Source organism: Hoplias malabaricus, chromosome 2 (assembly GCF_029633855.1).
Source record: "Hoplias malabaricus isolate fHopMal1 chromosome 2, fHopMal1.hap1, whole genome shotgun sequence".
Lineage (NCBI taxonomy): Eukaryota > Metazoa > Chordata > Actinopteri > Characiformes > Erythrinidae > Hoplias > Hoplias malabaricus.
This window is the reverse complement of record NC_089801.1, coordinates 61716576-61779439: the sequence shown is the minus strand read 5'-3', so window position 1 is coordinate 61779439 and position 62864 is coordinate 61716576. Positions and strand designations below refer to the sequence as shown.

The 62864-nt window shown below is 43.1% G+C and overlaps 2 protein-coding genes across 2 annotated transcripts in view; both read right to left on the bottom strand.

The window, feature by feature from the left end:
• Window positions 1-10358: 10358 nt before the first annotated feature.
• On the bottom strand, window positions 10359-44691 carry gcgrb (glucagon receptor b). The gene is made up of 14 exons (XM_066659631.1): window positions 44535-44691; window positions 22733-22870; window positions 22368-22458; window positions 22077-22184; window positions 21202-21296; window positions 20848-20954; window positions 20363-20516; window positions 19968-20127; window positions 19735-19795; window positions 18451-18520; window positions 17407-17495; window positions 16523-16667; window positions 15048-15089; window positions 10359-14056 (listed from the first exon to the last, which is right to left on the bottom strand). Exons 2-14 carry the CDS (start codon window positions 22781-22783, stop codon window positions 13670-13672), a joined length of 1560 nt encoding a protein of 519 aa, XP_066515728.1. The 5' UTR covers window positions 22784-22870; window positions 44535-44691; the 3' UTR covers window positions 10359-13669.
• A 9883-nt stretch (window positions 44692-54574) lies between these two features.
• The window catches only part of slc25a10b (solute carrier family 25 member 10b), an 11983-nt gene continuing 3693 nt past the window's right edge, over window positions 54575-62864 (bottom strand). The window contains exons 2-11 of the mRNA XM_066661351.1: window positions 60002-60121; window positions 59578-59686; window positions 59438-59486; window positions 59222-59263; window positions 58514-58557; window positions 58360-58430; window positions 58163-58255; window positions 57804-57881; window positions 57240-57296; window positions 54575-57137 (exon numbers count right to left, since the gene is read on the bottom strand). Of these exons, the coding sequence (XP_066517448.1) occupies window positions 57036-57137; window positions 57240-57296; window positions 57804-57881; window positions 58163-58255; window positions 58360-58430; window positions 58514-58557; window positions 59222-59263; window positions 59438-59486; window positions 59578-59686; window positions 60002-60121 (765 nt within the window). The 3' untranslated portion in view covers window positions 54575-57035. The remainder of the gene's footprint in view (window positions 57138-57239; window positions 57297-57803; window positions 57882-58162; window positions 58256-58359; window positions 58431-58513; window positions 58558-59221; window positions 59264-59437; window positions 59487-59577; window positions 59687-60001; window positions 60122-62864) is intronic.

The window sequence follows — 62864 nt, the reverse complement described above, 5'->3', positions numbered from 1 at the left end:
TTCATTGTTTTATTGGCTTACTGCTGAAACATTGAATTAGACCATGTTTCGAGGTAAATGATATGTAAATGAGGTCCTGGTAGGTGGGGGTTGATTTTAAACACTGAAGATGATTGGACGATTCATGAATAAAACTGGGAAGGGTTTGGACATTGTTCAGCGCAGTCAAGCCAGAGAGAAATATCGCTTTAAATACTACAGCAGACGTATGCGCATACCTACAACACAACTGTAAGTCTGCCAGAGCCTGCGGAAATATCTGGATGCAAAGGTTCCCCTGACAAGATTTTGAGGCTGCATCTGCTCCACGTTTCTTATCTCACATCTCCAAACCCTCTCTCTCTCTCTATTGTGAGCTCTAATTGCTCTCTGGGGGTTGTACATAATAAATTTCTGAAATCATGAGGCATCTTTCCCACTTTTCTGCATTTTTAATCCCCTGCCTCGCCCCTTTGTAGTTCAGTGTCGTCCTTATCATCTGTTTGCCTCTCGGTTTTATGTTCCACTCAAGCTTGGTCCCTGCGGTCCTCTGTGTGAAAAATAAAGAGTGGAAAATAAAGAATGAATGAATCATGTGGTTAAATTATCTTGACCACTGTGTTAGAGTAGAAGGCAGAGCTTTGTAATCAGAGTGGACGGAAGCAGGCAGGAGACTCGAGGCAGGGCAGAAAACACTACAGAAATGTTCAGTATTTGAGTATCATGGGTGAGAAATCTGAACTGTGATGATTCTGATTTACTGGGTGGAGACACTGTAGTGACCCTCGCTTAGTCGGTGTGGGTCTGAGGTTACGACTGTGTATCCTCAGTATGAATTAGATACTGAACTCTTGTTCTCGGTGGAGATGAATCAGACAATGAATTGTAAACCTATAACACTAACAGGACATCATACACACACACACACACACACGTGTTAAGGCATTTATTGAATGGTGTGTATTTTAATGAAGAAATCAATAACTCCGTCTGCTCAGGCAGTAAATAATGCAGCATGGCATTTCAGAGTCCTCTAAGAGGGAAATGGAGAAGGCAATGAATAAAGTGTATGTGCGTTTGTGTGTCTGTGTGTGTGTGTGTGTGTGTGTAAGAGAGAGAGAGAGAGAGAGAGAGAGAGAGAGAGAGAGAGAGAGAGAGAGAGAGAAGATCGTTTATCATATGATGTCAGTGTTGGTCCGAGTTTGATGTGATTGTGTCTAATGGGTCTGGAAGAAGAGAGCAATCAGATTATCTAAAGGTGCTTGTTCCGTGTTTAATAAAAACACAGGGAGAGAGAGAGAGAGAGAGAGAGAGAGAGAGAGAGAGAGAGAAATAAGTTAGCAGAAGAAGAAAAATCTAATGATTGCACATACCCATTGCACATTCCACTGCTGAAGAGGTGTGAAACGTGTTTGTGTGTGGATCTACAGAGACAAAGGCATTAAATAGTGCTCTCTATAAACACGAGCAAACAAAGTGTGCATAAATCAAGTCTAAAGACCGCTCAGGATCCACGCCCCAGACCCAAACCTAGGAGAATTCCTAATGGGAATTCTGCAAAAAAGCATTCAGTTCAGATCCCGAATATTCCCAGGGAATGCTGCGTATGAAACGGCAGTTTTTACAATATTATCAAATATTAAATCTATATTTTTACGATATTATAAAATATTCTTAAATATATCAATGTTCAGTTTATGTATTTTTATTTACAAAAACAATAAACTATTCTTCCAACACACAATGTAGTTCATTATCAGTGAGCGTGGTTGCTAGGCAACATGAGTGCCAATGGTTAACTATATAAATGTTAAATTTTACTGTAAATGGAAAGTTACAGTAAAAATGTAAAAAAAAAAAAAAATTTAAATGTGACATATAGCACTGAATTTCTGTCTCAGTATCACATGTTGTGCCTGGGTAAAGGGCCAAGACCCCAGCACTGTTTCTATAGCTCTTCTTTATGTATAGAGAATGTGTGTGGATTTAATGTAAACAGTGCCACCAGTGGACAGGAGCTCTCAATATTTCATTCATTCATTGTCAGTAACTGCTTATCCAGTTCAGTGTGGCGGTCAAGGCAGGAACACACCCTGGAGTTGGTAACTACATTCATAGTGTTGAATGTAGTGGAAGTGCACCCAGTGAAATGAGCGGTGTATCTATGATAACAGGGGTAACGTAACAATAACGGCTGTAGCCACAAACACGGACAAAGTACAACAGTACAAACAAGGGCAGGGTAACCATGGTAACTGACATAGCAGTGTGTAGAAAGGAGATAATGATTTACTGATGGATATTACTGTGGTAGTTTAACTACAGATGGGTTTATCAGAGAGTTTGGCCAGCGCTGGTCACAGTTTTCCTTTCACTCATCCAGCTCCCAGCCCCCCACCACACACACACACACGTGTTACTTTACCATGTGATGGATTAAATAACTGCTCAGATCTCAACATGTTCTCCAGCCAAAGAACATACTGCACACTTTTAGTCTCTCTCTCTCTCTCTCTCTCTCTCTCTCTCTCTATCTCTCTCTCTCTCTCTCTCTCTCTCTCTCTCTCTCTCGCCCATCTTTGGATATTTGAATAAAAGACAAAAATCTATGCAACAAGTAAAAACAAAACCCCACAGTCCATGCACTAGTGTTTATAATTAATATAATATAAATATTATGCATTAATGTATTAAAATATATAATGTGTTATAAGGTCTCCTCCGCTGTGAAGAGCTTGAGATATGAGTTGTACAGCTCTGCCCCTGAAGGGTCTTTAAAGAGCACATTCATTGACAGGAAACTCAAGAATGTTGATGGAATTGTGCCTGGAATATTCAGTGGAAAAAATCAGGTCCACACCATTTCACACCAAACATCAAGACTCTTCACTGACCACCAATGTTCTCTATCAGGACACCACCTTCTACCACCTTCTACCACCAGGATACCACCTTCTACCACCTTCTACCACCAGGAAACCAACTTCTTCCAACTTCTACAACCAGGACACCACCTTCTACCAACTTCTACCACCAGGACACCACCTTCTATGACCTTCTACCACCAGGATAACACCTTCTACCACCAAAACATCACATTCTTCCACCTTCTATGACCTTCTATCACCAGGTCACCACTAAACCAGTGAACCAGTGACTGCCTCTAAAGATCAGGAGGGGAATTACATCACTTTCTGACCAAGCTGGGGGAATGGTGCTTATTGGAGAGTGCCACATCTGGTGGAGAATATAATTTTCTCTATTGCCTATGTTAGATTCATTAAACTTGATGTAGTGGGGAGTATACATTTTTATAGTGGTAATAATTGACATTTTTTGGAAGTATTGCATAGTTGGTTACACATTCAAGAGACAGAAAAGGCAGAAAAGGTGTGTGCTATCGAATGCTGTGGGCCAGTTTGGTCTAAAATGTCAGGCCTGATTTGTCCCTGTCCACCTATGGTGGAGAGTGATGGTGTTTATTAGAGAATGAGGGTGTTTGGTGGAGACTGATGATGTTTGGTGGAGAATGATGATGCTTAGTGTAGAATGATGGTGTTTGTTGTAGAATGACAGCGTTTGGTGGAGAGTTATGGTGTTTACTGGAGAATGAGGGTGTTTGGTGGAGACTGATGATGTTTGGTGGAGAATGATGATGCTTAGTGTAGAATGATGGTGTTTGTTGTAGAATGACAGCGTTTGGTGGAGAGTTATGGTGTTTAATAGAGAATGATGGTGTTTATTGGAGAATGAGGGTGTCTGGTGGAGACTGATGGTGTTTGGTGGAGAATGATGATGCTTAGTGGAGAAAAATGGTGTTTGTTGGAGAATGATGATGCTTAGTGGAGAAGGATGGTGTTTGTTGGAGAATGATGGTGTTTAGTGGTGAGTGATGAAGTTTGATTAAGAGTGACAGTGTTTGTTAGATAATGATGGTGTTTGTTGTAGAATGATTGTTTTTGGTAGAGAAGGATGGTGTTTGGTGGAGAAGAATAGTGTTTGGTGAAGAATGATGGTGTTTAGTGGAGAATGAAGTTGTTTGGTGGAGAATGATTGTGTTTGGTAGAAAAGAATGGTGTTTGGTGGAGAATGATGGTGTTTAGTGAAGAGTGATGATGTTTAGTGGAAAATTGTTTGGTGGAGAATGATGGTGTTTGGTAGAGAAGGATGGTGTTTGGTGGAAAGTGATGGGGTTTGTTCGAGAATGGTAGTCTTTGCTGGAGGAGGATGGTGTTCGTTGAAGAAGGATGGTGTTCATTGGAGAAGGATGGTCTTTGTTGGAGAATGATGGTCTTTGTTGGATACTAATGGTGTTTGTTGGAGAATGATTGTGTTTTTTGGAAAAGGATGGTCTTTGTCAGAGAATTATGGGATTTGTTGGAGAATGATGGTCTTTGTTGGAGAAATATGGGCTTTGTTGGAGAATGATGGTCTTTGTTGGAGAATGATGATCATTGTTGGAGAATTATGGGCTTTGTTGGAGAATGGTGGTCTTTGTTATAGAGGGATTGTGTTTGTTGGAGAAAGATGGTGTTTGTTGGAGAAGGATGGTATTTTTTGGAGAAGGATGATCTTTGTTGAAAAATGATGGTGTTTGTTGGAGAATGATGGTGTTTGGGGGAAAATTATGGTGTTTTGGTGGAGATGTAGGTGGAGAAGGTGTTTGATGGACAGTTATAGTCCATGGAGAACATTGCTGAATTTTATAGAACTTGATCCACATCGCTCAAAAAACCCTTTGTGGCACATTTATTTTTTTCTCTTAAGAGTGTGGTCAGTGCTTCATTGTGTGGAATAATCAATGCTGTCCATTCCACAGGTGTCCACCAACCCATCAGAAGCACATAGATATTGATGCAAACGGGCGGATCATTCTCTCGCACCCTCCCCTTCTTTTAACTAAAGGCACTGAGTTAATTGGGTTGTAAGCCCCTCTTATTTCCCACTATGGGGCCTTTATTCTTTCTCTTTATTGATCCCTCTCTCCTCTGTTACCTTAATCTGCTGTTTATCGCTCCCTGACTCTGGTTCCTCAGACTCGATCAATAGCTTTTAAAACTGGGCTTAAGCCTGATTATGTAAGGCCATATATTCACTGTGTGTGTGTGTGTGTGTGTGTGTGTGTGTACGCGCGTGTGTGCGTGTGTGTGTGTGTGTGTGTGTGTGTGTTTAATATAACCCCATTAGTGAAATTATCCTCCACCACTACACACATTAATTGGTTCAACAACAAGTCAGAGGGGTGTCTGCTGTAACAAATGACCCCCACACCACACACACACACACACACACACACACACACACACACACACACACACACAGTCTGGTATCTGTGAACTGTGGGGATTTTACATAGACTTCCATTAATTTGGTGGTGATTTACCACAAATTCTTTAGAGCCTTGTGTCCAAAAAGAGGGTGTGGCCAGGTTAACAACACAGACATAAACAACATAAACAGGTAATGGATTGGCCATAACATTAAAACCAACTCTTTGTTTCTACACCTTTTATTTCGACACTTAAAGACTGTAGTTCAGTGTTGCTCCGCATACTTTTGGCTAGTGCTCAGGACCCCTGCAGGGCAGACGTGATTTGGTTGTGTGTCATTCTCAGTGGCAGTGAACAATGATGTCCCTCCAGGCTGGACACTCTCGCTGTTTCCTATTACTGCACTGATTTGTCCGGTCTGACTGGTTATTACTGTGCTGTAAACTCCTCTGACCACTCCACGGTGTAAATAATGACCACCGCTTTCATTAATTTCCACAGTGAACACCAGGGGAGTGGGACACTCTCAGCTCCAGCTCTGCACAGTCAGATTATAATCAGACCGAGCTAAACTGGGACTGACTGGAACGAACTGACCACTGTACAAGGGTCAGCAGTCAGAATGATGGAGGGATCCAGGTGGAAACTAAGACAGTGTTAGAGTCTCATTAAGGAAACTGAACGATGAAGGAAAAACATCTTCAAATAACCACTACACCCGAACCCCACCCCCACCCCCCATGCCTCCATTAACCCTTCAGGGTCTGGAATGGACACCGGCTCATCCAGCAGCTCTTCTGGAATGAAGGGTAGCTCGTGTCTTTGTGTGATTCTCACTTCAGTATTTTCTCAGTCTCTGTCTCAGTTATGTTTCATCGTGGACATTTTTTAACGAAGCACACTCTGTGAAAACGAGAGCTGCCATGGTGACTATGATTCAGCTCTGCAGAAACATGACACTGATATGTAATAAACCAGTCCTGATGTCTGACAATGACACCCTGTACGAAAGCAGTCTGTACGTTTATGCAGAGAGACATCCGTCCTCAGGAAGACTGCAGAGGGCGACAGCACTGAGCACTGAGTTCTACTGGAAAACAGCAGACAGGTGTAGTTTGCCTCAGTGTGTGTGTGTGTGTGTGAGGAAGGACAGGTTTAGGGGACGTGGACCCCGTTCTGACTGAGAGCTGGATATGAATCTGCTTTCCTAGCAGGCTCTGACTGTGATTATTAAAACCTATGGAGCCTTTCTCCTATGGGGCATGTAGAGCTCCACATCCTCAGCATTGCTCTGGTGGTCCGCAGAGGGCCGTGAGGGCGGGACGGAGGAAGGTAATTAAGATGATCTTAGGGAATTGCTACTGAAGCTGCCGGTGCATGGATTCAATTCAAATTCATGGAGCAGGACTACTTTACAATGGTGGTGGAGATGAACACTCCAGTGGTGTGGTCTCTGCTGAGTGTGTGTGTGTGTGTGTGTGTCCTGAATGATGTTTGTTTGTAATTTTACATCATAAAGTAACCTAAAGCTAACCCTAAAAACCTATTCCTAAACTTAACAATAAATAACACTTTAAAAACCTAAACCTGATCCTAAGCTTTGTAAACTTCAAAAGGTTAAAAAAAACACAGTAAAATGTCTGTTTGTGGAATGCTATCGCTAACAGATACCTGTTATGTTTCTGTAGCTCTTTTTCATGTCCATAACAGAGAGTTTGAGCAGATTTAGTGAAACAGTGCACAATTGTCCAGAAATGTTCCTGAGTTTACCCAGAGGAGCTGTACATGTGAACGCCCACCTGCAACATTCTCCCGGACATTACCCTGACTTTATCCTAGTAGTAACTCCGAGAGCACAGCTGACACAGACAACCTCATGTGAACAACTGATTCGGGACATCTCCAGCCCGATGCTCTGAAGTATCTCTAGTTCATGTGTAAAAAGAGGCATTACTGATCGTATTGTAACTAAAGATTTTCAAGTGGTAAATTACAAACAGTAGGAATATCTGGAGTGCTCTCTGAATGAAATAAGTACTCATGTTTCAGTCTTGTTCCCATGTCCTCCTTCACAGAGTCACCTTCACATCTGGTACTGTATGTGTAGATACTGTAGATTCCGTTTGGCTAGTGCCCTTTTGAGCATGGATTCCAGTGTTAGCAGAAGGATTGGCTTTGGTTGTAATATATGACTGACGTTCTTCCCATGAACGGCAGGGCATCTGCGTGAGCTGGTTATTAATCTGATTTGCTGGACTGTGATTATTAAACCCTCAAAGACTTTGTACCCCTCCACACCCCAGCTCCTTATCAGAATTCAGCATGAGGTCGATATATACATGATCTGACCTGAGCAAAGAAGTGCTGCTGTTCCTGTTGCAGTCCTGGCATTTACATTCTCGAATAGATCATTACACCTGGAGTGAGGGCTGTAAGCGTCTTGTCTCCAAGTATCGGGCAGTTATGAGATCACGCCTCGTGAATTCCAATAGCATCTGTGCGTCAGCTGCATGAGCCCACATGAGTAAAGTTCAGCGCTGTTAGCTTTATCACCGCTGCCCTGACAGGCACACGATGGGCCAACTCTCCCGACCACAGCAAGGTCCACTGTAGATATACATTAAAGCAGAAGGGAGATGGGGCTGATAATACATTCACCACATTAGCTAGAGCAAGTCATTAGGGCGCGTGCTTGTGAGAGGACATGACAGCACTGGGGTGTGGGACATGGGGGTAGAGAGAGGGTCTATCACTTCGTTTGCTCAGGAGCAGGAAAGCAGGAAGAGAAAGAAACACACAGTAACTTTAAAAATTAGCTAAACTGACACAGTACCTGGTCTTGGTTCTGATTGGCTGACCCGAATATCACACAAACACATGTGAAAATGAAGCAGTCCTAAAAGAGTTCTCAGTTTGGTTGAATAACCAAAGGAGAACCACTTTTGGTTCACTCTAGAACCTTTCCATAGAGAGTTATTTAGAGGTAAAAAACCATTCTTCATTATGTTCAGGTTCAAAGAGGAACACGTAAAGGACACTTAAACTGGTCAAGGATTTGCTGAGCTTTTAACCTGTTCTACTTCACATTTCTATACTTCTACTTCTATATTTCAGTCATTTACGAAGGTCCTTCAAGGGTTCTCTAGTAAAAGCAGTGGTACTATGGAGAACCATGAGTTCTATATGCTGAAATGCTTCTGTAGACTGATGGAAAATGGAATGTATAAGGTAACACTATTGATTTCAAAGGAAATAGTAGACTGTATAATCTATGAAATTCTGTATGATAATGTATGAAATTCAATGTTCTGTTGAAACAAGTGGGATATCATAAAAAAAGGAGAACACTTTTTGGTTGTTTATGCAACTGTTTTAAAATAGATGCTAATATCTAAAGTATACATTTCACCAAAAAAAAGGTTCTGTGTAAAATGCATTCACCAAAGAACCCTTGAAGAACCCTGTTTTAACACTGTAGGTGTTCCCCTGAAGAACCCTTAATGCTATTTTAAAGCAATAGCTATTACTAATGTATAATTATGTAGTTACACCATAATAACTGTTTATTACAGTTGTAATAGTGTCCATAACTCCTGCAATATATCACCATCATCATCTATTTTTCACGTTCTGCATCTTTCCTACTCTCTCCATTCAAGGACCCAGGCATCTCAGGGTCCCGCTTCCCATCACCTCATAAAGAGGTCCCCAAGATATTTTAACATCTTCCACATTTGAAATAACTTCAAGTAGTTTAGCCTTGGTGTAATCCATAACATTTGTGTAGATTATAAATGTTTAATATCTGTTCCATGTATATTTTTGTAGGCTCCTAATAAAAGCCATATCCAGGCATGTACCTGACTCATGCTGACCACCACGTAGCAACGGTCCGGTCGACTCTCTGGAATGTGTCTGGAATTTCATTCTCATTCATCTTCATTAACTCAGGGAAAACATCCTAGTGCCTTTAATTCACATCTTCACATAAACAGAGTCTAATTTGGGCTCTGCTTTGTGAGGTTGTCATCCTTTGGGGAATTAATGAGCCTGGACGGCCTAAGGTCGTGTGGAGGATGTGTGAGGAGTGGACGTTTACGGAGTCTACTGTACATGTCCTGCCCAACACTTAAAGAACAAAGGTTCCAAGCTGGAAAGACCACTGCTGGTCCAATGTGTAAGCTTCTAGTGGATGGTTATTTGGGTTTTTTGAGGAACTGTAGTTGTAAATTATATGTTTGAAGATAAAGGTTCTAGATATCACTCATGGTAACATTCTTCTTTCTTTTCTGGTATTGGCTCTGATACTGAATCAGTAAGTGTTGGCCCAAATCCACTAACCACTCATGTAAAGTATGCCATCGCTGTCGAAGCTTTGGTAATGCTTCAGGATACTGGGATGTTATAAAGTCTTTGTAATACCCTTACTAAGCCTTAAATGGCAGTCAAACAGTTTGTTACTGTTATACAATCACAGCTTAAGTCTTGTAGTTGACCAATGGTTAAGCTTATTAACCAGCTTATAAAGCAGCAATAGACAGATTTTTAATGTCCTATGATCAGCTTGTTACAGCTTAATAAGGTAGTAATAAATAGCTTGTTAATGACCAATGACCAGCCTTTTAAAACTTAATATAGCACTAATAAACAACTTCTTAATGAGCAATAACCAACTTACTAAGGCTTATTAATAATAAACAGCTTATTAATGTGTAATCCCCAGATGGCACACATTTTAATTGATAATATAGTATTATTTCCCCTTAGTAATAAAGAGGTAATAGATAGATTCTTAAGGCTTAATAACAATTAGAAAGGAACTTTCAGTGCTGGTTATGTTGGCTGGTAATATATATAGTCTTGGAGTCAGATCTCCAGCCAGGACTCGCTGAGGAACCTCCAGTCTTTATTTCCTGCATCACGCTCTGGGTCCTAAGAGCTGCTGGAGATCTGTGTGTGGGTGTGTAAGTGAAGAGCACTGTTTATGAAATCTTGGAGACTTGGCCCTGTGCCGAGCTTCTGTTTGTGTGTGTGTGTGTGTCTGTGTGTGTGTGTATTTTCTGACCATTGTAAGTACCCAGTGATTTATGCTGCAGAAGTCCACAGTGACCAGGTCCAGTTCCCAGACTTCCACATGTTTTAGCAATCAGGCAACGTCACACGTGTCCTTTGGCTCAGTCAGTCGTGTTTATCATTATTTCTTTTTGCTGATTCTTTGCTACAAAACAAAACACAGAACACATCTTTTCCGCCATCCTTCCATCAGACCCATATATACATAAGAATCTCCCAGAATCAACATGACATTTGTAGCTTAGAAGCCCCACCTGACTTCATCTGAAGAAGAAAAAACACACATTGTCCATTCAGGAAACAAAGCAGACGCAAAGTTGGCTCAATCACACACGACGGTAATAAATACATTTGGCAAATTTACACACAATGCGTCATACACAGGGTCACTAACATGAAAAAGTGCTGCGTTTTCAGTGAGGTTCAAAGCAATCAGCAAAAGATCAAACTCATGCAGTTCCAACTGTTCCCAAATATCAAGGTGAAGGCAAGCCTGGTGTCCAGTATATACCTTACTCAGGGATCTCCAACCAAAGCACTGACAGAAATCAAGTCCAGCAGGTGGACCTACTCATCTTCAGGTTATGAAACAGGCACGCCACTGACACCTAGTGGTCTGAAAGTAGCAACAATTTTGTGCAAATACATGTGGCCACTTGTGTGGGGGACCCACTCTATGGAGCATAAATTGTTCATTCAGGGACTATGATGTGTTGAGCTGCACTCCTGGTGCTCAAAACAATCGCCTGCTGCATTAGTTTCATAGCTGCAGTTGCAGAGTTGAGGCAGCCATCTTCAGACCCATGTTCTGGTGTTCTGCCCACTCTGGGGTCAATAGGGACAATGCGTAAATTTCGCTGAGCTATGGCATTTACACTCCACCCAATCGTCTCCAAAGTCAGGAATGGTGAAGCATGTGATTTTCCACATCCCGCGGTCCCTGCAGCGCTGAGGAATGCCGTTCCCACACAGCAGCCACTCTAATGTCGAGCCTTAATCTGCCCCAAAGGCTGCCTTTTGGTTTGGAAGAGGAACCCCAGCGGATGCCAACAATGTTTTACAACAGTGAGTGGAGTTCAGATTCTCCCAGGAACACATCTGCCTTCCAGAGGAGAGTCTGGATGGGAATGGCACACTGCAGAATAAAGACAAAAGAGTGCTTGTGTGTGTGTGAAGACGTGTGGAGATTCACAATGGTGCCTCAGACAGAGCAGGAGGATCAGGTCTTTCAGCTCCGCCGGGTACCTGCCTGGGGCAAAATCTCTCCGACAGGTTTGGAGCCTCATCCAATTCGTGCCATCATCAGGAGACCAGCTGCAGACCTTTACAGCTACTCAGGGGCATTTGGGAAATGGTTTCATCAACTACTGGATGAAGATGTTTTGTGTCTCAGAGCTGTAGGTAAAAGAGGCCGACTCCAGCCCTTGTCTCAGAAACACTTCAGAGACACTTCTATGGAGTATCTGTATGGGGTTCTCCTTCACATTTCAACACTGGTATTAACATGCCTGGATCCCTAGCACCATCCTAAGGTCTGTTCTGTCTCTGTGGAAGCTCATATGGAAGTGTATTAATCTATTCCTGGAAATAGAGAGGTATCACTAATAAAAGTGTTCATAACAGAGGCAGAACACTGCAATTCAATGATAAAAAAAAAAAAAAAACAGATTACACAAATTAAAATTAAACATCAGTGAGTAAAAGTGCAGATCAAGTTCCCGTCCATGTGTGGTGCTGTTTCACTAAATCCACACAAATTATTTTTGGGTTATTTACACCTAAAGATAAATCTCAGAAAAAGCACTAGTAATAGCTTAAGCTCCAGGGTTAGATTTTTGTTGAGAGTTTAAGGGTTTGGTTAGCTTTATGCTCAAATTCCTGCTTAGGTTTATGCAGATCAGAATTGGCAGAGCTTCACGGTTTGCTTTTATAAACGTATGTGATGTGAATGAATTTATTCTTAAAATGGCACATATGCACACACTGATATGTTTATGCTGGTCACCTCCACCACCAACAAAAAAAAAACAACTGTGAGACGAATTGTTGTAGTTAAACTGGAAAAACGGACGCATTAGTTGCTCATTTGTGCGCCACAATTTGCTCGGAAGGACATAAAAACTCCTGAGAGACTGATTGGATTCCAACGGTCTCCCTGCACCCTATGTAGTGTACAGTGCAGGTCATAAAATAATGGTTTCTGCACTCGCATTGTGTGTTGTATGCTGAATTAAAAAAACAACATAAATTTAAACCATTTACATTTACTTTTGAGTATAACCTTTGCACCTTTTTGTCAAACTAGTGCCCTGCCTGTATGTAGCAGGTTTAGTTTTATAATCTGTGAAGTGCACTCTGTAGGAGTGTGGCACTATTTGAGACGCAGATCGAGCTTCTCCTCTGTTGTGCTTTTTTCCACGCTGAGGACCACAGCACAAAGCACATGTGTCCAGGCAAAAAGACACATGGAATCTGACCATTTGCATTTGTGTCGCATGCCCGTGGATTGGATGTGAATTGGATCTAATTTCACATTCAAAAAATGAACCTTATCTGAAAAATCTGGATGTGGCATGTAAATCTGATCCGAGTCAGGTTAAGGCAAGAAAAATAAAATAAATAATTAGATTTGAATGGCTTTAGCCTGGTAATGTGAATGTTAGGGTTAGGGTTAGGGTTAAGGTTAGAATAAGGGCAAATCTAAACCCTAGCCCATAACAGTAAATTATTTTTAAAAATGTTAATATTTATAACTCTAACATTTTATCTGCTGTGTTCACACTGGACCTCAGCTGTGCAAATGACTCAGCACTTTATTTTACTCTGCTGTCATGCTAGTTAGCAAGCTAACATGGCTAAGCAAATAATTGGATACACAGCCCTCCGGCCCTGTTCCTCCTCCCCTGTCAAACTTCGTCTAACCTTGTCTAACCTTCAGTGGGGACCTAGGTAAGGACATGTTTACAGAAGTATTGAAACAGGACACATGTTGTTATGCTGCGTCCTCTATCACAGTAGTATGGTTGCCTATGAGGGACAAACCAAATAACCTAACAACACACAGGTGTAAACACAACAGACAGAAGACTTTGGTCCTCTCACGTTGAAATTGAACCACGTGATGTGGATTGGATGTGTTTCATGGAATATCTACTATTTGTGCCGTGCCAGAGATTTTGCCTAGACAAGACTTCGCCAGGGAGCATTCAAAAGAGTTGTTTCTTGCCATTCCTCCATTGCACAGTTTATCAGTCTCTGGAAAGTTCTTTTGGCTCCACAGTCTTAAAGTCCCTGCCCTTGTATCCATAAGGAATCATTCTCGCCAGTGGTTTGAGGCTCGGGGTCCCTCAGACGTTGCACTCCTCCACTCCGCTCGGAGAGTCGCTGCAGTGTAGACGCTCCTCCAAACAGATGTCCTCAGTCAGCGAGCTGCAGTTACTGGTGCCCTCGTGTCTCTCGGAGTGCAGCCCGAAGTGCAGCCCAGTCCTCCCTCTCCCTCTCCCTGCGTCCACTCCTGTCCCATTGCGATGGCAGCTGATCACCAGCCTCCTGCTCTCCTCAGAATGAGGAGCTGACTCCTGGAGCTCCGGGGTGTCGGAGCAGTCCGCAGGCAAAGGCATGGCCGTGCTGCTGGTTTTGGCGTGGGGGGTTTGGCTGTGAGTGTGTCGGTACTCCTCCTCAATATCCTTCCCCAGCTTCCATCTCCTCCACCGCTTCAGCATCTCATGTTGGACCTGGGGATAGAGAGACAGATGTGGGGGGAATTTCAGGGTGAAAAAGCAAGAGATGCTCAACTGTTTGAAGTCTGCTGAAGGGCATGGAAAAAGAAGGTCGGAAGAGGTACATTATTGGTCATTAAAAGTACATTACATTCTCTTGTCCAAGAAGAGTGGGATATAGTAATATTTCATTATACAACTGCCTATGAAATCAACAAAACTTTAAAATGTATAAATATAGTAGAATAAGGTACAGTTACGTTCCCTATGTTCCATTGATTACCAGTGACCATTATTCTGTATAGTGTACATCTGCAGTGGTAGGGCATAGTGTAGGTTTAGGTTGGAACAACAGCTAAGGTTAGAGCTACTTGGGTTTCCTGTCTGTATTTTAATGTATACATTAACCCTTTTAACCAAAAGAGCTCTTGGTTCATGAACTGGTTCTGTCCAGGGATTTTAGAACCATCGTTTTGTCCAGTGAACCACCCCCTGCATTTCCACCAATTTTGATGGGGACAATGGGTACTGCATGATACACATGTGGAAATATTGTAGAGTTTTGAGCCAACCTGCTGAACACAGCCTTGGAAAACACACTGATGGAGCACTTTCCTGTATTTATTTCTTTTTTTAAATTTGGAAGCGTGTTGAACAATATCAAATTAGGTTTGTGAATGGGAACCAAAGTGCTTCCACATTGGTGGGAAAGGGCTATCTGAGACCTCATGCATCTGTGAAACACAGAATATATGCGAGCATGTTAGTAAAACTCATTAGATCTTGAAAGCGTATTGTAGAGTAACCTCTCCCTTTCCTGCCACTGACATAGCCCCCAAAATTACACCAGCTTCCACTCAGGAAGAGATCATTCACTTCAGCTGAACACACTTCAAATCAGGAAGCACTGATTGATTGGAGTAAGACTGTTAGAACACAGTTTGGGCAAGGCCTTCCAGCACTGGAAGAACTTGGCAGTCTGAAGGTTTGATAAAAGGGCTCTTACCTCTTTGTTGACAAAGCAGTACAAAATGGCTACCAGCAGCCCCTGTGTTTGGAGAGAGATTGATGGAAGATTAGCCATAACCACTGCCACAAATCATCATCCAACACCATGTCCTAACTGAGGATGTGACAACAATCTCTATTCCTGCATTTCTAGGATAGTCCCACATTTTAGCTGAGGTCTCAAGCTGTTTTCTGATTGGTCAATATTTGATTTGTGTTCTGACCTGATTCACAGACTTGGTGTTGACAAAGGACAATGTAACACACCTATGTCCCTTGCAGTTAGCACATGATGTAAGAGTATGTTTGTACAAGTGCCACATTCACTACAACCCCTTCTTGCAGAAATAAATCTCAACACAACATGTTGCCTGCTGCCTGACACTCAGTAACAACAAAATGCCTGCTCTATCTGAAGATGACTAGATGCACTGGATCACTCTGGCACTAGGTCGACTAGGTCACTTCCTACCTACTGGCGAATATAGCTACACATCTCCTGCTCTTTCTGGAGTGGACTAGATGCCTGTTGCTCTGTAATTGGGTCACTTGCTTCCTGCTGGCAAATCATGGCTACAAATCTCCAGCTCTTACTGGAAACCACTGAATGCCTGTCACTGGGTCACTTGCTTCCTGCTTGCTGGCAAATCATGGCTATAAAACAGCAGCTATTTCTAGAAGTGACAGGTCGCCTGTCGCTCTGTTTCTGTGTTGCTTGCTGCCTGTCGCTGAATGGCCAGCTCTCATTGAAAATGGATGGCTGCCTGTTACTCTGTCACCAACTGCCTGTCATTGGACTGTGGCTACAACACAACAGCTGTCATTAGAAGTGTCACTGCCTCTATCGCCCCCATCATGTCCACAATTACTTAGTCCAACTGGAAATGACTGGTCACCTGTTTCCTGGTGCCTCTTGCCAAAATGTGACTCCCAATTACCTGCTCCCACTGGAAATGGCTGGTTGCCTGTCTCATGGGCAATTGCTGCCTTCCACCTACAATCTTAATAATAAAGGTGCTAAGTGCAAAAAATTCTTTGAGCGATGCTTTAGAAGAACCACTTTTGGATCTGTAAAGAACTATTTTTGCTGACACCTTTAATAGTGTAATGGACCTTTAAGGCATTGCTTAAAGAACCTTTTGTAGCACCGTTATTTATAAGAGTTTACTAATCAGGTGCTTCCACTGGTCACCTTCTGGTGTGAAAGTGGTGTAAGTGTCTCAAACAATGAACTAAATAAAGGAGCACCTCTTCATATCAAGGCAAACAGGGCTCTAAACACTCACTCCAGCAGCCTGCCCCACCTCTCAGATCTTACTGACCAAAGACCTGGTGAAGGTACATTTCTAATTTATTCCTGAATTGCCTTACAATGGGCTCCTACTCTGTGTGGACAGATCAGGGTCCTGAGTACTGTAGGACCCAGTATCTTTTGCTGTAATTCCTCACTAACCACAAGTTTTGACCACTGACCTGGAAGGAGCTGAAGAGCAGGTCGTAGAAGAGTCGGATGAGTCTCAGCAGAGACTGGTTAGACACAGACTCATCAATGACGAAGGTGAAGAGGATGGCGTGAATCCCCAACAGAGGTATGAGTGTCAGAGTGGACTTTGCCAGTCTGAAAGAGAGATGAAAAATACATTTAAAATTAATTAATTAAGAATTTGAATTGTTTTACTGGCCACTTGCACACAGTTTAAACCAATCCGTGCAGTGAAACACACATTATACACACACTAGTGAACACTAGGGGGCAGTAAGCACACTTGCCTGGAGCGGTGGGCAGCCCTAGTCATGGTGCCTGGGGAGCAGTTGGGGGTTTGGTGCCTTGCTCAAGGGCACTTCAGTCATGACCTGCCATTTCTGAGGATCGAATCAGCAACCATCTGGTTACACGCCCAATTCCCTCAACAAACAGCCCGTGGCTGCCCTTTTTAAAATGTATTTTTGTTTTTTTATTTTTAAGGAGAAGGAACAGAATTGTGGCTCTCGATGTAAGTCAATGTATTACAAAGGGAAGCTTTATACTAGAGGTTGGGATATTTGGAGATTAGGATCATCTCAAAAAGGTACTGGATGGGTCTGTATCACAAGACACTAATGTGCAATTAATGATGTCCAATTATTTGTCATTGTACAATGTACAGTGAAATGTGTATTTGGCATTTAATCTATCTGTGGCAGTGACACACACATACTAGGAGCTGTGAACACACTGTTCCACAGCTCAGTGCCTGGGGATTTATATCTGACTAGTCAAAACTTGGCATTCATCATAGTGACATTAGGGCTCATGTGCAGCTGGTCCAGAGGGTCAAATTCCTTTGTTCACTGCAGTTAGAAATGAGAGTCCTTACCTGAATTTATAGTCTGTGTACCTCATCTGATGAGCCTTGAGTTTGGACATCAGTATCTTTATAATTCTAATAAATATGAAGAAATTAATCTGTTTGAGAGAGAGAGAGAGAGAGAGAGAGAGAGAGAGAGAGAGAGAGAGAGAGAGAGAGAGAGAAAGAGAGAGGAGAGAAAGAAAGATAGATAGAGAGAAAGAAAGATAGATAGAGAGAGAGAGAGAGAGAGAGAGAGAGAGAGAGAGAGTAAGGCATTATTAGTCACAGAAGCAGATCAGATCAGATCCCACTCTTATATAAACCCTTCAGATCTTGAGCCCATAACAGTGTGTGCACTTGGACAGTGATGTGAGAGGGTTTGTGGGTTTGTGGGAGTGTGTGTGTGTGTGTGTGTGTGTGTGTGTGTGTGTGTGTGTGCGTGTGTCTCATTTGTCTTCCCTCGAGTAGGTTAGTGAGTGTTTCTTTACACTGGGATATCAAATATGACTAATGCAAATGTGGTAAATGTGGTGCAATGGGGATACCATTCAGTCCAAGATCAGCCCAAAATCTTAGCTCATCTCTTAATCTCTGAGAACAGGACCATCTCAAGCTCTTTACGTTCTGCTTCACATTTCAGGCAAATGATACCATCATCATTAGCATCATAATTATCTGCATAATTGCAGAGTGTGTGCGAGTGTGTGTGTCACTGAATAGACACATTCCAACACTTATAAAGGAATTGAAGACAATCATCTTTTGTTTGTCCTTTTCATTACAAATTTATATTAAAAAAAATACACATTCAGTACAGTTTAAAATATCAGGGACTCATTTGTTTAATTTCTATGATAAAGTGCTTGTGGCATTATTACAAAGTTATTACACAGTCATTGCAAAGTTAATACACTATTATTACATACTTATTACATATTTATTACACACTGTTTTTTACATTCACTATTTAAGTCTTTAGTGGTCCCATATGTAGCAGAATGAGCTGCTTTGCTACTTTTGTATGTGTGAGTGTGTGTGTGTGTGTGTGTGTGTGTGTAGTAAGCCCCTCACCAGATATGCAAACAGAATGGGGGAGCGGATTATCCACCAGTAACCCATGTTTACGTTCCTCTCCCAGCACCTGTAGACAGGAGACAATGCAGACAGATCTAATCCGGACCCTAATCTGGATTAAATGTTGCAAATGTAAACACATTCCAAAGGTGACTGCATCCAGATCAGCTCTTACATTCCCAGTGTTAATGGAGCCCCACTACTCCCATTACTCCAGAGAATACAGCCCCAGTGCGGGTGCATTACTTCCCTCACACTGATGCTTGGCCTTGGGTACGGGGAGCTCAGACTCATGTACAGCTGCTTTACGGAGCCCTACTCTAATGGTCTGTGTATAACCGCATTGAAAGGTTGTGTATTTGTTTATTATCCACTTACTACAAAGTTTTTGGAGGACTCTGACCACCAGGTATGCATTGTGGGAGGCAGAGGAGAAAAACAGCCCCCATTAGTGCGATTATTCAGGGCTTAATCACCAGCTCGGGCTAACGGTCAGACGTCTGAAAGCAGAGGGCTTCGTTAATCAAAGGAAGGGCGCTCCCTCTATTCACAGCCCCCTGTTATTGGGAGGGTCACTCTGGCAGCCAGGCAGTGGACTCCGTTTGTAAAGGTGCGAGGTCAGTGCACTTTGTTGTGTCCATTAATGTACACAGTAATATAGGCATTAATGCAGACTCCAGGATGGATATTAATCAACGCTTCAATACGGACATCAGCATAGACTTCAAAACAGACATTAGTGCAGGCGTCAGCGAGGACATTAACATAAACATTCATATGTTCATAATCATAATCATACGTGTGGTACGCTCTTTCAGAACTTTGAAAAATGGTCACCGTGCTGGTAACTTTCTATCTCACTGTGGCCATAGTGTTTTTAATTTGGGAACACAGCTGTGAGGGTAACCGCAGACCCCAAGAAACTATTGACAATCAGAAACTCAATGGATGAGACTGGGCAGCCTTGCCCTTAAGCAGGGGAATACCTAACTCAAATGTACACTCACAAGGAACCACCATGTACTGGCCAGGGTTGGGGTACGTACAAAATTGGTTCAACATTCAGAACCAATGCTCAACCAACTGTACAAACATGATTTCCTATACCACCTGTTTTAACAGACATTCGTTTGTATACGCTCTTGTTTTACTACACACTTCATGGCTCATAATGTCAGTGTGGTATTAGCTTTTGATTTCTGGCCTTTACTTTTACAGATATAAATCTCTAGAGACAGTAATTAAAGCATCATGTTAGAGGTTCAGGATCTCAGCACTTACTGTTCGTTCTCGTACAGGTATTTCACCGTCACCCATGGCAACACAAATATCACTGGAGCCCCTGTAAGACAAAGAAAAGAGAGATATCTGTTCCATCTCCATAAGTTGTACAACCACATCTGACCCCACCACAGCCACAGTGGGCCAACACGACCTGTATATGCCACAGGTTTAACACTGGGTGCCCTTCCCAATCCCCCCCCCCCCCCCCCCCCCACTCCTCAGCTACTCACCCCAGCCAATGCAGAGGTAAATGTAGAAGTAGTTCCTCTCGGAGAAAACAGCTATGGACAGAAGACTGTGCAGATACAACCCCTCCACCAGCAGCCAGTAGTTGTTCGCTATAACGCTGTACTGCATCATCACCACAGCAACACGGCACCCGGCAACCAGCTGATACAATAGGGGAACAACTTAACACACAGTTGCTGGTCAAAACCTTACAATCTCTGTTCAAAAGTTTGTCTAGTGCTTTAAACCATATATGTTTGTGTTTGTGTGTGCACCAGGTATATGTCACATTGTGGGGACCAAACCTGTTTATCATCAGATTTGAATGTGAATGTCTAGGTCTAGGTAATGTCCCCATGGTTCACACTGATGAGATGGTATGTGTATGTGTGTGTACCTTCCCCTGTCCCCAGCTGTGACTCTCCTGGTGGAAGGGTCCAGTTTGGATGGTGTTGATCAGCAGAGCATCCTTCACCAGGATGGACAGTGCTCGGAGGATAAAGGAGGCAAACAGGTTCATGTGGATGTTGTTCCTCATGCAGTGTAACTTCCTGAAGACAGTGAATATCACACCACACACACACACACACACACACACACACACACAGAGGATGTTAGGGAGTGTTTGTAATAAGTTGTAAACCCCAAGGTGGTTATTAATAAATGTTGACTGGATACTGCAATGGTTTCCAACTTGGTAGCTGATAGAATAATACTGTGGTGAGAGTTGGTTACTGATGTGTTCCAGGTGGTTTCTATAGTTTTCCAGTTGGTAGTTAATCTATAAACCATCCATCACTGGTCACTTTCCGACCACAAGGGCCACAAGGACCATATAGATGTAGTAGTAGTAGTGTGTGTGTGTGTGTGTGTGTGTGTTACCTGAAGGCGGCCAGTATGCCCAACGCTAGGATTAAAGCTGCCAGAGAGAGAGAATAACCCACTGTGTACATCGCCCGGAATTTACTGAGGATCTGTCCATACTCTCCCTATGAAGACAGAGACAGAGAGAGAGAGAGAGCAGTGGTAAAGTTTAAAAATCAATGCTGAATTCTCAAGAAAATCTGGATCTCTTTATTTCTGCTGTTGCTTTTCTCAGTTTGCTGCTCATTGAATTATTATCTCTGGTCCTCCAGTGGTCCATGTGCAGTGTTATAGTGTGGTTTGGATTGGGTTTGTAAGGGGGTGGGGCTACAGGCCCGGCTTGCAGTGTGTGAGTGTGTTGTGGTTTCTCACCAGTCCAGGATGATTCTCCTCACACTCGCTGGTGTTTTTACTGTCACTCCATCGTCCATCTGCACCACACACACGATACACCAGGCCCTGCTGGACTACACACACACACACAGACACATGCACACACACACACACACACACAAACACCAGCTGGAAAGTTTAGGCTAGTCAAGTATAGTAGACTGTGTGTGCAAAACATACAAAAGAATACAAAAGAAGAAACACAATATAAATTCACAAAACAAAAAGAGTGAAACAAAAGAAACACACAAACAAAAAGAGAACAGAGAAAAAATGGAAATGGTAAAACGAAAAAACAAAATACACACAAAAATGAACACACACACACACACACTCACACACACTCACACACACACTCTCTCTCTCTCTCTCTCACACACACACACACACACACACATATACATAAGCCTATTTCACACATGCACAGTAATCCAGAAATGTTCTGGAGTTTACCTAGAGGAGCTGTGTGTGTGTGAACTTGACCCACAATATTGTCCTGGACATTATCCGACCTTTACCCTCTTTGCGGCCTGATAATGACTCCAGGTGAAGTCTGAGTCAGCGCATGTGAGAACAGAGCAGGAAATGTTCCGGAGTTTCTCCTGCACGTGCTGCACAGGCTCCGCCCCACGCTTAAGGCACATGTTTAATCTCCTGCTGTGTGCTGCATGTGTGAAATGACTACTCCGGTACATCTCCGGACCCGATACTCCATAGTTTCTCTGGATATTCTCCACAGTTTATGTGTGAAAGAGGCACAAGGGAGGCACACACACAGAAGGAGAAACACCCCAACATTAAAACATTAATGTTTTAAAGCCCTAGTGGACGATGTGTGGGGGTGGGTGTCTGACCTTTCCGGTGCCAGGGGAGGTACCACGGACAGGAGACATTGACCACAGAGTCTGGGGGTCCGTCCGGCCAGCAGGCGTAATTATCAAACGTCCGGTTACACACCACACCTGCAGAAGATGGGGGGACAGCTCTGATTCATATGAGAATTATTCAGTAAGGGAGTGAGTGTGTTAATAAACAGGTATGTGAATGAGTGACTGAGTATGTGAGTGTGTAAGTGAATGAGTGAGAGGTTATGTGAATGTGTGTGTGTGTGTGTGTGTGTGTGTGTGTGTGTGTGTGTGTGTGACCTGCAGAAGGAGGCGAGTCTCTGAAGCTCTGAATGCAATCGTTCTTGTAAGTCGCCCATTGCTCCATCAACCCCTTTAGAGCCAAGGACACCTGCACCGCGACACAATACACACTGTCACAGAACACAAAGACTGCACACACACACACACAGACTCACACCAAAGCTGTCACATTTATGAAGTCATGACCCCCACAGAAAGAACACTGCACTCACAGACCCCAGGACCCCATTACAGTAAGACTCCCCAGGCCCCGGTGTCACTGATCATCCTTATCACACACTGCAGCTGTGACTGTGTGTGGATCACCAGGGCAGGGGCAGTGTGTGTGTGTGTGTGTGTGTGTGTGTGAGGGTCAGTGTTACCTGAGTGTGTGAGGCCAGGGTTAAGAGGAAAAGGAGCACACACAGAGACATGCCTCGCTGTGAGTGGGTGAGTGGGGAGAGGGGGGTCCGGCAGACCCTCGCTCTCAACTCATCCCCCTCTGAGCCTCACCATTCCACCTAGAGAGAGAGAGAGAGAGAGAGAGAGAGAGAGAGAGAGAGAGAGAGAGAGACTATATTAGTGTGTGAGTGAGCAAGTGAATTAAAGTATCCCCCGCTCTGCTGATGAACTGTGAGCCTTTGTAAAAGCATCTGAACAGAGCGAGTCTTAAACTGAGACCTGTGTTACTCCACAGAAAAGGAGAGAGCGTCCCCAGACCTCCTGTATACGAAGGAGAGGTGGATACACACTAAAAGCCTCCAAGAGATGAATAAAACATGAACTTCATGGAAATCAGATCTCTGTCAGATCCCGGGGCAGACCCACAGAACCTCACAGTAATGTAGAGTTACAGTTAACATCTTCTCCATCATCACTTTCATCATCACCATCATCACCTACATCTTCATCACCATCATCACCTTCATCATCATCACTTTCTTCATCATCCTCATCACCATCACCATCATCACCATTATCATCTTCATCACCATTATCATCTTCATCATCACCTACATCACTTCCTTCATCATCATCATCACCTTCATCATCATCATTATTATCACTTTCTTCATCATCATCTTCACCTTCATCATCATCATCTTCATCTTCATCATCACCATCATCATCATCACCTTAATCACTTCCTTCATCATCATCATCACCTTCATCATCATCATTATCAACACTTTCTTCATCATCATCATCATCACCTTCATCATCATCATCATCATCACCTTAATCACCATTATCATCATTTTCTTCATCATCATCATCACCTTCATCATCATCATTATCAACACTTTCTTCATCATCATCATCATCACCTTCATCATCATCATCATCATCATCATCACCTTAATCACCATTATCATCATTTTCTTCATCATCATCATCACCTTCATCATCGTCATTATCATCACTTTCATCATCATCATCATCATCACCTTCATCATCACTTTCTTCATCATCATCATCATCATCATCATCACCATCATCGTCATCACCTTCATCATCATCATCATCATCACTTTCTTCATCATCACCTTCATCATCATCATCATCGTCATCACCTTCATTATCATCATCATCATCATCACCTTCATCATCATCTTTACCTTCATCATCATCATCTTCATATAAACAACACTATATTCTTCACATTCAGAGATAATCACTGCACACACAGTAAACAGGAAAGGCCATATTGTAAAAGCATGTTTATATATGTGTGTGTGTGTTGGGGGGGGGCGGCTCTTGTGCATGTAAAATGCGTCTCTCAGGACTCACAGAGCGTGAGGAGGAGGAGAAGGGGGGTGAAGAGGAAGATTTCCCACACTGATATGAACTTGATGACTGGAAGTTAGTGGTACGAGCACACACACACACACACACACACACACACACACACACACACAAAGAAACAGAGAGAGAGAGAGAGAGAGAGAGAGAGAGACAGAGAGAGAGACAGAGAGAGAGAAAGAGAGAGAGAGAGAGACACAGAGAGAAAGAGAGAGCTTGTTTTTATGCTTGTTCAGTGCATTTGTCATAATTTAACACGGTATGTGTTACACGTGTAAGCAAGTGATCGCATTTGCCACACATACACTCTCTCTTTCTCTCTCTCTCTCTCTCTCTCTCACACACACACACACACACACACACACACAATATTGCAAGGGTTAATTGTGGGGACATTACATAGACTTCCATTCATTTTGTGGAGACATACCATTCATTTTATTTATTTATTTATTTTTTTACTACTAGCTTAACCCTAACATAACCCTAACCCTCTCCATCTTAAAACCTGTCTCCACATTAAACCGGGGAGACCTCTGTCAGTTTAAAATAGAAGTAAAGTTTAGTAAAGACATTCTTAATTATGCAGTAAATAAGAGCTGTTTACTCTTGTTTAACTGTAAAGTGTCCTGCAAAAATATAAAAACAAACAAAAACTCACACACAGATTCACTTTAAAATCCCTCTGTGTTAAAATGTGTGTGTGTGGGTGAATTAAAGTCACTCTGGGCTTGGTCACAGCAATGGCACTCTGACCTCTGACCTCTGGTATCCCTCGGCGATGGCCCGCTCTTGAAGTGGGAGAACGGAACGGAATCTGAAACGTTTCTGCAAAAAACACCTTGACCATGGAAACATTTTTGGCTAAAACGTTTCAAATTCCATTCCGTTCCAGTCTGGACGCTGCAGGATGTCTTCAGGACAGCTAGTGCGTGTGTGTGTGAATATTGTTAATACAATCGTTGCATGTAATTATTTGATAACATTACTCAAGCATGGCCCGGATCAACGGATATTAAAAGTTATTTCAATTATAATTCACACAACTTTATTGTAATCCATAGTATGTATGTATTTAGAAATATTGCAGATAATGACATGAAAAGGAAGGAGAATTATACTCCCACAGTTCCTAAATGTTCATATTTTCATTTAAAGTGGGGAAAAAAGGCAGCATAAAGTAATAAATACACACTTTATCACTGTATTCCAATGAAACTGGATCAGCAGTAACAGTGTGTTATGTTAGTGTCAGTGATGTGTGTGTGTGTGTGTGTGTGTGTGTGTGAGTGTGTGTGTGTGTGTGTGTAAGAAGACCTGTGTAAACGATTGATCCACTGTGTTATGGTGATTAAAGTCCTCCACATGTTTCAGCTGCAGCAGCTTTATCTGATAATATTGATCTCAGCGGAGTTTCACATCCCACTGATAACGTAATCAATAAATTACATCACACCCTCCATTCACTCTCCTCACACTGCAACTAAACCTTCAGCTCACTTAATACCACAATACACTACACACACACACACAGTCGAGAGAGAGAGCGAGAGAGAGAGAGAGAGAGAGAGAGAGAGAGAGAGAGAGAGAGAGAGAGAGAGAGAGAGAGAGAGAGAGAGAGAGAGAGAGAGAGAGATGAAGAGATGAAATATAGTTAAATATAAGCCAAAAAAAGCATTGTGGTCTCATGTGTATGTGAACAAATAAACAAAATAAATAAACAAGCACAGAGAAAATCTGTGAGATATAGAAAATACAATTGGGAGAGTTCAGTCCCATTGCAGGAGTTTAAAATCACATACCTATCCCTGCAGTCTCCCTTTACCAACATTTCTGAAAATTCAAGAGTTCATTCCAAAGACTTCACTGCTGTAGTAGGATGCCACCAAATAATTTATGAAAGCTCTTCTCTTTAGATATTCCAAAATCATCTTTGAGTGGCCTTACTGTGGAAGTGTTTAGGAACCACAGCAACTCAGCTACAAAGTTGCATGTAAATTTACAGAGAGGGGTTGTGGAGTGCTGAGCTACACAGTGTGTAACAATCGCCAAAGCTCTGCTAAGTGCACAGTCCCAACCCTCCTGTTATCACTGCAAAGGGGGAACCAATTCCATGTTAATGCCAGTGGATTTAGAGTGGGGTTTATAAAAGTGTAGGTTCCCACTACTGCTGTCCCAATCTCAAACATTAACACTACCCCGTATTTTAACCCTAAACCTAACCCCAATATTTACCCTCCACCAAAATGTGATATATTCCCAACACACACACACACACAATGTATTAATTAGTCTGATGGTGTAAAAGAGAACAGAAATGAGTGTGGGGTAGGGGTCTGAAGTGTAGACCCTGCTTTGGATCAAAGTGAAATTCCTGCACAGATTGCTGGAGGTGTTAAACCTCTCCGTCTCGAATTAACACTAATGAAGTAAAGCCTAAGGAGTGGAGTGGTGGTGATTAGCAAGCAGTGCAAGTGTGTTTATGAAACCACGCTGCTCAACGCCAGTTTAAACTCTGTCATTAAAAGTGTATTAGCTCCTGAGAGGGTGGGATTAGAGCTGAGGAGCGTAGGGTTACGGCTTAAACTCCCTGAACTCCATGTACCTCCAACACCTGCCACATTCACAACTAACACACATTACACACAATTACACACACCTAACCAGCTAAACTCTCCTAGCACTGGGCTCGTTAACCAGACCCACCCACAATCATCATTCCTCACTAAACCCACCCTCTCAACCTGTTTCTCCAGCAGGGAGAGGCAGGACACACAGAGGAAGTAAACTGTGGGGGGGGGGGGGGCTCCTGCACTTCCTCTGCACTGTGTTTGTGTGGATCAATCTGTATTGGTTGCATTTTAGAAACTGCTGGGTTTTATAAGAGGAGTCTTCAGCAACCTAAAAATTTAAACCCACCTCAAGGTCGCAGCTGGTGTTGTAAGGGATTAATGTGTGTATCAAGGATTCAATCTGTGAACCAAGACCACCCAGTTTTCTGTGCTCTTGTTAAGTCAAAAAACATGGGATAAAAGTAGCCATTCTAATTGTGCTTCGCTTCTGACGTCAAGTCAGGCTTGCCTCGCCCCCTCACCTGAGTCTGTCCAATCACATCGCTGGACCCACATTTATGTGAGAGCACAAAGACGAGGTTACACGCAACAAGACAGACAAAATAAGCGTGGAGAAATAAGAACACTGAGAAAAAACTGAGAAAAAAAGAATGGAGAAGAAAGAGAACAGAGTGAAAACAACTAAAAGCCAGAGCTTCTCCTCCTCGCTCCTCGCCTGTGCACTCATGGTCGGGGTGAACAGTGAGGGGGTCATTATCATTTAAAGGAACAGGTGCTGAAAGCGGCCACTCTGAACAGGGCTGTTTAGGCAAGGGGAGAATGCTGCTGTGGGGTTTGATCCTTGTGGTGTTTTGACTCATAGGGAGACCCTCAGCATGGCTAATGTAGATTAGAATACTAATTAAAGCCACTAAGCTTTGGAAAACCTCAGCCAGCTGTGAACAAGCTAAGGGCAGTAACCCAGGGGTCTGTGCTGGAAACTGGTCTTTACTGATGCCCCTCACTCAGTGACAGTGTCATTTCACGGAGCAGAATTCTTGACATTCAATTTTAGTGTTTCATAAACGTGATGATTATATTCCTCTCAGACGTGAAATGGGATCTGGAATGAGTCCCTTCTTCTCCAGCCTGGAATTCCTGCATGGAATTCATAAACAACCACAGGACCAGCCCTCCATCAGCTCTAATAACATCAGTGAATAATACAGGATGGGGGACTTTAATTATGATTTTACCCTCTGCTCTACAACACCCAGAAAGAGAGAATGTGAGAGAGTGCAGAGAGAGAGAGAGAGAGAGAGAGAGAGAGAGAGAGAGAGAGAGAGAGAGAGAGAGAGAGAGAGAGAGAGAATAATGAATGAATAATCTATGACTCTATAGAAGCCATAGTCCTTCACAGAAAGCTGGAAACTGCTGCCTCTCTCTGGAGTTTCTGACTCGTCTATGGACTTGAATCATGACTCACGATTCGCGACTCTGACTCACTTCTGCAGGATTTACAGTTTAACATGGATGTGCCCACAGAAATACACATGACCTGAAGTGACAAATCAACTCAGACTTCTCCTCAAATGATTCATGACTCAGCTCAGATCTAACTCAGACTCATAACTCTGACTCACCCTTAAATGATTCATTTCTCAACTCAAATTTAACATTGACTGACATGAATTACTTAAATGGCACATGATTCAACCATGAAAAAAATCGTGACTTAGACTCACAGATCTCCCTCACACTTAAATGACTCACTATATGACTCTGGCTCATCGCACTACAGGACTAATAATCACCATTAAATTACTTGCAATTCATCTCAGACACACATTTAATTTACCCATAATATGAGCATTAACTAAATCCTGACTATAAACTCTATTCTGATTCGGAGCTCCAACTCACAAAGTGACTCAGACTCACAATTCAGACTTGCCTTTATGACTCACTACTTGAGCCTTACTCAAAACTTTGACTCTTTAAGTAACTCAGATTCATGATACAGGCTTTGCTTTATATGACTCTACTTGACTCAGACTCAAAGCTCTGATTCACAAAGTGACTCAGACTCACAATTCTGACTTGCCCTCATATAATTCACTATTTGACTCAAAGCTCTGACTCACAAAGTGACTCAGACTCACAATTCAGACTTACCTTTCTATGACTCACTGTTTGACTCAGACTCATGGCTCAGACTAGCCCTTAAATAATCTGCAGCTTGGATTTACTCAACTGTAAATGATTCACAACTCGCCATGGACCATCAGCCCCCACTTAAACACCTTAGGGCGGAACTCAGAGTCACTCACTGTTAAAGGACTCGTGACTCAAATTGGACATTCTGATTCATGCGTTTGTTTAGAGATAACCTGTTATTCTTTATTGGTGTTGAATAAAAAAACAATTAATATTCATGAGCTCATTAGAGAAAGAGCTGTCCTCATTAGCTGTTTATTTAGTTTGCTTGGAGAAAGACTTGTGTCCTGTTTCCAGCTGGTCAGGATGATAGTGTGGTCAGTTCTTCTTGATGAATGATCACATTAACCACTGAGGACGTCTAGAGATTACTGTCCGGTGCTTTTAATGAACCAGCCGCTACTCTGCATTCTGAATTATACCACATACACTCTGCATTTAGCATCACCCTGTCACACACACACTTGCCCAGTCACACTCACACCTGTGCACACTTTCTAAAAGATAGTAATAAACTGCAACACTTGTGCGGCTTCAGCCCCTCGTGCCCAGCTGTGGTCATCATTCAGCTGCAGTAACATCTGTGTTTATATCACAACACCGCTCTGAGGCTCAGATAAACACCCTGTTTACATCACAACACCACAGTAGCGAAGTGGTCCTCTTATCTCTCGGCGACACACACTCCTCTACACACAGGAGATAAACGGACCCTGGAGACGACTGTGGAGTCTGTGGAGAACTTTCATGTTCCCACAGCTGATTCATCCCAAATACACTGCCCATCCAGAGGGTTCTGGGCCTGTCCTGGGGCAGCCCCCCAGTTTAATATACCTCCAGAGGGCGGTGTCCAGGGGGCATCCTTATCAGACCCCGGACACCCTCGACCGACTCCAGTGAAGGAGGAGTGGCTCCACACTAACTGTCATCATTGTATGTTCACTAAGTGAGCTCCCATCCACCGGTGGCGCTGTTTCACTGCCAACACTCCAACTATGAGTTAATTACTGGCAAAGAGCAACAAAGTTTTCTGTTGGTGAATACGACACACACACAACACACTGGACACAGTTTTCAGTTAAGTTTAGGGTAAGAGTTGTGTTTGGGATTGGTTTATTGTTACAGTTAAGGGTAGGGTTAGGGTAAGTTCAAAGGCTCCTTTATATGCAGGGTTGCCAGATATTTACATCTCATTCATACACAATTTAGAAATTCTGTGCAAACTCATTTGCCCACTTTTGTCCATGCTTGATTTAACTGAACACACTTTGTGGCTCCAAGTGAAATCTGTTATTTATTGGTATGTTCTTTTACAAAATTTAAAAAGAAATTAAAATTAATTGTAGTTCTAATCTTGTTGTAATCCTGTGGTTACCATGCTCTTTTATATGTATATTGAAAAAAATGAAAGCACTAAATAAATAAATGGACAAATCACCTTTTCATTATGTATCTCATTCACGTGCCATGCTGCACATCTCTTGCAGTACCTCAGCACCCCTCACATTAGGAGGCGCTGTTGTGATCCAACCTTGGCGAGGTAGAAGGTCACCACATCACATGACCTTTGCCCTATTTACCCTTTACTGTACCCATCTCCAGCTACACAAAATAAAGTGAACGAGTCAAAACACTCATCCATCGCTATGACTCTAACCATAACACATTAACGAGTATAAAAATATAAACTGAAAATGCTTATAACAGCTCTTTTAGAAAATACTGTGTACACTGCTGTAGTGTGTAGTGCGACTCTAAGGTTCATCTACATGGCTGCACTTACTATGTTTTTATGAAGGTGTGACCGCAGTGTCCTTCCCATCTCTGTAATCTATCCTAAGATTTCTTATCTCACACAAGTTAGTCAAAGCTATTACAGCCGTCTTCTGATGCACTTACATCCCTCCTCCTCCAAAATAATTCCACTCCAAAACAATTCCAAAGTAGGGCTATAGATGTCCACACTTCACACCATCGCGCTTATCTTTACACAACCTGTCTAATGAAGACAAAAATGGAGGGATCAACACGTTCAGAAAAGATGGAGGGAGGAGAGGACGAGAACGAAATTGAATGGACAGAGAAAATAAGCCCACTGAGAGCGTTTAAACACGCCGTATAATGAGCTGATTAGACTGAGTGTCCAGTCAGAGGGGCTATTAATAATGTATTCACTCACCCCACACACTTGTTTTCATGCATTGTAGGGACATTTTGTAGACTAGTGCTCTACCTCTTACTAAGCAACAGGTTTGGCGTCCCCACAATGTAATATATACCTGCTATATACAAACACACATACACACCCTTTCCCTCTTGGGAAGCAGCCAGACACTTAACTCCAGATTTCACTACTTCGTATTACATCTGTCCACAATACAGTGTTACTCTTATGGTCAGTGATTGTTTTCATGCATCGTGGGGCCATTACATAACTCCAGATCTAATCTTAACACATCTTTTCCAAACATAGGACACAACAATGTATGAAAACCATCACTGACCATAAGAGTACAGCGTGAATTCAGACATAGGTTTAAGTTTCCACCATGTGATATACACATGGTGTACATACACACATACACCCACACAGACATACATAGTGGGGACTTTGAATGGACTTTTCTTAAACATAATCATAACTGTTACTAACCAAACTCTAACACTGACCCTGACCCTAAACCCCAACCCTGAGCCCAGTGTAAACCCTAACACTAATCCTGACCCTAAACCCCAACCCTGAGCCCAGTCTAAACCCTAACACTAATCCTGACCCTAAACCCCAACCCTGAGCCCAGTCTAAACCCCAACCCTGAGCCCAGTCTAAACCCCAACCCTGACCCTGACTCTAAACCCCAACCCTGAGCCCAGTCTAAACCCTAACACTGACCAGCTTATGGTCCTAAGTCCCCTCGAAGTAAATGTGTCGAACTAGCATGAAATCTGGTACACACACACACACACACACACACACACACACACACATACACACTAAATCAGACCGAGTCTCACACAGAGTCCAAGACCGAGTCCCAGACCCAGTCCCAGATCGAGTCTCACATGGAGTCCTAGACAGAGTCTCAGCCAGAGTCCCAGACCAAATCTCACACCGAGTCCCAGACCGAGTCTCACACAAAGTCCCAGACCAAGTCTCACACCAAGTCCCAGACTGAGTCTCACACTGACTCCCAGACCGACTCCCAGACAGAGTCTCACATCGAGTGCCAGACTGACTCCCAGACCAAGTCTCACACCGAGTCCAAGACCAAGTCCCAGACTGAGTCCAAGATCAAGTCTCACACTGAGTCCTAGACCGAGTCTCAGGCCAAGTCCCAGAACGAATCTCACACCTACTCCCAGACCAACTCCCAGACCGAGTCTCACACCGAGTCCCAGACCGACTCCTAGACCAACTCCCAAACCTAACTCCCAGACCGAGTCTCACACCAACTCCCAGACCGAGTCTCACACTGACTCCTAGACCGACTCCCAGACCCGGTCTCACACCGAGTCCCAGACTGACTCCCAGACCGACTCCCAGACCGAGTCTCACACCGACTCCCAGACCGAGTCTCACACCGACTCCCAGACCGAGTCTAACACTGACTCCCAGACTGACTCCCAGACCGGGTCTCACACCGAGTCCCAGACCGACTCCTAGACCAACTCCCAGACCTAACTCCCAGACCGAGTCTCACACCAACTCCCAGACCGAGTCTCACACTGACTCCTAGACCGACTCCCAGACCCGGTCTCACACCGAGTCCCAGATTGACTCCCAGACCGACTCCCAGACCGAGTCTCACACCGACTCCCAGACTGAGTCCCGGACCGTCACTGTAGTGGTGCCCTCAGAGCCGGGGCCTTACAGGATCACAGCAGACTTTGTGCAGTTGTAGATTTGATCGAGCATCTGTTTCGATTGCAGACTTTCCCTTTCCTCCTGAAGCCTGTAATATTAACCAGCAGAGGAAACCCACACACACACACACACACACACACCACCCTCATTGGAGAGAGAGAGAGAGAGAGAGAGAGAGAGAGAGGGGGGGGGGGGGGGGTAAAGAGAGATAGAGAAATAGACAGAGAGAGAGAGAGAGAGAATGACAGAAAGAATGAAAGAGAAAGGAGGGGGTGTGGAGGGGGGGGTGCTGAGGACTTCCAGAGAACTCAAGTATCTATAAATCTATGAAAGTGTGTGTGTGTGTGTGTGTGTGTGTGTGTGTGAAAACATCTGTATAAGGAAGAACACCGGGACAATGTCCAGCAGATGAGACAATGTCTCATCTGCTGGACATTGTCCCGGTGTTCTTCCTTATACAGATGTTTTCACACACACACACACACACACACACACACACACACACACACACACACACACACACAGAGAGAGATTTATAGACAGTGGAGTTTCTTAAGAACAGTGTGAAATATTCATTGGGAAAGACATTGTTTATTAAGAGAACAGGGGGATCATGGAGGGGCAGCAGAACGGTAAAAAACAACCCTCCTCCACCCCACACACACACACACACACATGGAGACCATGCTGGATGGAAGAATATATTTGTTTTCATACAAAACAGCACAGAGTAAACAAACACATACGACAGCAGACAAACAGGTCTGTAAACAATAAACAAATAATCACATTAATTTACTCATCATGGCTTTACACACGCTTCTATTCCCACTGGAGGACTTTACAACCAGACATCTACAGTGGGTGTGGCTTTTTTTACTGTGAGGGGGAGGGCCTCGCTAAGCCCCGCCCCATCCATACACCCTTGAAATGCATTATCGCCCGTATGAATAAAACCACTGACGCTAAGGCCAGCATTCTCAGATGGGCAGTGTGTGAAGGTCAGTGCACAGCATACAGGCTGCTGCCCATACACACGCGTGCGCACACACACACACACACACACACACACACAATCTGTCATAAGCTCAGAGCTTAGAGTATATTTCTCTATATGTTATATTCAGTTCTAGTCTAAGCTCTCAGTTCTTCATCACAGTCCATATCTGGACAGTAGAGTCCCTGTGGTCAGAGACTGACCAGTGATGGAGCAGAGGGAGGCTGAGCAAGGCATAACACACACTCTAGATGGTGTTTCTAATAAAGTGACCAGTGCGTGGAAAATTAGTGGTGGGGTGATATAAGAGACTGTGTGTGTGTGTGTGTGTGTGTGTGTGTGTGTGTGTGTGTGTGTGTGTGTGTGTGTGTACCATAACTGCAGACTGGACGCAATGGGACTCCTCTTGTTAATTTTTTTGCACTTTAGGCTGTTTTTGGAGACTTGTGCCTGAATGACCACACACACACACACACACACACACAATGTCAGGGAATTGCTTAAACACGCAGATTAACGCTGGGTCATATATCATTGAAATATGATCTTTCATCTGCGTCTGTGCAGACACAAAACACTGCAGATTAGCACTGCTGATACTGAGAGAAGAACAGCAGGGGCTGGGTAAAGATATTTAGACCACATTATATGACACACACACACACACACACACACACACACACACACAGGTGTTAAAAGCTCCACTCGCTTCTTGTGTGTAATGCAATCTCATTGGCCAAGGGACAGATGCCATAAGTAAATGGGTGATAATTGTGAAGCAACACCAACCCCAGCCTCCACCAAGAACACCTGCACCTCCACAGCTTCACACCCACTCCTGGGTTAATGAGTGTGTTCAGACCCACCACTGACCAACAGAACAGGAGGCTCTGAATGAGACTGAGCCCACCATGCTCAAAGAAATGTGTTGGATAGAGACGTCAGACAGACGAAGTCCCCCCAGCACTGGGCCATTCAACTCCAACCCCTGCTTTCACACAACCCAGCATCATCTGACTCACTGATGACCTTGTGGCTAGCATCAAACCCACCACAGTAGTGTTCCTGGAGGTAAAAAATGGGGATACAGTGCAGGGTCAGGCTGGTTTTCGTTTACGGAGCTCTACTCAGAGAGCACTGTATGTCCCTCATCTCCATTATCCCCTCTATGACTTGCGTCAAAGGGCTTTTCTCCCAAATTCCACCCCGGTAAGTGAATTATCCCGGGGAATTTAACGTCATCAGTGTGGAGCCAGATCCGATCGCTGGAGCGCCTCACTTCCCTAAAGACCTGCAGCGTGTAATGTGCCAAAGTAGAGTCTGTTAGACTTCAATTCACTGCACTAAAGCACTCAGCAGCACACTCTGAGAGCCCTTACCCAGGCCTTTCATCAGTGGTCAGCTCCTGACCACACACACGCGGTTGGCTGGGGTCCACCACACCGCTAACATCTGGACAACAGCAGCCCTGGGGCCAGAAACTGAGCAGTGATAGATGAGAAGAGGAGAAAGGGTAGGTAGGTGTTTCTAATAAATCAGCAAAGAGTGGGGCATATACAGAGGCTGTAAAAAAAGGGCCTGGAAGCACAAAGTAGACATTTCCAATAAAGTGTCCAGTGTTTGGCTGTAGATGTAGGTGTTTCCAACAAAGTGGCAAGTGTTTAGCTGTAGATGTAGGTGTTTCCAATAAAGAGGCCCGTGTTTGGCTGTAGATGTAGGTGTTTCCAATAAAGTTGCCAGTGATTGACTGTAGATGTAGGTGTTTCCAATAAAGTGTCCAGTGTTTGGCTGTAGATGTAGGTGTTTCCAAAAAAGTTGCCAGTGATTGACTGTAGATGTAGGTGTTTCCAATAAAGTGGCCAGTGATGGGCTGTAGATGTAGGTGTTTCCAATAAAGTGGCCAGTGATGGGCTGTAGATGTAGGTGTTTCCAAAAAAGTGGCCAGTGTTTGGCTGCAGATGTAGGTGTTTCCAATAAAGTGGCCAGTGATTGGCTGTAGATGTAGGTGTTTCCAATAAAGTGGCCAGTGTTTGGTTGTAGATGTAAGTGTTTCCAATAAAGTGGCCAGTGATTGATTGTAGATGTAGGTGTTGCCAATAAAGTGTCCAGTGTTTGGCTGTAGATGTAGGTGTTTCCAAAAAAGTGGCCAGTGTTTGGCTGTAGATGTAGGTGTTTCTAATAAAGTGGCCAGACTGAGACTGAATATAGTGACCAGTGATGGGCTGTAGATGTAGGTGTTTCCAATAAAGTGGCCAGTGTTTGTCTGTAGATGTAGGTGTTTCTAATAAAGTGGCCAGTGATTGACTGTAGATGTAGGTGTTTCCAATAAAGTGGCCAGTGTTTGGCTGTAGATGTAGGTGTTTCCAAAAAAGTGGCCAGTGTTTGGCTGTAGATGTAGGTGTTTCTAATAAAGTGGCCAGTGATTGGCTGTAGATGTAGGTGTTTCCAATAAAGTGGCCAGTGTTTGGCTGTAGATGTAGGTTTTTCCAATAAAGTGGCCAGTGATGGGCTGTAGATGTAGGTGTTGCCAATAAAGTGTCCAGTGTTTGGCTGTAGATTCAGGTGTTTCCAATAAAGTGGCCAGTGTTTGGCTGTAGATGTAGGTTTTTCCAATAAAGTGGCCAGTGATGGGCTGTAGATGTAGGTGTTTCCAATAAAGTGGCCAGTGTTTGGCTGTAGATGTAGGTGTTTCCAAAAAAGTGGCCAGTGTTTGGCTGTAGATGTAGGTGTTTCCAAAAAAGTGGCCAGTGTTTGGCTGTAGGTGTAGGTGTTTCTAATAAAGTGGCCAGTGATTGGATGTAGATGTAGGTGTTTCCAATAAAGTGGCCAGTGTTTGGCTGTAGATGTAGGTGTTTCAGATATAGTGAACAATGATGGGCTGTAGAAGTAGATGTTTCCAATAAATTGGCCAGTGATGGACTGTAGATGTATGTGTTTCCAATAAAGTGGCCAGTGATTTACTGTAGATGTATGTGTTTCCAATAAAGTGTCCAGTATTTGGCTGTAGATGTAGGTGTTTCGAATAAAGTGGCCAGTGATTGACTGTAGATGTAGGTGTTTCCAAAAAAGTGGCCAGTATTTGGCTGTAGATTTAGATGTTTCGAATAAAGTGGCCAGTGATTGGCTGTAGATGTAGGTGTTTCCAATAAAGTGGCCAGTGATGGGCTGTAGATGTAGGTGTTTCCAATAAAGTGGCCAGTGTTTGGCTGTAGGTGTAGGTGTTTCCAATAAAGTGTCCAGTGTTTGGCTGTAGATGTAGGTGTTTCCAATAAAGTGGCCAGTGATGGGCTGTAGATGTAGGTGTTTCCAATAAAGTGTCCAGTGTTTGGCTGTAGATGTAGGTGTTTCCAATAAAGTGCCCAGTGTTTGGCTGTAGATGTAGGTGTTTCCAATAAAGTGGCCAGTGATTGGCTGTAGATGTAGGTGTTTCCAATAAAGTGGCCAGTGTTTGGCTGTAGATGTAGGTGTTTCCAATAAAGTGGCCAGTGTTTGGCTGTAGATGTAGAAGTTTCCAATAAAGTGGCCAGTGTTTGGCTGTAGATGTAGAAGTTTCCAATAAAGTGGCCAGTGATGGGCTGTAGATGTAGGTGTTTCCAATAAAGTGGCCAGTGATGGGCTGTAGATGTAGGTGTTTCCAAAAAAGTGGCCAGTGATGGGCTGTAGATGTAGGTGTTTCCAATAAAGTGGCCAGTGATGGGCTGTAGATGTAGGTGTTTCCAATAAAGTGGCCAGTGGTAGGTTGTACATTAGGTGTTTTCAATAAAGTGGCCAGAGAGAGAGAGAGAGAGAGAGAGAGAATGCATTCAGTGAATATGAAATAAAAGAGAACAGAAAGACAGATGAAGGCCAAGGCCAAGGGTGGGATGACAGAATAATGGAATAGAGAGAGAGAGAGAGAGAGAGAGAGAGAGAGAGAGAGAGAGATAGAGTAAGAAACAATGGTATAAAAAGAGAAATGGAAGAGGAGCAAGGCCAAAGTTGGGAAGAAAGGGCAGGAGGAGGATGGAATAAAGGGTGAAGTGAAAGATAAAGAAAATGAAGGAGAAAGACGAGATTAATGGAGAGGTGAGAGAGACACAATGGAGAAAATGGAGGGATGCAGTGATAAAGAGGAGTGAATGAAGAATGAATTGGACATGGTTTAATGATAATGGAGCAATAGAACAGAGTGATAGCAGTTATTAGAGAGAGAGAGAGAGAGAGAGAGAGAGAGAGAGAGAGGGGTCCCTGTAACAATCCAGAAAAGTTGGGACAAAGAGAAGATAAAAATGAAAGTTGATATTCACTTTTTCAGTCTTTGTGGCCGTGTCTCACTGTTTTGGGTCAAATCAGCTCCAAAAGGACATTTCTCAGAGCAACACTCCAACGAAGCTCCGTCATTTCTCCGTTTACCATCCACAGCACTGCGGTTGAACTCCAGACAAACCTCAGTCTGAGTCGGGCAGGGCACTGCTGTTCAGTCTGACCTTTCAGCCCTCAGACAGCAGTGCAGGAGGACGATCATTGGAAACAGAACCTGAGACTGAAACTCACACACCTCTGTGCAGAGTTCTCTGGAGTCCACACTGAGCTGGACTGAGACGGTCAGAATGAGGCCGTGAACCTGCTGTGCTCAGACGGGTCCGTGTTTCAGCTTTGAGTTTTGTGAAAAATGGGTGGCGAGTTCTCGGTGATGAAGAATGAAAGGGACCATCCTGACTGTTATCAGCAACAGGTGCCGAAGTCAACGTCTCTGAGGGTACTGAGTGTGTGTGGGTGTGGAGAGGGGTGCGGATGTTCATAAGTGACCATGGCATGGATGATTTACACATATTTGAAGGTGAATGTATACATTTTAATTGTGAATTTAAATTTTTAAGTAGTTATTTTTTCAGTTTTTCTTGAAATATTGTGAATTTCATCCCGAAAATCATTACATTACAAATGTGTCCTTGAAATTTTGTTATGAATTTAACCTCTAAATTCTTTATTTTACAAATATTTTCATGAAAAATTAAAAAAATTCATATTTATTTTGAAAATAACTGGTTTATTTATTTGCTTCAAACGACTGATCCGTGAAGTGAAGAGTAGTGTATTCTGTTTTCCAGTTAATTAACCAAATTCAATCAGACTTGCCAATTAGAGAGAGAGAGAGAGAGAGAGAGAGAGAGAGAGAGAGAGAGAGAGAGAGAGAGAGAGTGTGTGTGTGTGTGTGTGTGTGTGTACCAGATCAGAAGAAAGAACCATGTGTTGTGTCAACAGACCCAGCAGACTGGAACAAAAATGATGTTTCTGAACTCATTTCTGATTGTGTTTGTGTGTGTGTGTGTGTGTGTGTGGGACAGAGTGAGGGCAGTAAAGAGAGCAGCTCCAACTTGTCATCAGTAAAGTTCTCATTTCTTTAGCCTCACACTGACCCCGAGGTTCTAACGGCGGTGAGGCTCCACACTCAACCAACGACTTCCCCACAGCAACTACAGTGCGGTCAGGGGAGGCTCATGGGAAATCTCCTTCACTCATCAATCTAGCTGTCAATCATTCTATCAGTTTTGTGGATCTGTAATAACTGTGTAATTGCTCAGTAAGACTGCATTCACAGTTACAGATGGATTACGGTTGTAATGTATGTATTATTACATGTAACTCTGTGGACGTTAGTGTAATCAAAGTTGACCACATTCACCTGTGTCTGAAACGTCCTAAATGCCATCTACAGACGTGACGCAGAGCTCTGGGGGAGGGAGGGAAACGGACGCTAGCCAACATCATTCTGAACACCGGCAGTGATTCGAAATGTTCGGTTGCAGGTCGCTTCTCATCAAACCCCTGCCTCTAACACCGTGTCCCGACTACTGACCAATCAGAAAACAGCTTGAGGCCTCAGCTAAAATGGAGAAGAGTCCTAGACACATGTCATCAGAGTGCACACGTCACAAACGGAAATGGAGGTCCGTCAAACTCCACAAACCTGTTCAGTCAGCTGTAATGATTGTTTATTTTATGCTTTTTTGTTTCAGATACAGCCTTCCTTGGACAAATGGATCAGTAATGACGCTCCTGTTGCATCTTATTACAATGTTATTATGTTACATAATATTAAATATAAAACAAATAAACAATAGACTTGTGTATTTTATAAGCTCAAGGTCTCTGCTGGACAAATTAAGTTAGTGCAGGTGAAGGAATGCCAAACTAAGAGTGAGTGTGTGTGTGTGTGTGTGTGTGCAGGTCACAGGATAACAAGCCCAGGTAAGATAAACACAGTGGCTACATGTTAGCTATAACCATGGCAACAACACGCAAATGAGATCCCGAGAAGCAGGGCGAGGTCAAGTTGGATCAACTGGTTTTGACATCAGATGAAACAAATGCTTTGATCCAGGTGTTTATATAAAAATACACACACACACACACACGCACACACACGATACCTTGATTCTATTCCTAACCTTCAACAAAAGTACAATCAACACTGAATCAACATGAATCAAACCCAGCTCAAACTCACCCAAACGACTCTCTGAATCACTTAGTGCTGACTAATGGAACGGTCACTGCAAAGAGCTTAAAGGTCACAAGGTGTGTGCTAGTAGGGTATAAGGCTGTGGAGCTGGAGTGTCAGACTTCAAATCGTCTTCATGGTTGCCATCAAACACTCACCGCAATGTTTCCACATAATGTAAAGCCTTGACCAACGAGCAGAGGCCGTTACAGGCCACATGTGGATAGCCTTCATTTCAGAACCTACTCAAAACTCTTGTCCAGGGCGGCTGGGGGTCAAGCCAGTCCTCTGTTTGTTCACGTCCTTTAAGCTTCAGGTCATGGGCCTGGGGTTTACAGCGGTCAAGAGAGTCTCGCTCAGCACTGGCCACTGAACCCCGACCTGTGAGGGAGGAGACAGGAGTGGACCGAGGGCAGGGTCACTGAGATAGTGGAGGAGGAGTTCAACAGAAGAGGAGGAGAAGATAATGTGGCAAGTCACCGATCGACACTCATTTTCAATAAAGAAGCCAGGGATCAATGAGCGCTTGTGTCCAAAACAGAAAACAAGATTTAAGGGGGTTGTAAAGACCGCCTTAAAGGAGGAAGAGGACTCAGGGTGAAATGCGGATGCCACAGCTCTCCATTAACCCCTAGTGGTCCAGATACTGTTATATTGTTTAACAGTTAATTACACTAACTAATATATAATGTGATATATTCACAAGCTTGTAATAACTATGTATTAACTTTATAATTAATACGTAATTACACAATTTTAGATATTTTAAATTTAATAGAAAATAAATATAGCTATGTTTTGCTTAAATGTTTTTTATTTAAATTATAAGAAATAAAGGTGATGATTTATGGCTGATATTTATTTATTTAAATTTTCTTTTAATTTCAATAAATAAAAAAATTCCAGGAGAACACAGTTGCACTGCTCCACTGCTTGGTATCATGTGCTCATGTGCAGCTGCTCCAGTGTGGACATGCTATTGGTCAGTGTTTGCCAATAATGAGCACGTCTGAAAGTAACAGAAAGGGCCAATTACACGTGGGTACAAACATTTGGACACGGTGTGCACTGCTGATGTGGAAATAATGTGCACTCTAGATGTTGTGTTGTTGTGTGACTGGGACTCACTGAGTAAAGCCAATCAGAATTGTTCAAATAACCACACCCACCAATCAAACGTTGCAGCTGATAAGCCAATCAGGATTGAGCTGATAGATGATGGAAAATGAAAGGCCTTTTGGGGTCGTTTACAGCTGGATAGTGTGGAGAATCCGGATGTCAGATAATCACCATTTAAAATCAATAATTCACCCACACACACACATTCCAACAGCATGAGTTGGTGGCCACCTGGGAATTTGAGTGAAATATTTACACCTCACGCTCGAGTGTGTGTGTGTGTGTGTGTGTGTGTGTGTGTGTGTGTACGACTCTAGAGTCCACCAGCACACACACTGTGAAACAAGAACACCCAGTAAGTTTTCTGTGCTCTGCCTAAGTCAAGAAACACAGGATGAAACGAGTTGTAATAATTCTGCTCCGCTTCTGACGTCAGATGTTCAGAGACTTTAGAATTGTCCCGCCCCCTCCTCTGAGTCTGTCCAATCACAGTGCTGGACCAGTGGTTATATGAGAGCGCAAAGATGAAGTTAAAACAATGTCGTGCAGAGAAATAAGAACACTGAGAACGAGGACAGAGAATAAATAGAACTGAGCAAAAACGGCTAAAAACTAGAGCTTCTGCTCCTTGCTCCTCACTGCTGTGCACTCGGGGTCGGGGTGAACAAGCGGCTCGTTATCACTTAAAGGAACAGGAGCTGAAAGCAGGCGTTCTGAACAGGGCTGTTTAGACAGGTGTAGAAAGAGAGAGACGGAGAAACAGAGTGAGAGAGTCAGACAGAGAGAGAGAGAGAGAGAGAGAGATAATTTTATACTTGCATGTTTTTTTTTTAATTTAGGTAATATGCATTTTGATTTTGAATCACAATCAGACCTCCTCTCTCTCTCTCTCTCTTTCTGTCTCTCTTTCTCTCTCTCTCTCTCTCTCTCTGTCTCTCTCTCTCTCTCTCACCCACACACACAAAATGAGATGAGTTAATGATGTTGAATAATTCATGCAGTGTGTGTAACCTGACACTATTACAGCAGATCTACTGTACTGTGTCATCTATAAGGGTCAGTGTGTTAACCCTCGGGACAAAATGACCACACACACACGCACACACACACACACACTCCAACCCCATTCAGTCAAAACAATTGTCTGCAGAAGAGCGCGGGAGAACCGCCCACTGACTCATGCAACGTCCAACAGAGCCAATCAGACACAAGCTCCTGATTTAAGAACCACACACTGACTCCTCCCATATAACGTCCAACAGAGCCAAATAGAAACAAGCTCCTGATTTAGGAACCGCCCACTGACTCCTTCCATATAACATCCAATAGACCCAATCAATAGACCCAAAACCTTCCATAATGTCCAGCGGTTTCTAGACTGCAACCCATACAGATTGATCCACACAAAGCCGTTTGTGTTCATGGAAACGGCAGCGCCCCCTGCAGTTAATTTCCACTGTGAGCTCCACTGTGAGTTCCATTTCTATTGGTCCCTTTATCCTGAATTGGAACACAATGGAGATACATGATTTCCTGTCATTGATTGAATGGAGCAGACCCTCTGTGTAAAAGCAAGGTCTGGTGGGAACTGCCCCTTTTCACTGATATTTCTGACTCATTCACCTTGAACAGGTCTCACTCTTGTCTTATAATGGCCCTTATCTCCCTCGTCCTCCTGCACCCCCCCACCCCCGCCACGCCATTACACGACTCATAGCACAACCTCCGAAGCGTGGCCGTACATACATCTCTTTTTATGAGTCTTGAAACAGAACCACGATCTTCCAGCTCTGGCCCTGAGTCCCGTCTGACAGACGAGTTTACGTGTTCCAGTAGCTTAAGAACGAGCCACTGGGCTTAACATCACATGACCAGGAGCTGAGGGGGGCTTTAAACTGTGTCTTTGAGGCTGGGGTCCTTTGTGTACAGAGTAGTCTCCAGGTGAATTCCTGCATATTTCATTAAAAGGTTTTGTACAATGTGTAATAAATATATTCTGCACATAAAATGTGTATGAAATACATTCCTGGATGACACTAGAAGTTCTGCCAGTGTGAAAAATCCACATTAAAACCTCCCCCTACTGCACTCTTCTGCTTTTCCGTCTGGTAAATTTGGTCCTGGTTCCTGGAAACGGGTTCTTAAATAGTCCCTGTGCTGATTGTCCAGAGAGAGTCATCACACTACTACACACACACATACACACACCAACAGGAATGTCTCGCACCTAGATTTTCCAAACTTGGACATTCAAAGAGAATCAAGGCTCATAGCCGCATAGGATCAGCACTGCCACACAGCAACCCCCCCCCCCCCCTCCCCCGTCTCTCTCTCTCTCTCTGTCTCAGGTAAATAGCTTTTACAGCTTTACTTTCAATGGATTATTGAAGACAATTGTTGCTGTTGGACAGGTCTGTGACCTGCACATATTCCTACAGATTAGTAACACACACACATACACACACGTTTTTATGAATTGTGTGCCATTACATAGACTTCCATTCATTAAGTGAAGACTAATAATTCACAACTACAACCAGCCTAACATTAATCCCAACACTTAACCCTAAACCTAACCCAACCAGAATGGCGTGCTGTCCGCATAAGGAAGACAAGTCCCCACAATGTGATATATGTCTGTACCAAACACACACACACACACGGGATTATTGACCACTCACTGTTGTCAGACCCTCCATTGAACTGAACTCCATGCCAACGCTCTGCAGAACACAGGTCAATAACTTACACATGCACGCGCTTACAGATCACTTACTGTGGTCAAACAACACCCCCAACACACACAGCACTGTCTACACACACACGCACCATGTGCAAAGTTTGGGTACCCCCTGGTCAGGTGACGCGTTGCCTGATTTTCTGAATGAAAATAAATGACCACGTCCTCCACGGAGACCACGCTCCCGTTCAACTGCAGCCTACACTCGCCGTTTCCCTAACGACAACGCGGCTCGCGCAAACCCTAATGACAAGCTTTCTGTTTGCGCGTAACTTTGAAACTCTGCGCGGACCTGAGTTCCGCGGTTCTCCGACAGAGCCCTGACTTTCACGCGCTCGGCAAAATATCAGCGGGACCGGGAGTGCCCAAACTTTTGCCCGCGCACGCCCACAACCTCCAGTAACCGAGTACCTGAAGAGCGCGCGCGCTGCGGGTCCTCCTCGGGCTCATCGTCCTCTAAAGTGCGCAGGAAGGCGCTGGAGAGCGGCAGACGTCCCCCGAGTGTCCGCAGCAAACTCGTAATCCAGCACTCGCCGGGACTCACAGGGTTAAAACGCCCCTCGCGCGGTTAACTGTGGCGCAGCTGAGAGTGATCAGGGAGCTCTGAGCACGAGAGCGGCTCTTTACACCCCCTCCCCCCCACCTTCATACACACACACACACACACACACACCCCTTTAGGTTTGCTGACGTCAGGCAGACTGACTGGCTTCAGTTTTACAGATCAGTATCAGCTCCAAAATTGCCATTAATCATCCAGAATACACACACATATACACCACACACACACACCCAATAATACACACACCTGGAAATCACTCTTGACCTATTTTTAACTCTCTAGGTCATGGCCCCACATCAGGCATAACTGAAACTAAATTCCTGAAATAAGCACTGCCCCTAAAATATCTCCTGACTGTTGATGATGTGTATAATTGAGAAAATGTTGGATTAACAGACACTGTCGGATTAACATATACGGAGTCAGATTAACAGACACAATGTCGGATTAACATATACAGTGTTGGATTAACAGGCACAGTGTCAGATTAACAGACAGTGTTGAATTAACATATACAGTGTCGGATTAACAGACAGTGTCCGATTAACATATACGGTGTCAGATTAACAGACACAGTGTCGGATTAACATATACAGTGTTGGATTAACAGGCACAGTGTGGGATTAACAGACAGTGTTGAATTAACATATACAGTGTCGGATTAACAGACATAGTGTTGGATTAACATATACTGTGTCAGATTAACAGACACAATTTCAGATTAACATATACAGTGTCAAATTAACAGACATGGTGTTAGATTAACAAATACAGTGTTAGATTTACTGACACAGTGTCGGATTATCAGACACAGTGTCAGATTAACAAACACTGTTAGATTTACTGACACAGTGTCAGATTAACAGACACAGTGTTGGATTAACATATACAGCATCGAATTAACATATACAGTGTCGGATTAACAGACACAGTGTTGGATTCACAGACACAGTGTCGGATTAACATATACAGTGTCAGATTAACATACACAGTGTTGGATTAACATATACAGTGTGGGATTAACAGACACAGTTATATTTACTGACACAGTGTCAGATTAACAGACACAGTGTTGGATTATCATATACAGTGTTGGATTAACAGACACAGTGTTGGATTTACAGATGCAGTGTCGGATTACAGATTACAGTAACATTTACAGTCTGATATCTGGAAATCAAACTTTCATTGTCGGATTAACTCTAAAAGTGTGAGATTAACATTAACCTGTATTGGAATGAAGCCTACAGTGTCGAATGGTGTTTTCAGCCATTCATTATAATGTTATGTTTTAGTTCACAAAGGTGTTTTATTGAGGCATATATCCATCTGTGAACATCAGGAACCCCTGGCACGTCAGTAGTTAATCTGATGCAGTGGGGAGGGGGCTCAGATTAATGGTGACTGTAGCTCTGTAGATTTTAACAGAGATGCTGCAACACTTATTCACTTAAATCTGATTTGATTTTCCCTCCTGATATAAAAATAGAGACCAGTCTCTATTTAAGGCGCCTGTCTACGTGCATTTGGTGTGTGTGTGTGTGTGTGTGGTTTATTTGGCTTAGAAAAATAAAGAAAAGAAAAGTGAGAGTAGACAAACATCTGTCATCTGACACCACACATGCACACACACACACACACACACACATTTACTTCACCCTTCACATGACCTGGAACACACTTTCCTGTATTTATTGCTGTGTCATTTTTGAGGATGTAGGCAGTGGAAAATTAAGAATGTAGGCAGTGGGAAAGTACAGTCTATTAATTATAATTTTAATAAGAATAACACCTACATGAAATACCCTAGCAACCACCATAGCAACCATTAAGACACCAGTTTACACCAACCATTAAGACTGCCAATTTAGCCCTCATATCACATACTCTAGAAAACACCATAGCGAACTCCCAGCTTGGATACTTTATCAGCTCTTTCAAATACTCCTAAAACCACCAAGAAACACTTTAGCAGCAGTGAAGCACCTATTTAGCGATCACCTGAAATACCTATGCAACCGCCATAGCAACCACCTGGAGCAACATTGCTTCCAATTTAAAAACTTTAACAAGAACTTTATGAACCAGCTGGGATAACAACTGCTCACCTAGCAATGCTATAGCATTCACTTAGCAGCCACCTGGGTTACCTCTGAACCGCCTGAAATACCAATACAACCACCTGAAAAACCAGACCGACCTTAGTGAGCATAGCAACTGCTTAGCAACAGCCTGGAAAACCCTATCCATGTCTGGGACCAAACTTTTTGCATTTTCTTCAGCACATGCACACAATCCAGGAGCCTGCCTCCATAGGAGAGTGTACATTAAGAACTCCAACTGGACCTGGAAGAGTTCATAAAGTTCCACATGCCATCAACATGGACGTCAAAACACACACACACACACACACACACTGCTGGAATATTAGTTCTGCTCCAGTGGCTCCCTCTAAACAGCAGAGCCCTGATGTGTGTGAGTTCACTGCGACACTGTCCTGTCCTCTTTTATTGACCCACTGCACGCTGAATTTGTTTATTTCCTAGAGTCCGATCTTCACAAAGCTTCTCACGCCAGTGTGAATGAGGATAACGAGGGGGCTGTGAGGGTGGGCTTTGGCTTTTTTAGTATTTAGACTCTGACTTTGAATGGAACTCACTAAAGACACACACAGGCATTTAAGCCTACGGTCCACAGAGAGCCCTGATTTACACACAAACACACACACACACACGCACGTGCATGCATGCGCACGCACACACACACACACACACAGAGTGTGGGCTGAGTCAGATGAGCACTCAAATCTGAGATTTTATCTGATCCTAAGACACACACAATCAGAAATGGCATCAGGAAAAGATAAAGAGAGAGAGAGGGAGGAGAGAGAGAGAGAGAGAGAGAGAGAGAGAGAGAGAGAGAGAGAGAGAGAGAGAGAGAAAAGGAAATGGAGAAATAAAGAGCTGTAGGATTTTAAAGATTTCATTGCTATCAGACAGTATTACACTTCATTATAAACTGTGTGTGTGTGTGTGTGTGTGTGTGTGTGTGTGTGTGAGAGAGAGAGAGAGAGAGAGAGAGAGAGAGAGTGTGTTCCTCCTCTGAATGGAGGAAGTGTGAATGAAGTATCCGAGGCGCTGATGAGGTCATGAACATTTGTCCACAGCTGGACCAGAAATAAGAGCACTGCAGTACAATAGCAATGTTCCTAATAAAGTGTTGTGTGATCATTAGGCTTCATCACATTGATGTAGAAGCAGCGGCACATGAGCGCATGGTCACCGAGTCCGATGCTCAGTGTGGGCCACAATGGGTGAAATAGTGTTCTCCAGAGTATCTCTGGGATGATCCAGTTAATCTGGTCGAATGCTATCAGATCTTCACAGCAATGTTCCAGCATCCAGAGAGCACCCAGAAGAGCAGAGGCTGTCCCTGCAGACAACTTGCTCATGCCCTTTGCTGGTGTTCCCTGTGCCTTGTATCTAGAACGTGGCCATGAACAGCTCCTCTGCATTGTTCTGTGGAGGACAAACACTGCTCTATGGAGAGGTTCTCAGCAACAATTGGTAGATTTCTGTTTGTCCTTGAGAATGGAAAAGCTGTGAGAGGAGTGGGGTCCAGGGGGAGGAGGGGCTGAGCTGTGTCAGAGGGTCCCGGTTTTTGAGATCTGACGCAAATCAGCATCCTTTAACACCAGCATCAGATAGAGACGATTCAGAGAAAAATACTTAAGACAGAAAGAGTCTGATTTAAAACAGAGTCAGGGCTCAGGGACAGGTCTGTGTTTGGTCATTATTAATGGAACGAGGGAAATTAGAATACAGAAAGAAAGAAAGAAAGAAAGAAAGAAAAAGAAAATACAGGAAGAAATGAAGGAAATAAAGTAGGTAAAGCAAGGAAAGAACAGAAAGGATTAAAAAAGACAGAATGAGTGAAAGAAAGGAAGAATTGGAAAGAAAATAAAAAACAAACAAAAATAAAAAGAAAGAAAAAACTAAGAAAAGAAAGAAAGAAAGAGAGAATGAGAAAAAAGGAAAGAACTAAACAAAGAGAAGAAAGAAAGGAAGAAAGGAAAGACAAGGAGAAAATGAAGGAAAAAAAGTAACTAAAGCAAGAAAAAGAAAGGGAAGGAAGGAGAGAAAAGAAGGAAAGGAATGAAAGAAATCAAAAGGATAAAAGGAAGAAAAGGACTAAAAAATGAAACAAACAAAGAAAAAATGAATACAGGAAAGAAAATAGAAAGAAAGAAAAAGAAATAAGAAATGAAATGAAGAAATGAAGAATAAAAAAATTAGAGGGAAAGAGTGAAGAAAGAAATTCTGGAAGAAAGGAAGAAAAGAAGGAAAAACAATGGTAATGAATAGGTGGATAGTGTTCTCCTTTGAGCGTGTTGAGCTTCAGCAGGGTGGAAGTGGCTAATCTGGGGCATGATGATTGGCTCCTGGCTGGTCAGTGGAGTCTGTGGTCAGCGTTGTTCTGTTCAGAAGTCTGGGTACAGGTGATCTCCTGTGTCTGAGCCTGTGTTTCTGAGGGCGGAGACTTTGAGGCAGACTCCTGTCACTCTTCAGCATCTAACGAGCTCAGAGAGTCAGCTACGAACACGGCTCTGCCTTCACCCCCAGCTCGCTCCGACACAGCGCTGTCAAACCCCGAGACACAAACATGGAAGACACCGGCGTGAAGTGTCTGGATGAAGGACGCTGTCTCCCACTCAGACGGTGTTTTCACGTTTTTCCTGCTCTGATGTTTCCATGGCGCTGAACTCACTGGGTTTAAATGGAGATTAGCTCTCGAGCGCTAATGGCTATATTTACAGCTCTGATGGTTATATACATTTACGTGTACTGCAGCTACATTCATACACTATCTGACCTTAATGCTGAGCTAGCACTTTGTTACTGAATTATCAGCCTCGCTCTACTCCAGAATGCTCATCTCTGCTCGCATGTTGTGAAGAAGACATATGTCAGTTCAGGAACAGAGGTGTCCATACACCTACTCATCACTTACAACATGTTCATGACTACATTGGAATAATAATTAGAGAGTGTGCTGGAAACTTCTCTCTCTGTAGCACTGTGCAAAAAGTCTTTCTTACCTTTGGGAACCACAACAACAACGGCAGCGGTAACGTTAAACGTTGTTTACTCATGGTGTATTGACGTGTTGTTGTTGTTGTTTGGGACTGAACACAGCTCCGTCATCAGTTCAGACAGATCAGTAGTTTGTTCCTTCCTTGTTGCAGCATCCAGCTCTCGTTGAATTCTTTCATTGGCCACCGATCCAAGGAGCATTTGAACCTCTTCAAAAGACCACGGTATAATTTTATGAGCTGCCAACGTTAGTTGGATAAAAACAAATACAAACCGGATTCCAAAAAAGTTGGGACACTAAACAAATTGTGAATAAAAACTGAATGCAATGATGTGGAGATGGCAAATGTCAATATTTTATTCGTAATAGAACATAGATGACAGATCAAAAGTTTAATCTGAGTAAATGTAACATTTTAAAGGAAAAATATGTTGATTCAAAATATCACAGTGTCAACAAATCCCAAAAAAGTTTGGACAAGTAGCAATAAGTGGCTGGAAAAAGGAAATTGAGTATATAGCGAACAGCTGGAAGACCAATTAACTCTAATTAGGTCAATTGACAACACGACTGGGTAAAAAAGAGCTTCTCAGAGTGTCAGTGTCTCTCTGAAGCCAAGATGGTAATAGGATCACCAATTCCACCATTGTTGCGCAGAAAGATAGTGCAGCAATACCAGAATGGTGTTACCCAGCGTAAAATAGCAAAGACATTTAAGTTATCATCATCAACCGTGCATAACATCATCAAAAGATTCAGAGAATCTGGAACAATTGCTGTGCGTAAGGGTCAAGGCCGTAAAACTCTACTGGATGCTCGTGATCTCCGGGCCCTTAAACGTCACTGCACCTCAAACAGGAATGCCACTGTCAAGGACATAACAGAATGGGCTCAGGAATACTTCCAGAAAGCATTGTCAGTGAAAACAATCCACCGTGCCATCCGCCGTTGCCAGCTGAATCTCTACAGTGCAAAGAGGAAGCCATTTCTAAGCAAGCTCCACAAGCTCAGACGTTTGCACCGGGCCAGTGATCTTTTAAAATGGAGTGTGGCAAAATGGAAGACTGTTCTGTGGTCAGATGAGTCACGATTTGAAGTTCTTAATGAAGCACTGGGGCGCCATGTCATCCAGACCAGAGAGGACAAGGATAACCCAAGTTGTTATCAACGCTTTGTTCAGAAGCCTGCATCACTGATGGTATGGGGCTGCATGAGTGCTTGTGGCATGGGCAGCTTGCATGTCTGGAAACACATCATTAATGCAGAGAACTATGTTCATGTTCTAGAACAACATATGCTCCCATCTAGACGTCATCTCTTTCAGGGAAGACCCTGCATTTTTCAACAAGATAATGCCAGACCACATTCTGCAGCAATCACAACATCATGGCTACGTAGGAGAAGGATCCGGGTACTGAAATGGCCAGCCTGCAGTCCAGATCTTTCACCTATAGAGAACATTTGGCGCATCATAAAGAGGAAGGTGCGACAAAGAAGACCCAAGACAATTGAACAGTTAGAGGCCTGTATTAGACATGAATGGGAGAGCATTCCTATTTCTAAACTTGAGAAACTGGTCTCCTCTGTCCCCAGACGTCTGTTGAATGTTGTAAGAAGAAGGGGGATGCCACACAGTGGTAAAAAATGGCCTTGTCCCAACTTTTTGGGGATTTGTTGATGCCATGAAATTTTGAAACATTCTCTCAGTTTAAACTTTTGATCTGTGATTTGTGTTCTATACTGAATAAAATATTAGATGTTGGCACCTCCACATCATTGCATTCCGTTTTTATTCACAATTAGTTTAGTGTCCCAACTTTTTTTGAATCCAGTTTGTATGATATCTGCTGCAGCTGGAGACTTTACAGATGGAGAGTTGGTGCTGGACGTCTGCGTTGCGTGGCATAGAGTGACGACTCCGTCTGGACAATCAGTGCTCTGCAAGGTTTAGTCCCTACTCAGCTCACTCTGAACCATGAGAGAACAGCAAATAAATAAGAACCTGCTTCCAGAACCAGGACCTGATTCACTTGGTGGAAAAAAAGCATAGTCGAGCCAAGTAGGGACCATGCAGTGGAAAAGCTGAGAGGACAATTCTACACAGTGTGAAAGCATGTGGGGCTTTCAAACACTGAAGCAGCGCTCCAGAAGCCACACCTCAGCATCACAGAATGTGTACAGGGTTAACCTGGGCTGGAAGGAGGCGTGGGGAAGTTGAGCTAAAGGAAACAGTGGACGCAGATAGTGGGGGTTATATTTGCTTGCTGAGGCTTCTGTGTAAATGTTACATGTAGGTTTTCTGCTTTACATTGGCACTGATAAAGACTAGCGCCTGTTTAATGAGGCTTTTACTGGGAAGAAGCGAAGAGCGGCTGACTCAGTGCTGACTGACTTCCACTCTTTGTTCTTTCATCTTCTCATCTCTCTCCTGCATTCCTCTCACTCCTCCTCTTTCGCTTCACTGTAGTGCCACCGTTACTCATATCCACTCCCTTTCATAGTACACACACTCACTCACAGTGATGTTGTCCTCCTCCGTGTGTTCCCTCTGCAGAGTTAATAACATAAAACACCAGCTGTGAACTGGAATCAAGGCAGAGGTAAAGTGTTGGGCAGTGTCCTGAAATACATTATCGAGTGTATGAGACACCACTGAGAAATGGCTTCAGTTCACACCAGGCTAAGAGAAGGGAGCTCTCATCCCCAAGAGGCTACAGAACCAACCGTCCCTCTTTGGTTGGGAGGCAGCATGGTGTTAACTGAGTGGTTCCTCCTCTTTTCCCTGTCCAATCACTGAGCCCGTTAAGATTTAGACGTTTTTTTTTTTTTTTTTTTAACTAATATATAATGATATTTTGGTTTCTTCATATGGTCTCTACCCAATGAGAAGTGTGTACCTCCGTGTTTGTAGAGGCATGGCAGCTGTCCTTCACACTGTGTAAACATTTAACAATACATCAACCAATAGAAACGCTCTAAAATTAATTGGAATAACTTCCACTGTAAGTTATTCATTCATTCAATATCTGTAATCGCTTATCCAGTTCAGGGTCGCAGTGGGTCCAGAGCCTACCCGGAATCAATGGGTGCAAGGCAGGAACACACCCTGGAGGGGGCACCAGTCCTTCACAGGGCAACACACACATACACATTCACAAATTCACGCACACCAAAGAACACTTTTGAGTCGCCAATCCACCTACCAATGTGTGTTTTTGGGACACAGACACAGGGAGAACACACCAAACTCCTCACAAACAGTCACCTGGAGCGGGGCTTGAACCCACAACCTCCAGGCCCCTGGAGCTGTGTGACTGCGACACTACCTGCTGCACCACCATGCTACCCTTTATATAAATATTTTATTATAAATAAATTACTTGTTTATGCTTATGAACTACACACAATAAAATAAATCACCTGTGAAAATAAATATTTTTTTTTCTGTAAGATTTAAAACTTTCCACTGCAATATAATACACAAAGTCATTGGTTAAAATAATAATAATAACAATAACACCATAAAAATTCAATAAAAAAAAAGCCCAATGACAGAAATATAGAAGGTTTCTGTTCAGTCACGTAAAGGACCTTGAGTTAATGGATTCAACCCACATTTAAGAACAAGAACGAGTTCCAGAAAGAGGGGAAGAGCGCCTCCACCTGGTCACAGTGTAGAGAAATGGCCACAGCCTATTATTACTTTGGTAAAGAACAATCCAAATGTGTTCAGCTGTTATTGTTTCCTGCAGCTTATAATTGTATTTCATAAAGGTCATATTCCTAACAATACAAACAATAAACATCATTGTGTGTAAACACCCCTCTGTAGTCTCCTGCAGTCGTCTCCAAACAGAACACTCCATTGTGTTAATGAAAGGGCTGTGATTCACAAACAGAACCCTGCTGAGCACCAGTCCATTCACTGCCCTTTAACATTCAGTTCCTTCAATGAAAATCACTGGCCTGTGTGTGTGAATATGAAACACATTCCAAATATTAAACACATTAAAAAAATATTAATTCCCAAATTAATCCAAACTAAACCGAGGTCAACACTCTTCTCCCAGAATCCCCTGCTCCGTCCAGTTCACCACTAGAAGCTCTTATTAATCCCACATCTAGTTCTACAGCTCACAGCACATTCACTGCAGCTGCAGAACACACACTCTCACACAACATCTGGTTGAAAAGTTCATTCACTAAAGCTGCATTACATCATCTACAAACATGTGGAGCAAAATTACAGAAAAATGCACCTGTCCACACCGTTTCATACTGAGACAGTCCTGAGGAATGTCCTCATTCTTATACTGCGTAAAAAAAAACTGGCCAAAAAACACATTAAGAAGGGAGCAGTTCTTTGCGCAGTGTGCGCAAAGCTGTCATCAAGCAACAGCGGACTACTTTGAAGAGTCTAAAGTATAAAATATATCCTGGCTTGTTTAACATTTTTTTTGTTTACTACATAATTACATTCATAGATTTAAATGTCTTCCACATTCATTTACAAGATTAAATTTTTTTTAAAATTTGAATGAGGTGTGTCCAAACTTTTGACTGGTACTGTACATTCACACGTGGAAAAAGGCCCAAAACATAGTAAACCCTCCCTGAGTGGGTGTATCCAAACCAATCCTGTACCTCCAGTATGAACTGGGACTAATCTGTAGGAATTTCAAATAAAATCACAAATATTTAACAGATATAAATGAACATGCTGTGTTTCTAATAAGTGTATTATACAGAAAGAAGCTCCAGTAAAATAAACACAGTATGAATTTATAATCAGTTTTATTTTAAGGAAGGAGTTCTAATAAAATTAACAACCAAATCTAATTTGTAGTAAAATAAACATCCAGAAAGACTTTCTACAGACACTCAACGGTACCGTAGCCTTTGTACTTTTCAGTTATGAAAACAACAGTGGAGTTAAAGTGTGGAACTGTTTTTGAAGAAAATCTCTTCATAGAGAAAAGTAACAAAACTGGTCCTTTTTTATTGAGGAGGGAAGAAAAAAAAAAAAAAAAAAAAACACCAAGGGCAGTGCACCCAAACTTTTGCACTGCCAGTGAATACAGCTCAGTGAGTTAAAACACACAGCAGACGACATGGAGGGGTGTGTGTGTGTGTGCAATTTACCAAGATAAATGACACTGTTTCCCTTAAAATACAGTAAACATGTTTTATACAAGAACTCCTCTCCCAGTGTGTTCCCTAAACCACATTCAATCTCCTCATCATCAAACCCAGCCCAAAATAAACACACCTCCACACACACTCCATTCTTCTGGGGTCTTGGGCCAGTACCACCCAATTATACGGCAAATTGAATCCTGAAAACAAGCTATTCCCGTAAATACACATTATACAAAATAAAAGTACCTTAATAGAACAAGGTGGTTATGTTTAATGTGTGTGTGTGTGTACATTATAGAGCACCATAAAAAAGGCTGGGTGTCCATTTGGTTTCTCAAAATTAGCCCCATTTCTGAGCGGAAAGAGATACTTCTAATAAAATGAGATAATAACAGCAGCAAAAAAAAAAAAAAGGGAAATGGGCCGCTGCTGTTGTGCAGTTAATGAACTGACCCCAAAACAGTGATTAACCCGCAACATTCAAACACTCCTGCCTTAAAAATGATCTCGTAAAGTCACTGACCTCGTGTCCAACCTGCTGCTCTACTTCACTAACAGACCGCTGTAAAATCAAAGCTGCTGTACAAAGGTGTGCGTGTCCCAAATCAGCCATGGATTCACTGCTCCCTTGGCTTTCAGTGAGTGTGCACTATAGAGTGAAGAACAGGCAGCGAGGAATACATTTCTCTGTCAGTGAAGGGAAGGGGAATTTCACGTTTTCCAGTAGTCTAGTGAACGTCAGAAATCTGAGTTTGATTAGGCGCCATGCTTCAAACCAGCTAATGCTAACGCTACGTCTACTAGAGGAACATCCCCACCACAATCCACACACCCTTATTCTCTAGGACTAAGCCACAGAGTGTTAGGAGCTGCAGGATGTTCCCCCACAAACACAAATGGACTGGGAGCTCATCTAGCCAGAAACCTACAGGACCTCAGTGTTCTGAGACTCCGGGGGGCGCTGTGTTAGTTAGTAATAAGGGCTGGGGAATGGTGATGTACTCCTCTATTCTGCCGTACTCGTGCAGTGTTTTTAAATCTGAAGGAAATAATGAGAGGTAGAAAAATTCAAAGCATCACAAAAATTAAATGTGTACAAATGTTTTTGTTTGTCTCAGTAGTGACCTGCAAAAACACAATCAGGAATTTTAAAAGTTATTTCACATACGTACAATCAGAAGCAACATTAGTGACAATCACGGTTTGTTGATTTTCGTAGTTAAAAAAGATAACTTGCCTAGCTATAGGTCTCTATTTGAAATTGTGTTAATTAATAACTATTTATAGTGATGAAACTACATTTCTATGAGCCAATTGCAAAAAGACAGCAGTAATTGTGGCCAAATCTTAGGATTAATAAGCAACTTCAGTCTTTCTGAAGGAACGGTCTGCTAACAAATATGCAGCCCCCCGGACCCTGAAAAACCCAAAATCAAACTGAGATGAGCTCCTCTGGTGAGGAAAACTCCAATGTGCAGGAACAGGGAGGCCTTGCCCTTAAGCGGGGGAACACCTCACACCCTGAGGGACCAGAACACAGGCCCAAGAAACCAACCCGCCAGATGGACTGCGTGAACCAGGTCCAGTTCAGCACCAGGGACAGATGTTCTGAACAAACTCGTCTCGTCTCTTATGGGGTCCGGGGGCTGGAATCTACGGTACGTATTGGTTGTGTGAAATTTCAAGCTTTCAAAGTGCTTTTAGGCCAGATGTTTACAGGGTGAAAGATACAGGAATGATCTGTCTGTCTCTCTCCATCTGTACAAGCAAAAGTTTGGACACTGCCAGTCAAACAACACTGGAATATTGATTTTATAAGATAATATTTAAATTTGGTGTCGACAAAATCAAAACACATGTCATGTGACCAGAAGTGTCCAAAATGTTGCCTGCACTTTATCACTCTGTCGAGATTCATACTGCAAGTGTAGTAATGTAGAGCTGTAAGACTGTGAAAGTGATTTTGGCTGCGTAACGTGTGTGTAGTGTGTGTGTGTGTGTGTGTGTGAGACAGAGTGACATGGCACGTTGGGTCCAGTTCCAGTTCAGTCCTGACTCTGCAGCTTGGTGCTGAAGTTGGGTCATCAGCATTGGCAGTAATAGGTCAAAGGTCAGAATCAGCTGACCACTCTGATCCCAAAGTACTTCCTCAGCTGCTCCAGGAAAACGAAGGTGAGGACCGTGTGAGGAATCAATCGGATGCCAGCAGGAACCAAACCCTGCAAAATGATTGGAGGAAAATTGAGCAGACGCTTCCAGACAGTTCCCAAAACAGACTGCAGTGCAGCATAGGTGCCCTGTAATGTTTAGTATGTGTGTACCTTGTAGAAGGCCAGTGGTCCTAGCTTGGCAGTTTCTGTTAGACAATGTAAGACTCCCTATGACACAAACACAAAACCACAGAATAAACGTCATTATCACATTCTCAGAGGCTCTGCCCACACTGCCCCCAAGTGTCTGATGTGCACTGTGCACTAAGGCAGTCCCACAACTGTGGTTCTGTGGGTACACACTTATGTATGTGTAAGCACTTATGTAAGCACACTGTACGTGCTTCTGTAAGGTGCTTTGTTTCCTCTGGGTGTGTTTTTGTTGCAGCACAGTGGCCTGCCTGTTTAAATCAGACAAAAATAACTAAATATTTTGGACGTCGGATAGATGGCCCTTTCCTCTCCATGCAGCCGGGTCTTAGCCGACGTCTGGCTCGTAAATCTACATAATGTTTACAAGCTGCGACGGGCCACACGGCATCACTTCAGAGAGCAGCCACAGTACATCTGCTCATAATCAGACAGTGACATTACACTCCATACAAACACCACAGCTCACTCACGTATTCAGTGGAAGAACAGAGAGATGAGAGAGAAAAACAGACTGATACTCACCCTATACTCTCCTTTAGAGTTCATTAGCCTGGTCTTCAGCACATCCAGCGGCTGACAGAGGAACGTGGCACAGCCCCCCTTAGAGACAACAAAATTATTACACATTATTATTTTATTTATTTATGATAAAGTAAGACAGAAAACTAAAGAAAATACATGTATTGTAAATGCATTTAATCTTCACTACAATCTGTACCATTAGAGCAAGGTGTAAGACACAAATGTCACCGCTAGAGCGTGCTATAACACCTCACATATAGATGGAGTTGTAATATACATATAATCACCTCTAGAGGAAGCATAAGTGTCACACGCTTTCTGAAAACGATGAAATAAATCGAGCACATGAAAATACTCACAGCGATGAAACTGGAGAGGAAGTGAGTGAGGATGTTATCTCCCATCAGTCCTGTGCCCAGGACCAGCTGCTTCGCCTGGTCGTAACAAGCCAACTACACACACACACACACACACACACACACAAAGATGTTAGGTTACACTGTGTCATCTCAAGCCCAGGCTACATGTTCTAGCTAATACACCTCAGTCCTCTCACCTGCCCCACAGTGACCAGGGCCCCTCGACTGGACGCCATGGTGGCCCCTGAGAACAACCTCCTCGTTCCCTCTGAAAGAGAGTGACACACGGGTATCAATCAAGCACTTTCAGTTATGTTTTCTGAGTCGGAACAGAAGAGGATACACACTCACCCTCTCGCCACACTCTGAAGAGTCCGTCCAGTGCGTGTTTATAGCTGGTGAAAACAGATACACGTTAATTCAATTCTATTCACACACTTCACCTCACACTGAGTCTCTGTACACCAAGGTCAGAAGTATGCCCCAGAGGGGAAGCACTGGTCTGACACAGATCCAGCCCCCACAATCCCCCCAACGCCCGACCCTGGACGTTGAGGGACTCAGAAGCTGGAAAGAAGAGAACACTTGATGGGGGGAAACTCCAACTGGGAGATAAAAGTTGGCCTTGCCCTTAAGCGAGGTAATACCTTGCTTCCTGCAGAAACCTAATGCTCAATACTGAGTCACCGATATTTACTCTGAAGGGGTGGGATATGAACCGAATTTGCTCAGTTTGTTGAGCATTGGTCCATGACACAGAGCAAGCCTCACTTGTGTCCCACTCTGTCAAGCTGCACATTCATGGTTCACAGAGTGCGAGGCGTTCCCTGTTCCACCAGGTTCCTGAGCTCCTCATGTTCCAAGGGAGTGTGCACTGACATCAGGGCCAGTAAAGTCAGAACAGTTCACTACAGGAGCGTTTCTGTGTCTGTGTGACCCCCTCAAAGAGATTAACCCTAACACATGTCTCAGGGAGTAAACCTGCTCAGGACTGTAATCGTACATACAGCAGAGGAGTAACTGAACTTCTCTAACAACAGGCAGGAGTCTGAAACTTACTTTCTCCGGAGCTCAGGCGGCAGCTTCATGTCGTTCTGCATCCTAAATCACCACCACAACAACAACAAAATTATTATCACCAACAACAACAAACTGCAGTAATGCACTTCATTTCTGAAGAATTTTGGCAAGCAGGTTTCCCCAAACTTTTGGCTGTATGCCGCACATCAAGTAAATGGTCCGTGTGTGTGTGTGTGTGTGTGTGCACGCGCGTACCTGACATTAACCATGTCCGCGGGCGTTCCAATGAATCCTCCAGTGAACCCTAAGGAAAGATAAACAGAGATAAACCATCTGTGGTTCTCTCTCTCTCTGTGTGTGTGTGTGTGTGTGTGTGTGTGTGTGTGTGTTTATACCTCCAAATGCTCCCAGCAGCACTTTCTGATAGAAGGGCATTGGGCCCTGACTGCCCATCATGTCTCTGACCGTCTCATAGATGGCAAACCTAGTGAGAGAATATGACATCTACATACACACACACACACACACAGTTTCCATAAGGATTAAGAAATAAACCCCTGCGCCATTTAAGGTGGAGTGGAACAGTCCCCTAATACGCCCGTTGTAACTTCTAAAGCATTTAAGGTGGAATGGGAAATCTACGGCAGTGCTCCTGTGTTGTTGCTGGTTTAATTCTGGTTCATAGTGCAGGAGGGGGTACAGGGTCCAGTGCTGGGATTCTCTCATGTGCCAACACAACCACTACGGGGGCTCTGCTCTGACCCTCTGGTTTAGACCCCTCTGTAATCCACAGTATCACAAACACACACACACACACACCTGTCTGCAGAGAGAGGCACTGAGGCCGTTGTAGAGCGCCAGCACTCCGTCGTTCTTCACCACGTGCATCGCCATGCCCACCATCCTCATCTTCACCTCTTGCTGAGTCTGCAGGTGCACCTGGAGGTACACAGACATCACCATGGTGACATTCATCATCACTGTAACCACAGTAACAGCAGCCACCATCAACTCCATTATCCCTATAATTGTGTGTGTGTGTTAGGAGGTGTTTATGCTAGAATATGTATCATGAGTCACATGACTCCAGAAATTTTTTACAGGACTTTTATTCTGAAAATAACTTGTGAATCTGTTATGATAAAAAGAGGGGAGTTTTCAGGATGAATGAGGCTCAGGGAAAAAGAAACACTAGCACAACCTCCACTCCGGACACCACCCTGGACACCCACCCCCACCAGACCCACCCCACCCCACCCTTCTGGGTTCATCTGTCTGAATAAACACTGGAGAGTGAAAAAGTCTCTCATGCTGAGTCAGCACTTCATTTATCCACATCTTATCTCCTCTTATCTCACTCTCTCACGCACACACACACACAACCCCTGGACCATTCTTTTGCAAGAAGACAGACCAAACAGAGAAAGAGAGAGACTAATATCCAAACATTTTAGACAGCTTTTTTTTTTTTTTTTTTTTTTTTTTAGAGTTATTAGTGTATGTATTATTGATCTATCAGTTATTGTTACTAATGAGTACAAAGTTTGCTCCTGTCCAATCAGCTCAATTGCTCAAACATCACGGATACTGTGCTGTGGTGGGTGTGGTTTGGGGCAGAGTGGGTGGGGTACGGTGCTGTGGTGTGTGTGGTTTGGGGCAGAGTGGGTGGGGTACTGTGCTTTGGTGGGTGTGGTTTGGGACAGAGTTGGAGGGGTATTGTGCTGTGGTGTGGTTTGAGTCAGATCCCAGACCTCTCTCTAGGTGCTGATAGTGAGGAGAGAAATCAGAGACTGTGTGAGTGAAAGTGTTTGTTTTTTGATCTGCTGAGAACTCTCAGGTTAATCCAGCTCTGAAACTGAACACCTGCACTGTTACTGTGCGCACACACACAGGAGTGTAAGTAGGCCTTTGTTAGGCCCTTTCCCAGACTGATACTGAACTAGAAAGAACAGTGGTCTCACACAGTGAGAGTCTGTCCTTCTCCAGGACAGGTCTGTTACAGGACTGGACCACATTCCCTTTTTCCTCCTCCAATATCCTGTCCTGGATTTTATTATCAATTCCAAACCTACACCTAACATCAGAAAAGTGTCCTCTTTAAAAATAACAATCAAAAAGTAACAGACTCAGATAGTGTGTGGTTCACTAATTCTAATCTAATGACGCTGAGTCTGTGTGGTTCAGTGAATCATTTCCATAAACGATGGAGAGGGTACGTAAACAGAGCAGGTTTCTACCAGGACTTTGCCATTTCTTAAAGAATCATTTACTCAAATCATTGTGAAATTCAGTGATGGTTGGTTTAGTGTATAGGGTAACACTGCCAGGGTCAACAAACCATGAGATATCAATAAGACTCCTTGGGCAAGACTCCTAACAATATGTTTGCCTACCTCTAAGTCACACAAAAATACAGAATTTCTTAATTAAACCATCAAATAACTGAATCACTAAATAAAAGAATGAATGAATCACCACATGACTGTACTGGCAAATAGCCATCATCCATTTACTGAATAACCACTTTGTTAAATAACAATCAATGAATCACCAAGTAAACCAAGCAATAAATAACAGAAAAACAGAATAACTGAATCAATGAATCACCGAATAATGTAATCAGTATAATAACTGAATCATTGGCCATAGAACCATAACTGAATCCCTGGCCAAAAAATGTTTGACTCAATCACTGGCCAAAAAACCATAACTGAATCACTGGCCAAAGAACCGTGCCTCAGTCACTGCCCAAGAGAACTGTAACTGAATCACTGGCCAAAGAACCATGACTGAATCACACTGGTGTGAGCTGAGAGCTTTTATCAACCTGATAAAGCAATGCTTTCCTCTAATTACACTGCTGCTAATGTAATGAGCCATTGTCTCACTCCCCTGTGTATATATTACTCTCTCTCTCTCTTTCACACACGCATGCACACACACTCCCACACTGAATTCAGGTCCATAAATATGTGTGAGGATTTAAATGCTCAGTAAGCTTCAAATATGTGTGAAATTAGCCTCATAGCTCCAGTACAACACTACAGTAGAGTAGAAAATCACATGAAGATAATAAACATGTCTTGGCAGTCAACCATGAAAGTGTGTGCTGATCTAATCATGAGATTAGCATGATGCTAATGTGAGGCATCCATTATGTTTTAACAACATTAGCCTCACACATGCAACATGTATTGGCCAACTATCTATATTTGATGAAATGTTATTAAAAAACCACTGGTAACTGTTTTAAAGGCTATTGTGGAACCCTCTGTAAATAAAAAAGTGAAATCTAATCAAGAACAAAGATTAGCAAAACGTTCTCATTTCTTTATCATCAGTGAGCTTTAATCTGTGTTCTCAGAGAACCCAGTCAGGCTACAACAAACACAAAGATAACCTTCTACTTCGATGCTAAAAAACCTATCCAGCAAAAATCTATACAGTTTATGCTAATACACTATTACACACTAACTGAAATAAATGTAATGTAGAGGTACACTGCTGTTTATCGAAGGCCCTAAGAGAGTAAATGTCTCTGTGATGGGACAGTAGGGGTCTTAAAGTCCAGTTGTGTACACTGAAGGTTCATTACCTTCTGTTCTCCAGAGGAAGAGAGAAATATCTGTATGTTTTATTAAGAGAACTGTTTAAAATAGAAAAAAAAAATACATAAATAAAT

Bases quoted from the DNA above. Each gene is read 5' to 3' on its own strand.
- gcgrb (XM_066659631.1), bottom strand. From the start codon at position 22,783: ATGTCTCTGTGTGTGCTCCTTTTCCTCTTAACCCTGGCCTCACACACT. The intron at 22,459-22,732 runs GTAACACTGACC...GTCGCGGTGCAG, and splicing joins CCCTGGCCTCACACACTCAG to GTGTCCTTGGCTCTAAAGGG. The intron at 19,796-19,967 runs GTGAGTAGCTGA...TTTGTCTTACAG, and splicing joins TTACCTCTGCATTGGCTGGG to GGGCTCCAGTGATATTTGTG.